This window comes from Falco biarmicus, chromosome 1 (genome assembly GCF_023638135.1).
Source record: "Falco biarmicus isolate bFalBia1 chromosome 1, bFalBia1.pri, whole genome shotgun sequence".
Lineage (NCBI taxonomy): Eukaryota > Metazoa > Chordata > Aves > Falconiformes > Falconidae > Falco > Falco biarmicus.
In genome coordinates this window covers 27,130,848-27,196,792 of record NC_079288.1, presented here as the reverse complement: position 1 = coordinate 27,196,792, position 65,945 = coordinate 27,130,848, and the positions used below count along the sequence as shown (strand labels likewise).

General features: G+C 59.3%; 4 protein-coding genes and 1 long non-coding RNA gene across 8 annotated transcripts; 3 read left to right on the top strand and 2 right to left on the bottom strand.

The window, feature by feature from the left end:
• The first annotated feature begins 7,176 nt into the window (after positions 1-7,176).
• SMTN (smoothelin) lies at positions 7,177-30,792 on the top strand. Its single transcript, XM_056348573.1, is given in 21 exon segments — positions 7,177-7,391; positions 12,817-12,977; positions 13,206-13,299; positions 13,597-13,675; positions 13,767-14,104; positions 15,826-15,928; positions 16,173-16,411; positions 16,558-16,630; positions 17,952-18,050; positions 18,509-18,627; positions 18,629-18,833; positions 20,024-20,118; positions 23,442-23,600; positions 23,693-23,768; positions 24,046-24,210; positions 24,769-24,831; positions 24,998-25,061; positions 25,385-25,555; positions 25,631-25,754; positions 25,827-25,978; positions 29,859-30,792. Coding segments are annotated over 21 exon segments (2,781 nt in total). The 5' UTR covers positions 7,177-7,340; the 3' UTR covers positions 30,010-30,792.
• Positions 30,793-31,485: 693 nt separating this feature from the next.
• Positions 31,486-33,423, bottom strand: SELENOM (selenoprotein M). Its single transcript, XM_056348559.1, has 5 exons — positions 33,218-33,423; positions 33,106-33,141; positions 32,974-33,008; positions 32,283-32,361; positions 31,486-32,191 (listed from the first exon to the last, which is right to left on the bottom strand). Exons 1-5 carry the CDS (start codon positions 33,332-33,334, stop codon positions 31,979-31,981), a joined length of 480 nt encoding a protein of 159 aa, XP_056204534.1. The 5' UTR covers positions 33,335-33,423; the 3' UTR covers positions 31,486-31,978.
• A 3,558-nt stretch (positions 33,424-36,981) lies between these two features.
• INPP5J (inositol polyphosphate-5-phosphatase J) lies at positions 36,982-45,870 on the top strand. Of its 2 annotated transcripts, none has more exons than XM_056326623.1 (12): positions 36,982-37,960; positions 38,935-39,045; positions 40,564-40,672; positions 41,282-41,398; positions 41,469-41,644; positions 42,250-42,361; positions 42,759-42,868; positions 43,214-43,403; positions 43,638-43,775; positions 44,160-44,252; positions 44,495-44,599; positions 44,735-45,870. In XM_056326623.1, exons 1-12 carry the CDS (start codon positions 37,170-37,172, stop codon positions 45,353-45,355), a joined length of 2,673 nt encoding a protein of 890 aa, XP_056182598.1. In that variant the 5' UTR covers positions 36,982-37,169; the 3' UTR covers positions 45,356-45,870. The 2 variants fall into 2 exon arrangements, with proteins under 2 accessions (XP_056182598.1, XP_056182599.1); XM_056326624.1 differs by having other exon boundaries at positions 36,984-37,960; positions 44,709-44,994.
• A 1,155-nt stretch (positions 45,871-47,025) lies between these two features.
• PLA2G3 (phospholipase A2 group III) lies at positions 47,026-52,260 on the bottom strand. Its single transcript, XM_056362573.1, is given in 6 exon segments — positions 47,026-47,821; positions 47,987-48,121; positions 48,195-48,237; positions 48,240-48,305; positions 48,361-48,626; positions 52,169-52,260. Coding segments are annotated over 6 exon segments (1,167 nt in total). The 3' UTR covers positions 47,026-47,256.
• Positions 52,261-57,161: 4,901 nt separating this feature from the next.
• On the top strand, positions 57,162-60,442 carry LOC130143707 (uncharacterized). Of its 3 annotated transcripts, XR_008819838.1 has the most exons (4): positions 57,162-57,700; positions 59,391-59,542; positions 59,634-59,733; positions 59,991-60,442. It is a non-coding gene; the product is annotated as an uncharacterized LOC130143707 (long non-coding RNA). The 3 variants fall into 3 exon arrangements; XR_008819836.1 differs by lacking the exon at positions 59,391-59,542; XR_008819837.1 differs by lacking the exon at positions 57,162-57,700 and having other exon boundaries at positions 58,858-59,542.
• The last annotated feature ends 5,503 nt before the right edge of the window (positions 60,443-65,945 follow it).

Sequence of the window (65,945 nt, the reverse complement as noted above, 5' to 3'; positions counted from 1 at the left end):
AATTCCTTGTGACTGTCCTAGTGGAGAACCAAATGAATGTAAGGAGAAAATATGATCAGAAAAGAGCCTGCTATTGAAATAGTTTGACAAACGAGACAATGGTGAATGAGACAGAAGGGCCTGGGACAGGCTGCAACAGGTGCTGAAGCAACCAGAGCTGTCACCAGAGAGCAGCAGAGCAACAAGGCCTATCCTCTTGGTCCTTAAGGACATGATAGTCCTGGGCTGTGGGTCAGCCATCACAGACCAGCAGGCTGAGGGAAGCCCAGAGATGTGGTGCACAACCAAGCCTTGCACCAAGTGGCAGGACATGACCTACTGGGTACAGCACACCCAACAACCCTCTGTCAGCACATTAGCAAATGCCAGGACTGGTCTCTTACAGGTTTTCCATAACGTTAAAGCTTCCAGAGTTCTTTGAGCAACGTGGCATTGGTGCTTGTGATGCTGTTTCCACGCTGCCAGGGGCCCACAAGAGAGCAGCCACTGAGCGATGAGGCACAAGGGGGCCTGCCTGGGCTGTGCACCTACCCGCAGTCCCTCTGGGGCTGTTTGCAGGAGTAGGCTTGTCTCCAGCTCCCCAATCCTGGAGGAGACGTTGTGCCCCTTGTTGAGGCTGTCTGCAGCCTGCCTGTGAGAGTGAGCTGTGCAGGACCTCCAGATTAGCCGTGGGCTTGCTACTCTGTCTTTCTCGGCACAGGCAGTTTTGCTGCTCTCAGACAAGTGGTCTGTTTGCTGTGGTACAAGGCTGCAGAGAGGACTTGGGGAATCCAGGTGGTTTGGCCACCCCTGCGCAGGACTGTTTGGCCTTGCCTGTGGCACAGCAGAGCTGCTTTTGTGTCTCTCCTGTAGTCCCAGTGACCCTGAGGACCTTCCCCAAACCCATCCCTGCAATAAGAGTCATCCTGTTCTTTGCACACAGCTTGTGAATTAAGCCAGTTTTGGGGGCAGTTTGAAGAACTGATTCAGCATTGTGATGTCCAAAACCCCTAACTGACAGGCAAGGACCTCGGAGATGCAGGTGGCAGCTGTGAGGTCTTCTTGGAAGCCCCTGGAAGGACTGCCATGTTTGGGGGTGTCTGGAGCCTGGGTTTTAGCGATAAGTTACCAGGAGGGGCATCTTTCCTGAACCCCCATCCTTTTTCCAAACTCCTCCTTTCTTGGCCACAGCAGATCTCAGCACTGTGATTTATGGGTTCTAGAGGTGTCCCAAAAAGGGAAAAAATAGCTATGTTCACTCTGTGACAAAGAAACTGGAAAGCCAGGGGTGCGGGTGCTGGTGCTGGGGAGGGATCGGTCACCTCATAGGAATGTCCTGCCTGTGGAAATACTGAAGCAGCCTCCCTCCCTCCCTGCCACACACAGCCAGCACCTCATGCAAGCTCCCAGCGCTGGAGCCTTCCTCTGGTCTGAAAGCACTGAGGTGTTTCCAGCTCCAAGCGGGGCTTGTGAGATGGCCAGGAGCCATGGTCTCCCTGGGTCCTGGTTCCTACAGCTGCTCTAAGTGCAAGGCACAGCAGGGTGAGAGACATGTGGGTCAGTGCCCCCATACTCTGGGAGGACTACAACCCCTTGGAGGAAGGAGGAGAGGCAGACAAGTGACATTTGGGGTTCTGTGCAGGCTGGAGGGGGAAGCTCTGCAGCCTAGCAGCACTGGCTGTGCAAGGCTGCAGCTCCGCAGCAAGCTCAAATGCCAGCACTGCGGGGAGCAAGGCCACAGAGTGCTTCTGCGGACACCCAGCAGTGGCAGCTGTGCAGTCAGGACAGAGAATGTGCTCAGCCTGGGCATGTCGTGTTGCCATGGGCAGATCTCTCTGGAAATGCCAACATACAGCAGGGAAAGGAGGTGCCCACACTTCCTCACAGGCTGGTGGTCCTGCCAGCACTGGAGATGCTGACACCAAGGCCCTGACCATTCTTAGGCACCACAGACCCCAGGCCCACTTCCAGGGAGTAGGCTGCAACCTCAGGGGCCGTGTCCTGAGCAGATGCCAGCTCTGCTCCAGTCTCTGCCTCTGAGCTCCATCTGCTCCCAACAGACATTGTGTCCTTCCTGAGGCTGCATCCTGCACTGCAGGGTGCTGTGCAGTGCCGTCATCCATCCCTGAGCTGCTGGGCCCCTGCAGCACTGGAGACTGACAGCGTTTCCCTCACCTCTCCTTCCTGGGGACATAGGCAAGGTGGATTCATCACCAAGAGGTCCCCAGAGAGGAACAGTCAGCGTCAGAGGCACTGCAGCAAAGGGCAGAACCAGGCTGCCATGCTGGATGTGGTGCTGCAGGACGCCCTGGCAGAGCGGTCCACACAGTTCTGCTGCGCCCTTTTCTGGCTCCTTTGGCAGATCATGGAGTGGGACAGGCTGTGCTTACTTCACAGGATCCCCAGGGGACTCTGCACAGGGCAAGGGCCAAAGGTGAGCAGAGGGAAAAATCCAGGCAATGGATTCACTCATATGGGGTTTAACTCCTGCTAGCCAAGGCTGTGGCAGGGAAGAAGCTCAGTGCCCGGGTGCTGCAGCCCCTGCAGCAGGACATGAGTCGGACCAGGGCAGGCACTGTGATGGCAGAGGGCACACTGGCTGACTTAGCATGTGCGTGTGCAGCACAAGGTCCTCCCTCTGCAGGAGGCTCCTGCCAAGGAGTGCAGGTATGTGGCCTGTGCAGGCTGAGCCCCCTGGGCACTTGCCAGCAGTTGCTTACATTTGCAGTGTGGCACCAGTGCAGAGTGAGGCCCCTGGCACAGCAAGATGTGCAGCACATGCCAACCCTCACCATGCCCTCACTCCACAGCCCCCTGCCACGCACACCCAACCTTAGTCCAGTGCACACACACCTCTGTGGGCAGCATGAGCAGACAGACCAGAGCCTGGAGACGCATGGACCAACCTGCCCATTGTGTGCAGGTAGAGAGACACAACAGATACAGCCCTGGAGATCCACAATTGGCGCAAATTGCTTCTAGTTCATAGAGAAGCAGCGCATGCTTTCTGCATGCTGGTTCCTGTATGTGCCATCCAGGTATGACAGCTGGTGTCCTTGGTGCCTGCAACAGCATTGCTCCTCCACAGGCAGTGTGGCATGCCAGAAGTGAGATTTTCCTTGTCACAGGGCTCCTTTCCATCCCAAGTGATGCAGCACCCCCAGGGCAGGCAGGAGGTTGCCCAGTGCCCATGCCAGCAGAGGATGTGAGGAATCCATCACACCTGATCCTGCCCTGGCTTCCAGCAGGATGTGAATCACAGCTGAGAAATGGGGACACATGCTTAGGCACAAGTGCACTGTCCTAAGCAAACAGCAACAGTTCACCAGTTCTGTGCAGGCGGATGGTCCTAGGGCTGGTCTGGCCGCGGCAGAGCTGCCATGCTGCTGCCATCTCCCAGCTCTGACTGCACTGCTTGTCCCACCACTTCACAGGCACCCTCCCATGTGTGTGTCCGTGCCATCCACCCTGCCCTGCCCAGTCTCCATCCACACTCCAGGGGGGGAGCTGGGGGGCAGCCCTCCACCCATCCCTTGTCCTGCCACATCTCTGTAGGATGCACCCACCAGGTCCTGCGCCCTCTCTGGGGGATGGGGGAACAGCACTACATCCACCCCCAGGTCCTGCTGCCTGTCTTTATGCCAGTCTCAGCCCTAACCCAGCTACGTGGTGCCCAGGGACTTGCTGACTGGAGAGATCTTGGCACATCCTCATAACCAATGCTGTAGTCCCCAGGAGGGAGAGGAGGAGGAGGAGGAGGCACTGAGACCCCTGCTGCTCTCGCAACCCAGGGATTCAGAGGAGCTTTTCCCCTGCGTGGGAGCTGGGTGCCACCAGGGCCCTCCACCATGGAGTGCCCTGGGTAGCGGGTCTGGGAGCCCCAAAAACCAGCCAGCATGACATCACTGTTTATAATAGCAGGGTGCTCCACAGGAGCTGCCCTGGTGTCAGCACACAGAGGAGTGGCAGCGTCAGGCTACACGTGTGCTTGCCATGGGCAAACAGCATGGTGCAGCTATCCTCCTCGTCCTCCCCCCCTCCTCCTCCCTGAGCATGTCCAGCTGCTTTTGTCAGCCAGGCGTGTGTGCCTGGACGAAGCATCCCCCTGGGGTGGCAGGTCTCATCTCCCTGACTTCCTCCAGGAGATGGGGCCAGCAGGTCCAGCTGATCTGTGACCTTGGGAGTGGTCACAAAGTGCTGGGTGTGGGGTGAGCAGGAGCAACACAGGTTTGTGAGTGTCAGGTGTTCCCAGGAGAGGAGGGACAAGGCTGGGAAAACTCCGTGTTGCTGAAGCAAGTGGAAGGAGGGTGGCGAGAGGGGTCCCAGGACCCTCCTCAACATGTGGCCAGGTCTCCAGCAGCCTGTGCAGCCCTGCACTGCCAGGGTGGCACTGGCAGGACAGCAGGGTGGTAATGACTGCCCCTGTACTTCTCTCTGCTGCCATGCCCAGGGGAAAGGCCACAGGCTCAAAAGAAACTGAACTCTCCTTCCCTGGTGCTGCAGCCAGGTCCCCATCCTGGTGTGCATTGTCCTACTCTTGAGTCAGGCAGGTGTCCCCAACCTCTGGGCCAGACCAGTCCCAGACACAAGCTGGTACAATAAAATTCCATCACTGGTATCTACCATTACATATCTGCAAAGGGAACCCAAAGGTCAGGGAGCCCCAGGCCCCTGGTCCCTGGTGCAGGTTTGTCCCGCCTGCTTGGCAATCTGCCCACCTACACTGGCACATGACAGCAACCCTGTGATTTCTGCAAGCGGGTGAGATCACACCCTCACCTGTGCATGCCCACAGCCCTCCCTGCTCTCCCCAGAGCCAGGCCTGAAGCCCAAGTCCCTGTGCTCCCTGAGGGTTTTGTAAATCTCTCCTCGCTCCACTTTCACAGGAATAAGGAGGTCTGCTTTCCCAAGGGTGCGCTTGGCTGGGTGCACACACACCTCACCACCCTGGGGAGCCCCAGCAGGATGCTTCGTGGAGCAGAGCAGGGCTGTGGCCCCCTGCTGCACTGGTGCTTTGAGGTGGGTCTGCGAGGATGTGGCTAGGTCATTACCTGGGGTAAAGGAAACAAGTAGAAGTGAATACTTGCAGGAGCAGTGGCAGGATAAATACCACTGCACATGCTGACAGCTGTGCATCCAAAGCTGCTTTATCAGCATGGCTCAGTATGCCTCTGCAGCTGGGTGCTTTGTGCAGGAAGCCCAACATCAATGCTGCCAGCCCACTGGCAGAGGGGCTGGGGGGCAAACCAGTTGCATACCCACCAGCTCAAGGTTGCCAGTTGGGGCCCCACACACCCCCCAAAGAAAGGAGAGCTTCTGCCAGCTGTGCTGCCTGATTGCCTAGGGCTGGGTGTTTGCCTGGTACCTGCTCCCCAGCCACAACCTCAGCCAAAGGGCTGTGTAATAATGAGCAGAGCTGCAGGCAGTGGAAACCTCTGTGCAGTGCGCAGCAGCCCAGCAGCAGCAGAGGGCTCATCCAGCAAGGGGATGTTGTGTCACTCCTGAGGCTAGCAGAGGGATAGGAAGGACCTGTTGGGCAGCACAGTGCTTGTAAGTGTTGGCTTTAGCACAGTTACTTGGGAAGATGCCTTTGTGCTCCAGCAGAGCCCAATGCTGCTCAGGGCTGGAGAGCAGAGAGCTGCCAGGGAGTCAAGTGGAGCAGGGAGCAGAGGGTTCTGGGATGCCAGCCCAGCTGGAGACCCACACTATCAAACAGGCCTGGAGTAGGACGTCTGAACCAGCCGTACCCTGGCATGGAAACTGCTGGAGCCTCTAGGCACCTCCACCATACCCCATTTTTCTGGCCTGCAGTGGTGGGTCTTCCCTTGTGGCAGAGGAGGCTGCAGTCCTGCTCCGTCCCATGCACCTCTCCAGAGAGCTGGAAACTCCCAGGAGAGCAGTGAACTGGATCTCAGTGACCTGCTCGGGGGAAGCCCATTGGTTTCCGGGCTGCCGGGCAGAGCAGGGAGGCAGCTCCTCGCCCCCTCTCCCAGAAGCTGGAAGCAGGTGGCGGCTTGCCTGCTCTGCAGCACCCACACCACCTCCAGGCGATCGCAGGAGCAAGCCAGGCTTGGTCCTTTCCAGGGAGTGCTCCTGGCCTTTGTCCAGAAACAAGACTAAGCCCCACAAAGCCGAGTGGGGCTGCAGCCTCACAGGTGGGGAGCTCAGGGTCTCTACGGGATCCTTCCTTCGCCCTGACACACAGGCTTGGCCACCCTTATGGCACTGCCATCTGGGACTGGATGGTTGCCCAGAGGAGCATATATATTATACCTGTACAGCCCTAAACCCCTATATCCCCTGTTGCTCCCACCCCTGGCTGGGAGAGGGAGCTCACTGTGAGTGAGTGGCAGCAGAGGTCGGGCTGAGAGAGGCAAGGGCCAAACCGGCATCCTGCAGGATGGTGTAGGGCCAGGAAGGGCTGAGGACACTGCAAGCAGCTCCTGAGTGCAAGCAAGCACTGGGACAGACCATGGAAGGCAACACAACCATGTCCCCAAGCAGCTTTTGCAGGGTGGGGGGCTCTGGCAGTACCCTGGAAATTAATATTGTGGAGGCGTCAGGAAAAGGCTAAAGCAAGCCACTCAGAAGTGCAGGGGTGCCCCTCATGGTGCAGCCTCCCCCAGGGCAGCTCTCCGCCCCCCCCCCCCCCCACACCTCCCGGCACCTCGCGAGCGGGTGCGGCCCCCTCTCCTGCGGGCAGGGGCACAGATAGACTGGGGGGTGGATGGATGGAGCCGGCCTGGGCTGCAGGCTCTGCCAAGCTGGCCCAGGCTGGGGGGGCCGCCCTCCCCCACCCCCGGCCCCTCCGCACCGGCAGGAAGGGCTGCGCGCGCAGGGCCGCCGTGCCGGCAGCGCGACACGCACGTACAGGTGTTGCCGGACGCTGTCGCGACGGGGAGCGACGGGGGAGCGGTCCGCTGCACCGTGACCCCGCGCCGGCCCAGGCCCGGGCTCTCCGCACGGGACCGGCGCGGACAGGGGTGCACCCGCGGCTGCGTGTGGAGAAGCCCGGAGTGCCCGGTGCGGCGACCCGGCCGCACGGGCCCGGGACCCCCCCGAGCCCCCCACCCCGGCCCGGACCCCCTCTCGGCGGCCACGGGGGTGGCGCTACCCCTGCGCGGGGGGCGGAGCGGGGGTGGGGCCGTGCCGTCCCGCCCGGCGCGGAGAGCCAATGGTGGCGGCGGGCGCCGGGCGGGGCGGGGCGCGTTGGCGGGAATCCGCGGGCGGCCGCAGGGCTGTGGGGAGTGCGGGCCGGCCCGGGCCGGACCTAAAGCGAGCGGAGCGGAGCCGAGCCGAGCGCTCTTTGTTGTCTCGGCTCGCCGCCGAGTCCCGGCCGGCAGCGGTGACACGGCCCCGGGATGTCCCAGGAGAACCTTCTCGGCATGGACGAGGGAGCGCTGCGGAAGCTGGTGAGTCCCCGCGGCGGGTCGGCTGCCCGCAGCCTTTGCTGGCTCGTGGCGGCTCCCGGGGGCACGGGCCGGAGTGTGCCCGGCGGTGCCCGGCGCCCCGTCGAGGCCGGGCGAGCGGTGGCTGGCTGGGGCGCGGGCAGGGCTGGCAGCCGGGCTGGCCCCGGAGGCTTAGCCGTATCGTGGGCCAGGCCGCGCCTTCCGTAGGTGCCGGAGCTGCCGCCGCCCCTCAGCCTGGGGGATGACGGGGGCCGCTGGCCAGGACCCGCCGCAGTGCTTGGTGGGGCCGGAGAGCAGCACCGGAGGGGCCCGAGCTGTCTTGGGCCGGAGCTCTGGGCGCAGGGCAGCTCTAGCACGGCCCCGTCCTGCCCAGGGACGCCGCAGGCTCTGGCCCCGCTGCTTGGTGGCCTCGGCGCTGCGCTCGCACCCGCGCTCAGGCTGCATCTGAGTGTGCTGGCCCCGTCCCCTTGGCCGGCGGCTCCCGCCCGGGACGTTCTCTCCGGCCGCCTCCGTTAACAGCTCACCGCGCTACCGGTGCCGGCTGCCTCTGGCCCGGCTCTCCACTGCCGTGCTGCCCGGGGCTGGCCTGTGCCAGCAGCTGCGCCCCGTGCCCTGCCCGCGTGGCTGAGCATCTCCGTGTGTGGCGGCTGCTGCAGCGACGGTCGAGCCGCTTTCCTGCTCCGTTTATTTCTTCGGGAGTCAGAGCCGAGCCCGGCCTCGCGGCTGCCGGGGCTGCGTAGGCTCGGGGGGGGGGACGGGACGAGACGAGCGCCTTTGTGTCCCAAAGGTGGGACCCCGGGTGCTGGACTGTGACCTGCTCAGTCAGGGCTTTTGCACCGGCAAGACCTACAAAACGCTTGCCCTGCTTCGGGCAGCCCTGCTGCCTGCCCCCAGCCCCGGGGGTCGGGGCAGGGGGCTTGCTGGGTGCCGGGGCTGAGCGCGGGGTGGTCTGGCCCGGCTGGGAAGGGCTGCGGCAGGAAGCTGAGTCAGCCGGGAAGGCACGTCTGCGGGAACAGGAAAGAGTCGGGGTGCCGCGGCGCGGGCGGGGGGCGGGAGCGGCGCTGTGCCATGGGCAGGGGGTCTGCACGGGGCTGCCAGAGCCCCTCGATGGGCCACCTTCAGCCCGCTCTGGGTGGCAGTGCGCAGACCTGCTCGTTGGTGGTGGCCCGAGGAGCCCACCGCTCTCTGTGAGGTCCTGTTGGGGTCAATGGAGGGCCCTGGAGTGTGGGGATGGGTGGTCTGGGTTTCTCACTGTCCGGCCAGTGCTTTAGCTCAGTCATGTCCCAGCCGCTGTTCCTGGACTGAGAAGGAGCCCCAGGAGCAGTGATGGGGTGGGTGCCAGGTCTGTAGTGCGGTTGGGTCTCCAGCAGCCTGGAAAGGTGGATCTCACCCGAGCAGCAAGCACCGCTTCTCCCCAGGGCTTTGTCTTTGACCCACTGGGGCTTTGTGTCCCCAGAGCACCGGTCTCATGGCTCGGATCTCCCTGTGCCTCTGTGGCATGGGCTGGGGAAAGCCTGCTCCAAGATGACGTGAGGCAGGGAAGGAATTATTTTTCTTTCTGGTTAGGTTTTGGCTCCACTCAGCTGGAAGAGGATTAGCCCATATAAGGGAAAACTGCCTCTCCCACCGCTTCCTCCCTTTCCCTCTGCTCTCTGCAGCCTTCTGCTCCAGGTTGCTTCTCCTCCTCTCTCCCAGAGCAAGTGAGACCTTGGCAACAGTATGTGAGATCCCTGCGGGTCCTGGAGGAAGGAGGCTGGGGGATGTGAGCAGGTTCCTGCAGCCCCCTTGTCAGAACTGTGGCTGGGCTGAGAGCTACTGGGGAGCCTCTGCCCCCCATCTGCCTCCCACAGGCATCCACGTGGTTTCACCCCCCAGCTGCCTGCTGCTACCCCAGTCCTGGGGAGACCAGTTGGGATGAACTTGTGATGCAGCATGAAGATGACCAAAGGTCTGGAGGAGCCCGGGGGGGAGCTGCAGTGGACAATGTGGGTTGGGTGCTGCTGCCAGGTGGCCCTTAGCTGAGTGTCTGGAAGCAGGGGATTATTTGCTCAGGGCTGTGCCGAGCTCCAGGCTGTGTTCTGCTGGCCCAGGCTGGGGACTGCTTGCCTCTCCCAGCCCCTCCAGTTCTCAGTGTGGTTAATTAGACAGGCAGGATGCAAATCCCCTTGCAGGCAGAGACAGGGCAGGCTTGAGCTAGGAAAGTCACAGCCATGAGCTCCCCTTCTTATACCTGGTGGCCTTTGGGAAAGGCTTCAATGACCCCAAGGAGCATTGCATCTCTGCTATGTCCCTGTCACCCAGCAATCCTTCCTGCTTTCCTCTGCTCAGGAGGAAGCCACACTCTCTGTGGCTCCTTCCAAAAGTGACAGCAAAGTCTGGGGCTGCAGGAGGTGTTTGATGTGCCTGGGTCCTGTTCCCAGAGCAGTTTGCCAGTGGCCGGGCTCCAGCCTTCCCAAGTGCTCTGTGCTCAGCTGCTCTGGGAACCAAATGGATGCAGGGCAGTAATTAGCCCTCCTGGAGGATCTGCCAGCTGTGCTGGGGCTCTGAACACTGCTCTGCTTGAGCATCATCAGGAAAGCAGCTGATGGGTGCCTTGCCAGCACCCTTTTCACAAAGCCATGTTGTGTGTGTGCTGAGGCAGGCGTTTGCTCATAACCACTAATTTGCCGTTGGCTGGGCAGGGCTGGTGGGGCTCTGGCATGTGCTGATCCCTGGGCCTGCCCATGCCAGCAGGGTTGGGCCTCTCAGATCCTCCCCACCCCTGGATCCAGCTGTGGTTTCCGGCACACTTCCCCTTGCTGCTGGCCATGGAGCCTCCAAAGCCACTCATTTGCCTCATCCTGGCTCCCTGCTGACGTGGGCTTGGGACAAGGCTCTTTCTCCTGCTCTGCTGCCATTTCTCCTGTGGGGAGAAGACTTCCAGGACCTGGGTGCAGGTCAGGTCCCAGCTGGAGCCTCCTGTGCAGGGCAGACCTTGGAGCTAATAGACAGGTGTCATGTAGCACGGGGGTGCCAGGGTTCCCCCTGCTCTGGGATGTGTGGGGTGGGTACCCCATCATGCCTGCCGCCCCCCCCCCCCCCCTTCCTTGCACTTCTGGCTTCTGCAGCTGCTGCCCCCCTCCTCATTGCTCTGACCCAGCTGCTGGAGACAAGCCATGCAACACCAGCAGCTTATTTAGGGAAGGACCAGGGCTTTGGCCTCCTAGCATGTGACAGAGTAGTGTTTTTCTGTCCTCAAGGCCTTTGCATGGCTGTGGGGAGAGCCATGCTTGCCATGGGGCCTCCACCTCCAGCCCCTTGTTTTGGGCTGGACCGGGTTCTGTTGCTCCCCCAGCCCATTGCTGCCACCCCCATTGCTGCCACTGTTGTGCACTGTGGAGCTGGGCTTCCCGGTCAGCCAGGGTGTCCACTGTCTCTGCTGGATCAGGAAGGGCCCCATCTTACGCCTTTCTCCTGGAAGCCAGCATCCCTGCCTGTGGCAGCATCCCCAGGGTGCAGACGGCTGCCCTGGGCAGGCAGGCCCAGTGCAAACGGGAAATGGGAGGCCCATGTGGACAAAGGGGCTGGTTTCCTTCCTGACATCCCCCTGCCCTGGCAATGCAGTGGCTCCTGCTCTTCCCAGCTGCTTCCTTGCCCTTGCACTGGCAGAGATGCCAGCTCTGGATAAGAGCTCGGGGGCCTGCAGCCCCAGCTCTGACCAGGAGGCAGACACATGCTGCTGTGGGATGTGAAAAGTGGCGCAGCATGCTGGGAGGGATGGCACTGCCAGCCAGTGGGGGGGGGGGGGCTGCCAGAGTGGGAGGGAGCATGCCCTTGCAGTTGCGTGCATTTTCAGTGCTGGGTTGGCATGGAGGAGCTGCCCCAGGGGTCGGTGGTCCCAGCTGCCAAGCATCCTGCTAGGGCAGGGGTCCTCAAACTTTTTAAACAGGGGGCCGGCGTGCGGATGAAGTGGCAGGAGGTCATCTGCGGCTGCTTCGTTTCCCCCCACCAACCCCTGGCGGGGGGGGTCTGTAAATACTGGGGGCCGGATTGAGGACCCTGGGGGGCTGTATCCGGCCCGTGGGCTGTAGTTTGAGGACCCCTGTGCTAGGGTTTCCTGCCAAGCATCCATCTGGGGAAGGATAATGCCCCTGGCTGGCACGGGCTGGGTTCACTGGGATGGAAATATCCTCCCCTGGTCCCCAAACCCCAAGCAGCCAAGGTGAAAGGCAATGTCTTTGTGGGGGCTCTGTGAAGGGGGGTTCTGTGGGTGGGTGGTGGATTGGGGCCCTCAGCACTCTTCAGCCTGGGTACAGCTGAGGGACCAGCCCTGGATTCTCACTGCAGCGGAACCTGAAGAGCCCGGATGGGTGGCCTGGTGGTGGCCTGTGGGACTGGGAGGGAGGGGTCTGATGTTCTTGTGCCATGGCGTAGCTGCAGCTGCTCCCAGCATGCTGGGGCTTGTTGCTGACAGCAGCTGCTGGGGGTCACAGGGTTTATTTTTAATGAGCTCCATGGGAAATTGCCTCCTGGGCTCAGTCCTGATGTCCCACAGCAGGATGATGGGAGGACAGTGGGGCTGTGCCTGCCCTGGCTGGCCTTTCCCTGCAGATTTGGCTGCCTTCTGCCCCTCTTCAGCTTGGGAGGGGCCTGTGCATGGCCCCCTCAAAGCATTTGGGCCTGTGGCAGGACAGGGGCTGGGGACCTGATCTGGAAGAGGGGAAGCAGCTCAGGGTGCCTGTGCCAGGTCCTGGCACATGGCCTTGTGTGGGCTGAGAAGCACCCATGAGATGTTCATGGGTGGGCTGTAGGGGGGGTCGTGGCCACGCTTCCTACATACAGAGGGTTGGACTTTGATTTAGGACAGATCCTGCTCATGGATTGGCTCTGAGAGCTGCCTGCCATCCCCTAGTACTGGGTGAGGGTAGGTAGGGCTGCAGGGGGGGTGAGGGGCACCTCTCCTCAGTGGGGTGCTGGGACCCTCCAAATCAACACCTCCTGGGTGCTGTGGGGGTGGGAGGGGAACAGACTCTGCTGTCCCACTCTGCTGTCTCACCCACCTTGCGTGGAGCGGCTCATCCCTGTGCTGATGGCATTGGGAGGCAGGGCTGCAGCGAACCAACCCATGGAGGCTGCATGGACCACCAATGGGCATTTATGCCATGTGCCCCGTCTCCTTGCCCCTCGCATGCCTAGAGGTCTGGATGCCACCATGACAGCCCCTCTTTGCCATGGCTGGTCTCAGCATCCTGCCCCCCGGGGGGAGCTGTGCCCGCTCCCTGCAGGGCCAGGCAGTGCCGGGCAGTGTATGCGTGGGCCCTGACAGACAGACGGCCCCATTGTATGGTGTGTGGGCAGCCACAGCAGCCCAGCGGAGGGCGGTACCAGGACTGAACTGGGGGGCCACAGCCACTGGTGCCAGTGCTGAGCCCTGCCCTGTCACACCCAGCTGGAGGCAACGCTGGACCTGACTGAGCGGCGCCGCATCCGCTCAGCCATCAGGGAGCTGCAGCGGCAGGAGCTGGAGCGGGACGAGGAGGCGCTGGCATCCAAACGCTTCCGCCCAGAGCGTGGCAGCCACCGACAGGACGACAAAGAGAACTGGCCGCGGTGAGTTTATGAACTGGGGCCGGGGTCTCACTTTGCTCCAGGGGCCAAGCGTTGTCCCCACTGTGGCTTGAACAGAGTTGGGTGGGTGTGAGGGTGGGAGCAGCCCGGCGCCAAGCTGTTTGGTGCGTGGGAGGTGCCCATTGCCTGTATTTGCTGGCTGCCTACGAGAGGACTTTGCTTCTGAGTACCCATGGCAGCTCCCTTCTGGCTGTTCTCGCCCCTGCGCAGGTCCCAGTGCCTGGAGGAGAAGCAGCAGGCAGCCCTGGCTGCCTTGTCCCAGCAGCTTGAAGCCATCACTGATGTGGAGGAACTGACAAAACTGGTGAGCGACTGTGTGCCGGGGCTGACTGTGTGCCGGGGCTGACTGTGTGCCGGGGCTGACTGTGTGCCGGGGCTGACTGTGTGCCGGGGCTGACTGTGTGCCGGGGCTGACTGTGTGCCGGGGCTGACTGTGTGCCGGGGCTGACTGTGTGCCGGGGCTGACTGTGTGCCGGGGCTGACTGTGTGCCGGGGCTGACTGTGTGCCGGGGCTGACTGTGTGCCGGGGCTGACTGTGTGCCGGGGCTGACTGTGTGCCGGGGCTGACTCTGCTTCTCTCCTGGGTCTTTCCTTCTTGCAGCTGCGGGCAGCAGGTGAGTATGAGGAGCGCAAGCTGATTCGAGCTGCCATCCGCAAGCTGCGGGCTGAGGAGATTGAAGGTGAGGCACCATCCTTGGGTCCCAGAGCAGCTGCCCTGGTGAGCCTGTGACATGGGCAGCTTCCTAAACACTGCCTTTGCTTCCAATCCAGCTGCAACCCTGGCTGGGAACACACAGAGCAGCCGAAGGGACAGCAGAGAGCCTCCTGCAGTGCCTGGGGATGCAAAAAGCAGCCGGAGGGATGATGCTGAAACACCAGCCCTAGCTGACAGTGGGAAGAACAGCCAGAGGGGTGATACTGAGCTGCCAGCCCTGGATGTGAGTGGGGAGAGCCATGACAAGGGCAGTGCTGAGCCCCTGGCTACATCTAGGAGTGGGGACACCAGCCAGCAGGATGATGCAGAGCAGCCGGTGCTGGCTGGGCCAGAAGACAGTGGCCACAGGGGTGCTGCAGAGCAGCCCCCTGCCCAGGAGGCCAAAGGCTCAGTGGTGAGTGTGCAGGGTGCTGCTGGGGGGATAGAACTACTGAAAACCTCCCTGGGCTCTTGTGCCAGCCTGCCTGTGGCACAAACTCCCAGGCATGTCAGGCACACCACCTGAGGGAACTGGGGAGGTGGAGCTGGGGGCCTGGGGGATGCAGCTGGGCTGTGCCAGTGTGGCTGCAGTGGTGGTAAGCTGGGGGCTCAAGTCTGGGTGTCCAGGCTTCTCCCTGAGGATGCAGCCTGGGTGTGAGTGCTGTGGGGGAGTGGTCTGTGAGACCCCTCAGTGTGCTTGGTGCACCCCTTCCTGCTGTGGCTCTGGCAATGGTGCTGTTTGGAGATGTCAGCCACTCATCCTGCATGCAAGCAGCTGCCTGCATCAATCCCCTTGCACAGGCAGAAACCATGATCCCTCCCATCCCCCTCCCCATGCTGGTTCCTGCTGGCTCTTGAGGTGCTGGGGCTCACTCTGGAGCAAGGCTGGTGCCCACCAGCCATGGTGGGGGCTCTCTGGGTGGGGGAAATCTGAGCTGGTGTGCAGGGCTGAAAGGAATGGCACATGCCTGGGTTTCCTATGCAGCAGTGGTGACCCCACAGGGGACTGTGGCTCTTGTGGTGGTAGGCAATCGCTGCAGGGACACCATGTGAGGTTGCCCTTTGCAGGAGAGGGTGGGGAAGGGAGAAGAATTGGTTATAACCACAGCCAAGCAGGAAGGTGTAGGTCCCCACATCTGCCTCCATTCACCCCAGCTTCCACTTCTGCCTACCCTGGGGCCATGGCAAGTGTCTGCAGGGAGGACCATGGCCCTGTGCCACCTTTCAGCACTGTCTGCCTTCCCCATCCGGATGTGCTGGCATGTTGCCCCCAGTCCTGGCCGTGCTGGGACATCTCCCGAGCAGCTGGCGGGGCTGTTGCACTCTGGCTGATTGATCCAAACCCAAGGCCATTTCCCTTAAACGGCAGCTGCAGTGGTGCCTGGGTTTGGGTCTTGGTTTCCCTGTGCTTTTTCAGGGTATGGGTTGCTCTCAACCTCTCACTCTGACTCCAGGGCCGTCGGTGCCTGGAGCCCACAGTGTTCCTAGAGGCACTGGCACAGCCAGGACTGTGGCACCCTGTGGTCTGGCTGGTGACAACAGAACACCATGCCTGGTCCTGCTCAAGCATATGTTGGGGACATGCCTGTCACCTGCATGTGGTCCTGTGCACAGAGGATCACGTCATTTGCTGAGCAGAGCTGCTGGTGCTGCGGGGCAGGGACAGGGTGATGCAAAACTGGGTGATCCTTGCCTCAGGGGCACTAGACAGGGTCTGTTTTCCCCTCCTGGCAGCCATGCTGGACAAGGCTGGTGTACTTGTGGCCGGGGCCACAGAGGGACCCCAGAGCCAGCTCCTTGCTCCATGCCCTGGTGCTTATCAGCCCCATGCAGAGGAGTACCAGGAGCTGCAGGGTTGCACAGGGTTTGGGCCCCTACTTCAGTGGATATAGCATCTCCCTGCCTGGTGGAGGCAGCAGGGTGTGGGGACACTTGTCTCACTACCAGCCTCCTGCAGCGAACCCTGGGCAGGGAGCGGTTTGTCCATCCCTGACAACATGCCAGTAGGGACCTGGGTGGCATGGGAAGAGGCCACGGCCTGCAGCATATCCCTGGCTGGGTGGCAGGGGTGGGACAGGGTGACCTGGTTAGAGACCAGAGTGGGGCTGGCCCCGCTCACACCCTGCTTTTCCCCAGGCCCACAGGCAAGATGACATGGTGGAGCGGGAGAATGTCCCAGCTGGGATGCAGGAGCTATGCAGACAGCAGGCGGGAGACCCCCAGAAACCCAGCACCCAGGGTGAGTCCCTGTGAATGCCAGTGCCAAAGCTGTCTTGGGTGCGTGCCTGGGGCTGGAGCAGTGCCAGGGCCAGCTGTGGGCAGGAGGATGGAGAGGGCAGTACCACATCTCCCAAAGGTGTGGGCAGGGGAGCTGAGCACCTGGCGGGGCCATGGGAGCCAGGATGCTCTGCAGGTAGCCACAGGGATGTCCTGCAGGTAGCCACAGGCTTCTCCCCATGCAGAGCCTCTTCTCTCTCCTGCAGCTGTGGTCTTGGGGACCCTTGTGGTCCTGGAGCTGCAGCCGGCCCAGGAGCCTGGTCTGGAGCCTGAAGATGGTGGCAAGGAGCCGGCGCAGGGCCAGCTGTGCTCCCTGGATGCAGCCCAGCCCAAGGGGCAGCACCAGGCAGCTTGGAAGGAAGGGAGCCCCGGCAGCCCTGCGACAGCCCAGGAGCCTGGTGGAGGGCAAAGCCACCAGGTGGAGCAGCCCAGTGCTGGCAGCCAGGTACGGAGCTGGCAGCATGGTCCAGGGCTGCCACTGCCCTCTTCACTAGGGGCTGGCAGCCCTGCAGGTGAAGGCAGCCGGGTGGTGGGAGGGAAGGCTGGGGGGGAGGGTGTGCTCTCCTCAGCTGACTGCTTTGCCCCTTTCAGTCCCTGCAGCTCGGTGTTGGGGTGCATGGTCAGGTGCCAGAGCCAACCAGAAGGTGTGGGGAGGCATCAGTGGGTAAGTGTAGCCCCACAGGGAGGGAGTGCTGGGGCTGTGCCTGTGTCATGTCCACCTCCACTGCCCCCCTGCCCTGTGGCACATGCATCCCGGCAGTGCAGGAAAAGGAGTCAGCCCTGGGGATGTGATTTAAGTCTATGCAACTGGGACAGGAATGTGAGGGCAGGACATGGCCAGGCCAAGGGCCATCCACAGCCAGTGGCCATTTGCCACCCAGCTGTGCAGTGACAGTGCCTGCCCCAGCTGGGTGCCGGAAGAGCAGGGTGCCAGGGAAGAGCAGGGTGCCAGGCGGGCTGTTTACCAATCCTTCAGCTCCAGGCTGGGCAGCAGCAGGGCCATGAAAGGGAATCCGTGCAGGCAGCAAACCCTGGCCTTTTGCATTCTTTGTCCCAATAAGGCTAGGAGTCATGCGTCTGCTGACCCTGACCCCCCTGGAGCTATGCTCACTGGCCAGGCCAGGGCCAAGCACCTTACTCCTCCCTGGAGCCTTGAGGGATCACAGTGGCCAGCAGCTGCCCTCTTCCTACTGCTGGGAAAACCATCCCCATGGCTGTGCTGGGAGAACAGGAGGGTGGGGGGGGGAGGGCCAGAAGGCAGCTCTTTGTCCCCAGGGTCAGGGTTCCCACTTGCAGCCACCCTTGCAGGTGGAGATCCCCTTCTTCCAAGAAGCCCTGAGGGGCTGCTGGCATCTGGGAAGGCAGAAACCTTGGGGAGATGCTGGTGGGTGGTGGGCTGCAGCACCAGGGCAGAGGGAAGCATACAGTATCTGACTCTCCTTGTCTCACCTAGGGGCTGAAATCTGGGTACTGGGGAGAGGCTGAGGCCCCCCCTGCCCCTTGCAAACTTGGGTATCAGCAACTCTGGCCCCAGGCCAGAGCACTGCCTGCTCAGTGCCTGCCTGCACCCTGGGTGCCCCCAGGCAGGGGCTGAGCCACTGGGCCCCCTCACCTTCCCCTCCAGAGGCAATGCAGGGCTGGCCCTGCTATGCCAGGGCCTGGTGGGTGCAAGAGCGATCCCAATCTTCCAGCACAGACCCCAGGTACCACTCACTGACATGCTGGGGTGTGGGTACCCCAACATCTGCCTTGCTCTCCTCTGCAGTGTAGTTTGGCACTGCAGGGCAGAACCAGCTGCCTGCGGTGCGCGGTAGCCTCTGAGCAGTGGTGGATGTTGGCATTATGCTCTGGGGAGTGTGGGATGACAGGGAGAGGGGCCCCAGAGACTTGGAGGGGGGATGTGGTAGAGGGCAGGGATGGCAACAGCACCTTGTGCCTTGCTCACCCTCTGCTCCCCTTGCATATCTGGCCTGTCCCTTCCCAAGTAGCAGTGACCACCCGGGATGTAGCAGGGACCCCGGTCTGCCTGAACACTCACCAGCTGGAGCAAGCGCCCTCCTGTCTGCGTTTGGCTGGCCGCACAGGTAAGGTCCCAGTGGGAGCTGCCTCTGCTCTCTCTGCTTCCCAGTGGTGGGAGAGCCTGGGGAGGCACGGAGCTCTGCAGTGGCAGGACACTGCTGGCTGCTGCTGGCTGAGCAGTGCTGGCTGCCCACCTGCTTTCTTGCCCCCGTCCCCCCTCCCCTCCCCAGCATCCACCCTTCCCCACCCGTGTCCACAAGCAGCCAAGGCCCCAGTGGAAGCAGGGGGGCCGGAGCTTGGAGGGAAGGGCAGCATGGGGGGCGGGGGGGGGGCGGGCAGCATGCATTGCGTTAGCACCGAGGCACATGAGGCATGTGCGTGGTGGCAGGGCACTGGAGGGGGGTTGTGCCCCCACGCACGGTCTGGGCACCCAGGGGCGCAGCATGCCTGGTGGGGTCGCCGCACCACCGGTGACCCCACCATGCTTGTCCCGTGTCCGTGTCCCCCCCCCCCCCCCCCCCAGAGACCAGCCCCGCCGCGTCCCTGCCGCGGGCCGCCTCGGTGCGGGAACGCGCCCAGCGCTTCACCCCGGCGGGGGCGGGCGGCGCGGGGGGGCGGGCCGGGCCCGGCCAATGGCAGCGGGGGGCCCCGCACGGCACCGCCGGGGACCGCTCAAAACGCGCGGGGCAGCGGCGGCGGAGGCGCAGAGCGGCGTCCGGCCACGGTCTCTGCCAGTCCTCGCCCCGGCCTCGACGGCATGAAGACCTGCTTCACCATCGAGATCAAGGATGGGCGCGTGCGGCCCCTCGCACCCTGCGTCGTGGCCACCCCCGGCAGCCAGCGGGCAGGTGGGCACCATGCAGGGGCGACCAGCGGCAGGGGCACCCCCGGCAGCCAGCGGGCAGGTGGGCACTGTGCAGGGGCGACCAGCGGCTGGGGCACCGGGTGGGTGGGTGGGGTGGGGGAGACGGGGTGGTGCAGGCAGGTGGTGTCCCTCGGGAGACAGCCGGGGTGGGTGGCAGGGGCAGAGAGCCCCCGTTCTGAGGACGGGGTGGGGAAGATGAGCTGCGCAGCGGTGCGCCGTAGGGATGGCGGGCCTGAGTGGCATCATTCAGGGAGGTAGGACTGGGAAAGGTGGGCAGGTGGGCCCACATTTGGGAGGCAGGCACCATAGGGACAGTGGGCAACAGCAGGCAGGTGGACACTGGCAGAGCCATAAGCAATGTGGGACAGTGCTCCCAGCAGGATGATGTGGGCAGTGGAGCAAATGGGTGCCAGTGGGCAGTTGGGCACTGGCAGAGCGGCAGGCACCAGTGAGCAGGTGGAGACCAGCAGGGAGATGAGCAGCAATGAGCAGGTTGGGTAGTGATAGGCCAGGCAGGCATTGATGGGACATGTGAGCAGAAGCGCTGGCATTTGGGTGCTGGAGGCTGAGCATCTGCACTGCCAGAAGAGCAGGGACCATGGGCAGAAGTGTGCCTGGCAGCCCTCACCCTTTGGCAGGGACACTCAACCTGCTCGGGGCATCTCAGTACTGGCCCTGCAGCCTGTCACTCTCCCTGCTCTCCTGCCACATTCATGCTCTGGGTCCTTTCCCAGCCCCCTGCCCAACCCCTGCAGGCCTGCCCCATCCACTGTCCCCACTGACCTGCTGGTCCAGGGAATTCCATGCTGTCCTGCACTGTCCCACCCCTGCTGCTGCGCAGTGTCTGATCTGGCCCTGCCTGCCTGTGGATGTGGCTGGCTCAGGATGCTGGGCCCATCCCTTGCACCAAGGGGGTCTTGGCTCCAGCTGGAGCACTGGAAAGTACCCTTTCATGGGGGGAGGAGGATGAGCCAGGGTGGGAAAGTGGCCTGGTTTCCTTGTCCCTTGGTTGTACTCTGAGCCCTTCCCCTGTGCCAGAGTTCAATGCCCACTGCTGAGGCAGGGTGCGTGCTGCAGCCAGGCAGCCTGTCCAGAGCCGCTCCCCAGGTGTGGAGCTGAACCTGCCAGGCTGGGGCTGCAGCAAACCCTGTGTGCCTCTTGCTCCTCTTGTAGAGGTGACCCTGGGGCTGCGCAGCACCCCTATCCGCATCACCACTGTCCCCAGCAGCGTCAGCAGCCTCTGCAGCATCAGCAGCAATGTCACCAAGGTGAGTGCCCAGAAGGGCTGGGTGCCATGGGCTCATACTTGGGGGCTTCTGGGCTTGGGGTGGGGAGCAGTGACTAGGTTGGGTGGGTTGGCACTGGTGGTACAGTCCAGAGGCTGTGCCTGTTTTCCTTTTTACAAAGAGACCCTGAGGTTCATGTGTAGACCCACAGTCCTAGCCACATGAGTCCCCAGTGCCCTGGACTGTGCCATGTATGCAGACTCTCAGGGTGCCAGGGGGAGAGGTGGGCTGGGAGCCATTTGTGGGTCTCCCTCTGTTTTAAACACCCTTTAGTGTGGGAGCAGCTTGGGGAAAAATCAATTGCCACCCATCCCTCTATTTTCCCTCCTGGCAATGGACCTTGGTCATGGCGCTGGGGTCCCTGCCCCAGGGGAGGTTCCCTGAGAGTCTCTGATCTACCCTGGAGCTGTGGGCTGGGGTCCTGCCTCCTCCTGCACTGCAGTCAGCAGCAGCCCCAGCCCGCCTGGCCCAGGTGGGATTCTTGGGTGTGACTGGAAAAAAAACACCAACCAAAAAACCCAACAAAAACAACAACAAAGAAAACCCCCAAACTGAAACCCTCTGCTCTGTTTTGGGGGGGGAGAGGGATGCACACGCAGCCCTCCCCCCACCCTGGGTGGCGGAGCTGGGTGTACACGGGAGGCAGCCCCGTTCAAGTGCTTTTATCTGCTCCTGGCCATCTAGGGTAATGCGAGGCGCTCATGCATGCAGCCTTGGCAGGAGCAGGGATGTCAAGTGCAGCGCTGCCTTGCTTGTGGCCCTGCATGCGCTTGGCTCTCCCAGCTGCCTCTACCTACGTGACATTGCCAGTGGCATGGCACCACTGGTAGCCCTGGCTCCGCTGTCTTGCTCCGTCCTCGGCTCAGCCCTTACTGGCATGAAGCAGGTAGCACCCACAGCCTGGCAAGGCTGCTTTCAAGTGCTGCCTGCACTAATTGGCAGGCCCTGCTGCCTGCGGGCAGCTCGCTGCCTGCAGAGGGGTGACTTCCCCGCATTAATGTGCTTGGGCAGGCTTGGCCTGAGCAGCCCGTCAGCTCTCATTAAGGTATTAGCGGTGCTGCCTGGTGGGGTGGGGGCATTGGGACCCATCAGCTGCCCAGCGGGAGACACAGCCTCCAGGTGTGATCCCAGTGGGCAGGGAGGACGAGGAGGCGGCAGCAGCAGCGGTAGTGGTGCTGGCAGCCCTGCCAGGTAGGGCTTGGTCAGAGGGACCAGCGGGGTGTGGGATCTGGGGACAGTGACTGCTGCGGCATGTCCTCTCACTGGTGGGGTGCTGCCTGTGCCCATTGTGCAGGGATCTGCACCCCTGGGGTACTCATCAGGCAGCACAGGGGGAATGGGATGGAGGCCCCCAAAAATCGTGGCTGGGGCCCTGGCGCCAGCTTGGGGCTGGAGATGTTGGTGTGTTGTGGGTGATGCAAGCCAGGAGCAGGAGGGTGCTCGGACGAAAGCGCACATGGCGTGAGTGGTCCCCAGCCCTGGAGCACATCCGACACAATGATGGCCTTGGGCTGATCCCACATGGGGGCTCTAACCCATGTGCTGTGCCCCCCGGCCATGCTAAGCTGGCACTCGGGGGCACTGGCAGCCGTCTGGGGCTGGGGGGGCCGCTTGTCAGGGCTCCCCCTCACTGAGCCACCTGGCTCCAGGGCTGGAAATGCTGCCAAGTGTCTGTGCCTGCCTCGGTACCCCTGCACAGGACCCCCAGCCACTGTGACAAGAATAGCCCAGCAGGCGTGGAGCCCTGCTGTGCCGGCCTCCAGATGGGGGTGGTGCACCCAGAGCCCCTATAAAGGGTGGAGGACAGCTGAGGGGCTTGCCACAACGCCTGCTGGACCGGCACTGCTGCCATGCCAGGGGTTAGCCTGGAGAGGCTGGCGCAGGCCAGAGCGGCTGAGCTGGTGGAGCTGCGGCAGGAGCTGGGGGCTTTCTGGGTGGTGGTGGAGGGGCAGCTGGAGCAGGTGCTGCGGCGGGTGCAGCCTCTGGTGCTGGCGCTGCGGGCGCTGGAGGAGGAGCACCTGGAGCTGCGGGCAGAGCTGGCACGCCTGAGCCACCGCCTCGACCTGCTGGTGCTGTGGCTGCGGCTGCAGGAGCCCCCCGGGGAGGACCTCAGCACCCTCTTCCTGGAAGCACTGGACCCTTGCACATCCTTTGAGGGCATTGAGGAGCCTGGTGACCCCGTGGCTCATCCGCCTGCTTTTTCCAGCATGCGCCAGCAATCGGCCCCACACCTCTCCCAGAGCGACAGTGGCGTGAGTGCAGGCAGCTCTGCCCCACGGCAGCGCCTGGCAGGGGGGTGAGAGGCTGGCACCGGCCCGTAGGGGTCCTGAGGGTGCCTGGAGCCAAGGTGAAGCTGCTGGCACAAGGTGGAACTGTGGCTGCGGTGCATGGTGATGCAGTGTCACTGGGATCTGCTGCCATTTGGGCTTGCTGCAAATGGCACCCACCTGTTCTGTGCTGCTGGCACGCTGGCCCGGCAGGCGGGCTTCCCGCAGCTGTCCCACCCCTGCCCGCACACAGCAATGGTGAGGTGCAGGTGGTGGCACATGGCCAGTGTCACCGGCCAGCAGCTTTGTGGTGGACCAGATGCAGAGCCAGGGCAGCAGGACAGAGGATGGGGCCAGGTGCGTGGCAGGGTTGCTCCAGTCCCATGCTGGCACCTCCTCTCTGCTGCCTCCGTGCCCTATTCCGGGCCTGGCCCACTGCCTGCTGTGCATTGCTGGGGGGTCGTGCTGAAAAGGACTTGGTGTCCTGGCTTTGCTCTGTTAGGGGCCAAGCTGGCCTAGATCCTGAGCAGGGACGCGGGGGAGGCTCTTGATCTCCTGCGCAAGATCTTTTCTCTGCTAAGTCCCTTAATTCCCTGGAAATCCCTTGTGCCGCTGACAGCACACACTGGCCTTGCCAGCACCTTTCCTGCTGCTGGGCACCAGGTGCTGCCCAGCCTGCAGCACCAGAGCAGACCCTGCCTGCTGGAGGGCCCCGGCGGCTGTGGTGATGGGGTGTGGGGAGTATCTGGGGATGTTTAAGCAACCAGACTGGGAGCAGGTCAGACACTGTCATGCCCTCCTGGGGCAGGCAGTGCTGCAGGGGGGCACATTGCATTTCCCTGCCTATCCTGGTCGCTGCAGTTGCCCATGGTACCCCACTGGCTGTGAGCTGTTTTGTCGCATGTGGCATGTCTTCTCCAGGGTCACTGCTGCAAGCGGCACTGGGCAAGTGTCAGGGTGATGGGGACCCTGGACCCTGAGCTGCGTGCAGGGTGGCCAAGCTGGTGCAGGTTCAGTTGCACAGTCCTATCCTTGTAGATGGAGCCAGAGGTGGTGGAGCAGCCCCAGGCACCAAGGCTGGAGCCAGAGCTGCCCAATGGCATGGAGAAGGTCCAAGTGAGGGAGCTGGAGAGAAGGCGTAAGCTGAACATCGAGGAGCTGAACAGGATCGAGGATGAGGATGTTCTGGATAAGATGGTACCTCCTCTGCCACTGGGCTCCTGGGGGAAGGCGGTGGGACCCTGAGCTGGTGGCAGAGGGGTGATGCTGACCACCTCCTCCTCCTGCAGCTGGATCAGACAACAGACTTTGAGGAGCGGCGACTGATCCGAAATGCCATGCGGGAGCTGCGCCAGCGCAAGCGAGGTACTTAGTATGGTGAACCCAGCAGAAGTTGGGTCTCTGGCAATGGCATTGTAGGTAAAGCTGGCAGGGTGCTCGAGCAGGGCTATTCAGCTGTGGTGAAGCAGGAGGGTGTGTTGAGTCTTCTGCTGCATCCCTGGTTGTGCCAGGCTGAAGGCATCATCCTTCCTATGAACTGGTTGTGGACTGGCAGCAGCTGGCAGGACCCCTGGTGTGGCAGGGACTGTGCCCACCCCCCTTGCTTCTCACTGCTGATACCATCTCCTACCTGCCTTTGCAGACCAGCGGGAGAAGGAGCGGGACCAGCAGCTGCAGGAGATGAGGAACCAGGCTACAGCAGGGAGGACTGGCCATGCCACAGAGACCACCACCACGCAGAGCACACAGTCAGCCGATGGCTCGGCGCGCAGCACCGTCACCAAGACAGAGCGTCTCGTCCAGTCTAGTATGGGCTGGGCTGGGGGGCACAGGGTTTGCTTGCCCAGCATGGCTGGTGTGCTGGCCCTTCGGGAGGCCATGCAGAGTCTTTCCTGGTGCTCTACCATCTCAGCTTCTCTCTGCTACTTTTGCTGCTTGTCCTGGGTCTGGCTTGACTGTGCTAGAAGTAGGACCGTGGTTGAGGGCTGTGTTTTGCTGTATCTCTTCTGGCTTGTCCAGAGCCTGCCTGGGGAACTTTTAAGGGATCTGCTCTGGTTCTTCCCACCTGATCCTCCATCCTCTTGGGGTAGCAGGAGCCTTGTCTGCACCTTGGTCCCCTACACCTTTGCTCTCCCAGTCTCTGGGTGGCTCAAGCCAAGAGTCACTGTAGGGAGCTGAAGGATGCTCCAGCTCCCTGCTCCTTGCTCTGCCTGGCGGGGCCTGTGCCAACTGTACCCCTCTGTCTACCCTGGTGGGACTTCTCCCTGTTGCACTACGTTGATGTGAGGGTGCTTGGCAGCAGTGGGTGTCAATGAGTACTGATGCCCCCCTGCCCCAGCTGATCCCATAGCCTTGCCCCCTGCAGATGATGGCACCAAGACCTCCCGTACCACAACCATGGAGTCAAGTTACGTGAAGAGATCAGATGGTAAGAGCTTTTGCTGCCCTTTCCCTGTGGCATCCTCGGGGTGTAACCTCAGGGGCACTACTGCTGCTGAGCTGTCGCTGCCTGTGGCATGGGAAGAGCCCCCACACCTGCCTGGTGCTGCCTCCGTTGGCTCCCTCCCAAGGCCTCTCTCTTTCTCTCTCTATAGGTGGCAACAGCACGTTTGTTCAAACCAAATCATCCTACAGCTCCTCTTCCAAGAAGACTGGCAGGTGAGTGGTGGTGCCTCCCCAGAACCAGCCCCAAATGGTCCCTGTCAGCCATCTGCTTGCACAAACCCTCTCTGCCCAGCTTGCAGTGTCCCTGTGTGGGAATGTCTGCAAAGCTCCTGGTCACTGGAGCACATTCGCTGTCTCCAGTGGTCCCCACGGGCCTGGAGACTTGTCTGCCAGCCGGGGACACTAAGCCCACCCCCCTTCTCTCCCAGGGACATGGAGGTCTCCAAAGTGCTAGGACTGGCAATGGGCCAAGGCCACCATATGCCCTTCCCTGGGCTGCCTGCAGCCCCTCTTAACTTCATCTGTTGCTCTCCCAGTATCTTCGACCGTGAAGACGAGAGTGCCTCCAGGCAGAGCAGCCTGGCTGCACTGGAGCGGCGTCAGGCTGAGAAGAAGAAGGAGCTGATGAAAGCTCAGAGCCTGCCAAAGACATCGGCCTCACAGGCACGCAAGGCCATGATGGAGAAGCTGCAGAAGGAGGGTGGGAGGTGAGGCTGGGCTGGGGACAGGCCAGCCAGGGCAGTGAGCGCCACGTAGATAACACCCCACATCTTCTGCTGCAGCTCACCAAACCCTGTGGCAGCACGTACCGCTGTGCAGCGGTCCTCCAGCTTTGGCGTGCCCAATGCCAACAGCATCAAGCAGATGTTGCTGGACTGGTGCAGAGCCAAGACCCGGGGCTATGAGGTGAGTGCCACCTTCAGTCCCCCTCCCCGGGGCCGGTCGATCTGCCCCTCACTAACTCTCCTGCTCCTGCAGCATGTGGACATCCAGAACTTCTCGTCCAGCTGGAGTGACGGCATGGCCTTCTGCGCCTTGGTCCACAACTTCTTCCCTGAAGCGTTTGACTACAGCCAGCTGACACCCCAGAACCGCCGCCACAACTTTGAGGTGGCCTTCTCCTCCGCAGAGTATGTAGCTCTTGTGCAGTCACACAGGCTTGGGGCAGCTCTCCTGCTCATTGCCCAGGGTGAGGGAGGGGCACGGGCAGGGTGATGGTGCTGGAGGTGGGTGCCCATCAGTATTGCTCCCTTTGTGTTGTGCACCAAGGTTTGGACACCATGGGAAAGCAGTGGCTATGTGGACAGGGCCACGAGGCCAGTGCAGCCCAGTTGGGTGGCAAGGGTGGGCATGGGGGTCTGTGCTTCCTGGGTGTGGGGCAGAGCAACCACCCAAAGGCAGGGCAGCAGTCTCCCAAGCCCACCCAGCCACAGGCAGTACATCCCCTCCTGGGGTGCTGGGTGTGGGACCACAGCCCCTGGGGAGTGGGGTTTGTTTGTACTAGGTGCCTCCCTTTGCAGTTGTAGGGGCTCAAATGCCGTTGCAGCTTCTTCAGTCTCTTCCCTTCCCCTTTTGCTTCTGGTTTTCCTGGGTGCTGAGAGATGGGAGCGCATCCAGCTGGAGGGCTGGCAGCCAGCCCCTCTCTCCTTCCTTCTGTCTCTCTCCCCCCCACTCCTCCTCCCCTCCTGCACCCTGCCCAGGGGCAGGGCTGGGCAGGTGGGGATCCCAACCTAGCCGGTGCCCAGGGTGGTGGTGTGAGCTGGGAGCTCCTGCAAGCTCCCTGGGTGCTGTGGTGCTGTTCAGTGGAGCAAGAAGGGGCCATGTGCCTGGCTCTTGGTGCTCCCGATAATGGACTTTTTGCCTTAATTGGGGAACCTGGCATGGACTTGAGAGCGCCGTTGATCCCTCCGGCCTGGAAGCCAGGTGCCCTCTTGTCCCTCCTCCTCCTCCAGCTCTTGTGAGCGTCTTCTCCCGAGCTTCCTGCACCAGGACTGTGCTGTGGGGTTCCAAGTGGAGCTGGGCAGGAGGACTGGGCTTGCCACCCCATCCTCCCAGCAGGTCTATATAGGGGCTATATAGAGCGCCACTCTGCTCTGGAACCCGCTCCCTGAGCACCTGGCGCACCAGACACTTCACTCCTCCTCTGCCTTTGTCTGTCCTTCTCTCTGGACCTCACGCCTCTCCACGCTGCTCACCCCGCCCTCCCCCTCCCTTGCTTGTGCCCCCCCAATCTCACTGAATGGCCTTGGCGTGGCGGTGCCTGGAGCCCTCCTGCCCCTGCATTGCGCACCCCAGAGCATGCAAGAGCAGAGCAGCATCTGCCCGGGGGAGGGACGGGAACTGCATTGATCTGTGTCTCTTGTTTTCTCTCTTCCTCCCCTCCCCGACTGGGCTGCGGTCACTGGCTTGCCCCTCTCTCTCCCTGCCCCCAGGAAGCACGCGGACTGTCCACAGTTGCTGGACGTGGAGGACATGGTCCGGATGCGCGAGCCAGATTGGAAGTGTGTGTACACATACATTCAGGAATTCTATCGCTGCCTGGTCCAGAAGGGGCTGGTAAAAACCAAAAAGTCGTAGCCCATTTTCACCCCCCTGGGAGCGATGGTGAGAACCTTCCCCTCCAAATATCTCCCCGTGCCTCAGAGCTGCTGCTTGGTCAGGGAGCAGCTGCTGCAGCTGGGGCAAGAGGCTGGGGGATGCCGGTGGGTGAGGGGTGAGTCCTGGCGGTGTCAACCAGTGAGGCCAAGGTGTTGTCAGGAGAGGGGTAGAGGTTCCAGAATAGCGCCCATGGGGATTTGGGGAAGGGGGGGGCTGTGTCACCCTGCGGGGCTGTTGGCTCTGTAGCCACAGGGAGAGCGCTAGCAGGAGCAGTGCTGCTGTGGCTTCTTCCTCCCCGTTGGCTGAGCCTGACCCAGGGGATTAGCTGTGGGGGATGCCGCTCTGGGTGCTCTGCAGCAGCCTGAGCTGTGCTGCCTGGGTGTGAGTGAGCCCCTCCCCAGGATGCCCTGGCATCATTGCTTGCACTTGCTGCCTCCTTGCCCCCACCCTGGGGTGTGTGCGGGCTGCCAGCCCTGGCTGCGGGAGGGGAGCGGCAGCTGCTGCTGCAGGGCCAGGCATGGGTGATGGTGACCTGCCCACACGGTGCTGCCTGCTCATATATGGGCAGGAGCAGGGAGCCTGGAAAGTGTGACTCAAGGCTTGGGTCCTGCCTCGTCTTGCAGTGTTTGTGTCTGTCTTCAGGGGCATCCTAGCTGGCGCTGGAGCCATTGCTCCCCTGGGCTCCACGCAGCACCAGCACACCGGGGCCCAAATGCTGGCTTTATAAGGACAGAGCCGCTCTCCTTGCGCTGCTGTTGCTTTGCCATCACTCCCTGAGTCAGGGCTGGCAGGGGGCCTCTAGAGCTCAGGCGGGGGCTTTCCTAAGGCCCTGAACACAGCCTCCCGCCTTCTCAGGGCAGCCAAATCACAAGGTGGGGCCAGGGCCAACCAGGCTGTGGGCTCAGAGCCCATCAACTTCAGTGCAACAGGGGCCCTGTGGGAAAGCTGGGACAGTGGGGCACAGGAGCAGGGTCCCAGCAGAGCCCTAGGCTGGGGTGCTCTCCTTGGACCTGGTGCTCCCCAGGGGGCTGGCACCTGCTGTGGAGGGTTCCTCCTCAGCTGTGCAGTTGGGTGGGCTGTGCTGGAGGGCCAAGGTGTGCAGCGGGGTTACTGCAGCCTGGGGAGACAGGGAAGAGGGCTTGTGGGGATGTGGTGGTGGTGGGTGGCAGCCTGGGTTTCTGATCCTGTTTGCGCTCAGAGCTGCCCAGTCCACCCTGTCACTGAGGCGGAGCCCCTGCCAGAGGGTGGCAGCTGCACCAGCCATGGTATCAGTGGGGGCTGCCAGTTTGAGCCAAGCAGCCCCCAGGTGCTGGCACAGCCCCTGCCCCAAGCACTTAGAGCTGCATCAGCCATTTTTGGCAACAGCGGCCTGGGATGCTCTGGTGCTGTCTGTCCCCTGATAGGTGCTGACACCTGCCACACAGCCTGGCAGGGGTGCAGGCACCCGGGTTGGAGGGGTGGCAGCAGTGGCAGGGTAGCTTGTGGACCCCCACTACCACTAGCCCCCAGCAGAAAGGTGGTGGGGCCAGTTTGGTGGATGGAGGTGGCCAGTTCCCTTCCATGCCCGCTTGGGCTGTAGCAGTGACTACCCAAGCTGTGCTGGCAGCTCCCTCAAGTTGGGGGAGAGATGGCATGTGTAGCCCAGGACACTGAGTTGGTGGTGCAGGCAGAGTGAGGGCAGGGCTGCCATTCTGCTGAAGGGGTGACTGCAGAGCCCAGAGGCTGCCGGGATCGGGGGGCAGCCATGGCTGCTCTGTCAGGGCCCCCCACGGTTGGCACCTGCTGGCCATGGCCCTGGCTAGACCCTAGCACTGGAAGCTGGTAGGCACAGGCCACCACTGAGCTGGTCGAACCTGGGCAGTGCCCAGCCTGCCAGTGGTGCTATCCTGTGCTTGGGGCAGGCACCCCCCCCAGGCTCTGGTCCAGGATGAGAATGGGAACTGGGCTGGTAGGCTGACGGGATGCAGGAGAGCAGGGCTGGGGCTTGCAGCAGGAGTGATGGGCAGCATGTGACTGTGACCCCCCTTGTCCTTCCCTGGACCAGCTAGTGGGGTTTGTGTTGGGGCCACAGCACGGATGTATGCCAGCAGGCAGGCAGGTTTCTCCCTGCAATGCACTGGCATCAGCTGGAGGAGGAGGATGGTGGGCACAGCCTGAGCAGTAGTGGGTGACTGCCAGCACCAAGAGCTGGGGCAGAGAGCACCAAGGGTGGCAAGAAATGCAGGCAGCCCCTGTTGCAGGCAGCATGTGCTCTTCCCTGGACTGTGGGTGCCAAGGGCTGGGCAGGAGCTGACCAGGACTGAGGGCAGAAGTGCTCAGTACCAGCAGGCCCTGGGCAGCGTGAGTCCCCTATCCCAGTCCCTGCAGCAGGGCAGCCCGCCCAGGGCCGTGCTGAGGGCTGCGTCTCTGCAGGACGCTGGTGGACTGCGTGCCCCTGGTGGAGGTGGAAGACATGATGATCATGGGGAAGAAGCCGGACTCCAAGTGCGTCTTCACCTATGTGCAGTCCCTCTACAACCACCTGCGTCGCCATGAGTTGCGCATGCGGCAGAAAGAGTGCTAGAGCCTGCCCTGCCTGCCATCCTGCTGCCCCCTGCCCTCAGGGTTGCCAGCAGGTGGGGAGCTGCCTGCCCTGGGAGGGTCCTGGGGGGCCACAGTACCAGCGCTGGGGGGGGGTGGAGGGGTGGGCTCTGCCACTGGGGCAACCCCATGCCTCTGCCTTGCTGAAGCTCCCTCTGCCCTCGCTGGCTGTGGCCTGACCCTGTGGGCAGGACAAGGCAGGGCAAGGCTGGCACTGCCAGGGATGCTCCTCAGCTTGGCTTGCCTCCTGTGCTCCAGTGTGTTAAGTTATTTGTTCTCCAGGAGTTGTTTGTCCCACGGGCAGCACCCCTAGGTCTCTGGGGAGGCTCAGGCATGGCTGTGTCCTTGGGCCCAGGGCTGGCATGGGTCAAGGGCTGAGCCTCAGCCAGTGTCATAGCGCATCCTACAGGTAGCGCACCTGTGAGTGGTTCTCCTTGGCCCCCTGTAAGGAAGTCCCTCTCCCCACAGCTGGCCCTGCTTGGTGCCACCTCCCTGGGGACAGCTTCATGGCCATGTGCTGACACCCTGCTTCCCACTGCACTCATGCACCCTGGGGGGCTGCAGTACCCATGTGCTGGAGAGCAGGTGGGGAGGTAAGAGATCCCAGGGGAGCAAGGAGCCCAAAGAGTGAGCTGGGACAGCAGCCCCTGCTCACCTCCCCAGCTTGGCACCGCGTGCTCAGCGCTGCTCCCTGCTCTGTCACCCTCTTTACACCTGCGTTGACACATGTACCAACACCAGCCAGACAATAAAGGTTTATTCTGTAGGTTAATGTCTCTGCCTCAGGTTCTTCTCCCCAGCCACGTTGCTACTTTGTGCCACCAGTGCAGTGTGCACCACAGTGCCTGGGGGAGTGCTGGCAGCCCTGCCCACTCCTGGACCCCTCTGCCTGCAGGCCTACTGCTCACCCAGCCTGGGAGGATGCAAGGCACATGCTGTTTCTCCTGCTCAGGAAGGATGCCCAGAGCCAAGGAGCACTGTCAGCATCCCACCCTGACCAAGGGCTGTTGGTTTGCAATCCTCAGTCCTGGCACAAGAAGACCCCATGCTGCCACCAAGGCTGCACAGAGCCAGGTCTGCAGACAGTGCAGCTGCACCCTGCTCCCTTCCCCAGCCGAGGACTGGATGGCCTCACTGGGCCAGTGCAGCCACTGGCCTTGGACTCGCTGCTGCAGGACCCCCTTGGGGGCTTGCACCAGTTCCCATGCCCTGCAAGAGTGGCTCATCCCAGGCTAACCCACCAGGTGGTGGCCCAGCCATCACACCAGGGAGGGGGGTGGCACAGCAATAGCACGGATGGTCTGTGGGATGGTTTATTGGCTCACCAGTGGCGGCTGTCACCCTGCCATCTGCTCTTGCCTCTGCAAGCAGCATTGGAGCACCTAGCTCCTCCCAGTACAGAGCAGTGTGGAATGGACCCCACCAAGGACTCCCTGGAAAGACAACACAGTGCAGCCAGTTGTACTCAAGGGCTTTAATGGAGGCTCAATACGAGATGACCCTGCTGGGATGTAAAGGCCCCCTGGGGGCAGCTCTCCCACCTCCAGGACTCAGCACATCTACCCTCAGCACCTGTGGCTTTCTGCTGAGGGTTTCATCCTGTCCACACAGGTAGGATACCGCTGCCCAGCGCCAGGAATCAGCTAAACCTTGGGGCATGGTGAGGGTGCACAGAGAACACTGCTTCCCCCGACCAGCCAGGGATGCTGGGCTGCAGGGGAGGGAGGACAAAAACAGGCACACGGGACCCCTAGGATGTCTGCAATGCCCAGGAAACCCCTGCTCAAGGCTGGAGCTGCTCAGGGCATCCTTGGGGCAGAGGCTACATAGCACCAAGCAACTGCAGGGGCACCTTCACCAGTCCATAGCACTGTGCCCTGATGCTGTAATGCCCTTGTCTCCATGTGCTGAAGACTGGCTGCGGGACCCTCTCCTGGGCACAGCACCCCTTGCTAGAGGTCTGGGTGTTCTCCCATGTCACGTTCGGGTGAAGTCTTGCTGTCAACAGCAGAAGGTTGGGGGGGTGGCAGTGTGGGCAGAGGCCTGGCAGGGGCAAACTGGAACTCCTCAGGCACAGGGGCATCAGGTGTCTCCTTGCGGTAGAAGCCCAGCTCCTGCACCAGCTGGTTGATCTCCTCCCGGGTCATGTCGCTCAGGGGGATTCTCTGCACACAGACAGGGATTGCAGCCTGGTGCCTGTGGGCCACAAGCCACCCAGACCCTGCTGTGGCAGTGTGTGCCATGTTGCCCATTCACCTCCAGTTCTTTGTATCGGTGACTGAGGAGCACAAGCTCGGGGTCAGCACCAGGCAAGTGCTTCATCTCCAGGTTATGGCTGGGTGGTGCATTAAGGAGCAGACAGTACCGGGCAGGCCTATGCAGTCCCCCATCTCATTCTGTCCTCTGTCACATCCCATTCCCTCCCATCCCATCTCATCCTCCATCACATCCCAACCACCCTGTCCTCCATGCCTCACCCAATCCCCTTTCATCCCTCATCCTGTTTCACCCTGCCCTTCACTGCATCCCGTCCCGTCCTCCGCCCCATCCCGTCCTATTGCATCCTCTGTCCCCATCCTCGCCTGCCCCACCCTGTCCCCCATCCCATCCCACACTGTCCCCCAGCCCGTCCCGTCCTATCTCGTGTCCCATCCCGTCCTGCCCTGTCCCCAGCCCGTCCCACCCTGTCCCCCAGCCCGTCCCACCTCGTGTCCCGTCCCATCCTGCCACCCTGTCCTCCAACCCGTCCCGCCGTCCCCCAGCCCGTCCCGTCCTATCCCGTGTCCCGTCCTGCCCTGTCCCCCAGCCCGTCCCGCCCTATCTCGTGTCCCGACCCGTCCTGCCCTGTCCCCCAGCCCGTCCCGCCCTGCCCCAAACCCTGTCCCGTCCTATCCCGCCCACCCCGGGATGCGCACCGAGGGGGCTGCCGCGGGCTGCTGGCGGGTACTAGAGGGGGATGTCCTGGGTGACGAAGGCCTTCACCTGCGGGCACAGCGGGCGGCGCGGCCCGTCCCGGCTCAGCGGCGGGGCGGCCCCCGCCGCCGCCGCCCCCGTCCCGGCCCCGGCCCCCAGCACCTACCTCTCGCAGGCGGTTCAGCCGTCACCCGCCGCAGGTCTGCGGGAGGAGACACCCCGTCAGTCCGGCGCCGTCGCGCCGCGCGCGCAGCCCCCGCCGCCCGCCCCGTGCTCACCTCCACCTTGCCCCGCGCCAGGTCCCGCAGCTCGGCCCCGCGGAGCCGGGGGGGTCCCGGGCCGCCCCCCGCCGCCAGCGCCGCCGCCAGCAGCGCGAGCGCCAGAGCCCGCAGCATCGCGCCGCCACGTCACGGGCCTCGCGCGCGGGGACCCCCGCCCCCGCGGGCGCGCGCACGGCGGGCGGCCGCAGTCGAGCGCGAGCACGCTGCGCACCCACGAGATGTGCGCACCCGCGCAGGCGCAGCGCGACGGCACGCCCAGGCACACGCGCCGCGTACACGCGCGCCCCCTGCGGCACGCGTGCACCGCGTCTCACGCGCCATGGGCATGCACCGGCCGCACAGGTACCGTGAGCGCATCACAAACTCCCCGTGCGCACACACGCCCTGCGCGCACCATGGCACGCACACTGACACTGCACACACGTGCCACGAGTGCACATAGCGCACACACATGCTGCACACACGCGTGCCGTGAGTGCCGCAAACCCACCCGCACCACAGACATGCGCATGCACACTGCAAACACACACTCATGGGCACACGTGCGCACTGCACTGCAAACATGCGCATCGCAGACTGTGAATGCACACACAGGCTGCAGCCCCCTCCGCGAACTGCAAACACGCCCCCCCACCCCTGCAGAGAATGCAAACATGAGCATAGGCAGACACTGCAAACACGGTGACATTCAGGACAGTGCATGCATGTACAGCTGTCTGTTGTGCATGCACACAATGGCACGCAGCTGCACACACACATAGCTGTGCACACTCATGCACTCTTCTGCATGTACAACTGCATGCACAGAGCTCTATGTACACACAGCTATAGACAGTGCAACTGCATGTACACAGCTATCCCCACACAACTGCTCACAGCATGCCTGCGCCCAGGTACATCAGCATACACAGCAGCACACAGAAACACACATACACCAGCACATGCAGTCACATGCAACAGTGTGCGCGCACACACAAAGCTCTACACATCTGCCCAGCATGCACACGCACATGCTGCGCACCCTGACAGCATGCACATGCAACTGAATGCGCACACGGCTATGTGTGCACAAAATTGTGTGCACCCCTGCACACACACCCCCCATACATGCAAAATACCTGCACACTTGCACATGCCACTGGTTAGAGAACCACAGGATGTCAACCTGGCTGAGGCTGGGGTAGCTCTGGGGCCCAGCTGGTCCATGCTGTGGCTGGTTGCCCAGGTCCGTGTCCAGTCAGGTGCTGAGTATCCCCAAGGTATGAGACTCCACAACCTCCCTGGGCAACCTGTGCCAGGGCTTTGTCACCTTCACAGGGAAAAAGTGTTTCCTGATGTGCAGAGGGAACCTCCTGTGTTCGAGTCTGTACCTATGGCCTCTGGTTCTGCCACTGGGCACCAATGACAAGAGCCAGGGTCTGTCCTCTCTGCACCCTCCCTGCAGGTGTTTATGTAGATTTATGAGGTCCCCACCCTGAGCTTCCTCTGCTCCAGGCTGGAAGTCCCAGTTCTCCTACTTTCCTCATGGGAAAGATGCTCCAGTCCATCACCTTTGTGGCCTTTTATTGGACTCCCTCCAGTATGCCCATGCCTCTTGGACTTGCTCTTGGGAGCCCAGCACTGGACACAGGACTCCAGGGGTAGCCTCACTGGTGCCTCCTTGACCTACCTTGACCTGCTGACAACACTGCTGTCACAGCCAAGGACATCATTCACCTTCTGTGACCCATGAACACACTGAATGGTGTCCACCAGGATCCCCAGGGCCTTTTCTGCAGAGCTGCTTTCCAGCCAGGCAGCCCCCAGCACATCCTGGTGCCAGGGTTTGTTCCTCCCCAGGGGAAGGACTTTGCACTTTGCCTGGTTGAACTTCATAAGGTTCCTGCCAGTCCATTTCTCCAGCCTGTCTGGGTCCCTCTGGATGGATGCACAACCTCCTGGTATATCAACTGCTCCTCCCAGTTGGGTGTCATCTGCAAACTTGCTGAGGGTGCACTCTGTCCCATCATCCACGTCAGTAATGGCGATGTTAAACAGGACTGGACCCAGTACTGACCCCTGGTGTACACCACTAGTTACTGGCCTCCGACCAGACCTTACGACACTACACCACCACCCTCTGGATCCAGCCATTCAGGCAGTTTTCAGATCACCTCAACATTTGCTCATCCAGCCCATACATCAGCAACTTCTCTAGGTGGATCTGATGGGAAGCGGTGTCAAAGGCCTTCCTGAAGTCCAGGTAGACGACGGCCACTGCTCTCCATCTGCCAGGCCACTCGCTTCATCACAGAAGGTGGCCAGGTTGGCCAAGCAGGACTTCCCCTCAGTGAAACTGTGCTGACTCCTCACGATCAGTTTCATGTTGTCCGTGTGCCTGACAATGGTTCCCAGGGCTAGCTGCTCCATCCCCTCCCCAGGCAGGGAGTGAGGGTGACCCGCCTCTAGTTCCCCAGCTGCTCCCTTGAGCCCTTCCTGAAGAGAGGAGTGACATTTGCTCTCCTCCAGTCCTCTCCCAGTTGCCACGATTAATGACACGTTATTGAGAATAATACAAGAACACGCCTCCTGGTCTGAAGCTACCCGCCTCTGGGGCAAGATAACCTGGCTCAAGAGGGTGGAGACTGGCGGAAGTCCATGGACCAGAGGAAGAGCAAGGTGTGTTGCTTGGCATAAAAAGATGCCTTCTTAGAAACTGAACTTTGGAGATCTTCCCCACCAAGGATCACAACGATTGGAAGGACCGGCGGGATGCTGCCTGGACCTGGGACCATAGGGATGCCTTGGACCTGTGGTGGTAGCTATAATCCTCTTTTCTTTTTACTTTACCTTTTATTCACTTTCTGTCTTTCTACCTATCGCACGCCGCTTTACAGGCAAACAATAAAATTGTGCTGTTTAATTGAAGCATAACCCCTTGGCGTGGTCGCCTTGATTTTTGCGCTTTGAGATCATAGTTAATGAACCATCACGAGTCCACTGAGTGGACAGTGACACCATCCCATCAGGGCCCAGGGACCTGGTGCTTTTCTGCCAAGATCCACTTGCCATCGTGCTCCGTCCTTCCCTGGGCTTGGCAGCTCCTCAGGGCCAGTCCTGCTGGCAGAGGCTGAGGTGTAGGAGGGGTCTGGGACCCTCGTCCTTGCCATGCCCTGTGTCATCAGGTCCCCCCTCTCCTTCAGGCACACACAGGTGTGTATGCACCCAAAGCACACCCCTGCACACTGTCACACCTGCCTGCACAAACAGCTGCACCTGAGCAGCCAGCACCGCTGCACACAGGTGCAGCACTGTGCACAGGTACACCTGCAGCTGCACAGGCAGCACCTGATGCAGCTGCCCCGAGTGTGCATGTGCACTGACAACTACAAACACACCCACAACAGTGCACACATGCACGATGACACAACAGTCACACTGGAGTGGACACAGTCGCGCACACAAAAACAAACATATGCACACACACAGGAGAGCAGGTGTGCACGCAGAAGTGAAGATGCACACATGAAAGGCCAGGTGTGCACGTGGCAAGGGTAGGTATGCACATGCACGGCTAGACGTGCACGCATAAGGGCAGATACGCACTTGCAAGGGCCGTCGTGCACGCGCAGGGGCGCCCCTCCCCCCCCCCCCCCCCCCCCCCTCCCCAGCGCCCGGTGTCGCCGCACGCTCCATCCGAGCGCCGGCGCGGGGAGGTGGGGGGGGGTGGGGCGAGGAGGAGGCGGGGCACAGGCCGTCACGTGCGCAGGGCGGGGCGGCGGCAGGTGCGCGCGTGCGAGGCGGCGCCATCGCACTCGCCGCTCCTGCGCCTTTAAGGTGCGGCGCAGGTGGCGGGGGCGTGGGGGGCGTGGCCGGACAGGGCGGGGCGGGGCGGGGCCGGGCCGGGGCGCAAGGTGAGTGCGGGCGGGGCCGGGCTGGCGCCGCGGCTGCGCCTTTGGGCCTCCTGCCTATGGAGCCGGCCCGGCGCGGCAGCGCAGACCAGGGCTCAGCCGCTGCCTCGGGGCCCCGGCCCGGCCCCCCGCGGAGCCCCGCGCCCGCTACCTCCCCCCCTGTGCGGCCGGTGCCCTTCGGCCCCCGGGGGTCGGTCCGGCCCTCGCCCGACGGCGGGGCTCCGGCGGCGCCGCTTTTCCTTGGCGGCGGCAGCAGCGTCCCTGCAGCCCGCAGGAGCTCCCGGCCGGACGCCGGCTGCGACCCCTTCCCCTTCGGCTGCCCGCGGTCCGGGGGCGCTCAGCGCGGTGGGCCCGAGGACCGGGTCCCGGGCCGGGCGGCCCAGCCCCTGCCGCTGGAGGTGGGCCGGGCCCAGCCTGAGGCGCACGGTGGGCCCCTCGCCTTCCCGCTGCCAGCCCTGCTGCCCCCCAGCCCGGGAGCCCCCTCGGCCCGCCCTGGCGCGCCGTCCCCGGCAGCCTCCGGCCCGGCGCCCAGCCGGCCCGCCTTCCCCGAGCTCCGCGCCCCGGAGCACCCCGGCCCCGGGAAGCCGCCGCCCGCCGAGCGGAGGGAGATGCTCCCCAAGGCCGAGTCCAGCGACCACATCTCGGCCTGGGCGGGCTCCTCGCCCCGGGCTGCCGGCCTGCCCAAAGCCGTCTCCAGCGAGTTCATCGCCGGCGGCTGGGCAGCCCTGCCCAAGCCCGAGCCGGACGAGCTGTCCCACCTCGGGCGGTCGCTCGGCCTGCCGGGCCCCAGCCAGCCCTGCGGCGCGCCCCTCGGCTGCTCGGCGGGAGCCCCGGAGGACGGCTCGTTCCGGTGAGCGGTTGTCGCTGCGCGGGGGAGTGGGGGGAGCAATGCCGGGCTGAGGCTGGCCTTGCTGTGAAGCCTCTTGTGGGCTGGGGTTGCTCCATCCATCCTTCCTTTCTGCTGCGGATGGTGCTCAGCTGGAGGAGGTCAGGGGTGAGGGGCTGGGAACAAACGGGGCTCGAGGTGGAGGGGAGGGCGAGCGGTGCCTGCTGCCTGTGCAGGCAGTGCTGGGGGCAGTGGGCGCTGTGCGAAGTGGTGTGGCGGAGGTGCGGGCTGTGAAGCAGGTGCCATCTGCCTCCGCTGTCATCAAGCTCTGGAAATGATGTGGCACTGCTGGCCCTCACTGTTGAAACGTGCCCTCTGTGACCAAGACTTGTCCTAGTGCTGCTGAAAGAGCCCGCGGGCTGCTGGTGCATGCTGCGTAACAGCATTAATGTGTTGTGACTGATGATGATTTTGCACTGGTGAAGGACAGTGCCGCTGGGGCTTGCAGAGCTGCTGTCACATGCAGTGCTGTCTGTGGCCTTTGAGGCTGGCTGTGCTTTAGGGCAGAGTCTGGGGGCTGAGGTCTGGGTTGTTTTCCCCAGGAGCCCAAGGGATGCACGATTCCTGGGGAAGGGAGGGGAAGTGGTTTTCCGGGGACACCTTGTCTCGCAGGCTGCGTGCTGTGCCAGCCTGCCTGTGTCAGTTGGTGGTGATGAAAATGAGGGCTCTTTGTGCTGGTTTCTAGAACTTCACTGGGGCTTGGGTTGCAGCGGGGCTTGCCATGTGCTGGAGTGCAGACCCTGGGAGAATTCCGAGGCAAGGGCCTGTCTCCCTCAAATGGAAGTTAAGGACCTGGTGTACGTGCCCTGTCTAAGCTTTAGCTGTGGCCGCTTCTGTTGCAGGCAGAAAGCTTCCTTTGTGCAGCTGGAGGCTGAATGGGAGGGACAGGGAACCCTCTGAGCCCCAGTGTTAGCTTGTTCTTCTTTTGTCCTCCCAAGCATCACAGTGGTCACCTGGAATGTGGGCACAGCCATGCCCCCGAATGATGTAACATCTTTGCTGCACCTCAACACGGGCGAGACAAATGATGCAGACATGATCGCCATTGGGTAAGAGGGTGAGGTGCAGGGCCCCCTCCCCTGCCCCACCACATCCTTTTTTGGGGGATGCCCATAGCCCTGGGGGGTGGGGAATAGAAGAGCTGCAGCCCCAGCCTCCCTGAGACATGGTGGGCAGGGAGCGATGTGTGCATTGCAAACAGTAAAACATCACAAAAGGCGATGAAGAGTTGGCTCCTAGTTAGATGGGAGTGCTAAGAAGTACTGAAACCCTTGAATCCTGAATAGCCTTGAACCCCGGAAGAGCCTGTAGCTGGCTATGCCATGCAGAGCCAGGCTTGGCAAGTGCTGCTTTTGCCATGAGCCCTGGTAGTCCTGGGGTCAGGTCTGTAGAAGCATTTAACTTGCCTGCCAGAGTCTCCTGAGAGTGTTTTCCTCATCTTGGCTTTTGCCCATGGTATGCAGGCCTCAAGGGCACTGATCTGCTGTTCTTTCACAGCTGTATTGGCTCTGTGCCCCTGGCAATACTTACTTGCTGGCAAGGCAGAGCCACATTGGTGCGGTAAGGCTTTATTGGTGTTGCTGGCAAGGCAAGCTCTGCCAGAGTCTAAAGGCAGACTGGTCCCTCGAGGCTTGCTGTGGTGTGTGTGTATTCCTGCTAAGGACCAGGGGCGTGCTGCCTTTGTATGGGGAGTGAGAAGCAGCCTCTGCTTGTGGGTGTGAGGTAAGAGAGCTGGATCTGCCTCCAGGAGGCTCCCAGGGACTTTGCCAGTGCTCCTTGCTGCTGGGAGAAAGTGGTGTAAGGCTGAAGCTAAAGCTGGAGCTACAATGCTCTGTTGGGATCAGTGTACTGGTCCCCTTGGCCTTGTGGGCAAGCAGGATGGGGCTGTGGAGTCAGACCTGAGCCTGGATGTATGGGGTAGGGGGTACAGCCGACAGCAAGGGACTTGCTGGGGCAGGGTGTCCTGCTGCTCCCCACCTCCAGGGCATCTCTGCCTGGCTGTGTGCTTCCTCTGACCTGTGTTTTTGTGCCCTTCACACTTGGTATTTTTGGGCAAGAAATTTCCTGATTCTGCCATTCTCTGTGGATGTTCTCCTTCCCTCTCTTCACTAATTGCTGAGCTGGGAGGAGCACTATTAACCTTCTGTTTGCTGCTGCTCTGAGCTTGATGGCTAGGATGCATCTGGACACCCTGTGCTGAAGTACCAGTGAGACTTGCTTCTCTGTAGAGACCAGTGCAGCCGAAATGTCCTGTAAGCCCCTCTTGCACCTGCAGATAGGCTTTAGACTGCTGCCCAGCCCCTGTGCAGCTCAACTGCTCCTGCTTTAAAAAGGGCCAAGGCCTCATGGGTTCAGGGCTACTTGTGCCTTCTGCTAGCACATGGCCCAGCATCACTGAAGCAAAGGTATGGCTGGTTTGTGTTCTAAACCCAGGGTCCTCCCTTGAACCTTTCTGCCCTGGCCCCGCTCCCCAGCACTGTGCTTTGGCACCTCTCCCAGGGAGCTCTTGCTGGCTGGGACACAGACGCTTCCTGGTGTGGCTGAGGGACCTGTTCTTTTCCTCCCAGGCTGCAAGAAGTGAACTCAAAGATAAACAAGCGCCTGAAGGATGCCCTCTTCACAGATCAGTGGAGTGAGCTCTTCATGGATGTGCTGAGCCCCTTCCACTTCATCCTGGTAAGGAGGTCCCAAAAGGACTGGGCAGCTGGTGTTCCCCCTGCCTGCCAGGCAGGGGGACCCCGCAGGATGAGAGAGCTGGACTGCAAGGACAGAGGGAGGAGGTGTGGTGGGAGAGCCAGCTGCAGGGACAGACTGCCGGAGGGGCAGCCTGCAGCCATCCAGTGTGTAGGAGCTGACCTGAGGGCTAGTGGTATGTCTCATCAGCATGCAGTCTAGCTTATGCCACACTGCTCCCTTTCCTGACCTTAGGCTTTCCCTGTGGTGCTTTGGGGATGTTTCTTGTTGCTTGCTGCATTGCACCAGGGTGAGGAGGTGAATGTGGGTTGTAACAAGACTGTGCTCTTGGCAGTAGTTTGTGGGTTCCAGGGCAGGTTCTGCTCCCTAGGGCACTTGTCCCAGACTATAGGTGAGCCTTAGCACTGCTGGGCTTACCTCAGCTCTCTGTATTTGAGAGGGTGTGCATAGATCTCTGAACTAAATGTGCTGTTAGTCATCTGCAAGGTGGGTGTTGTGCAGAGGATGGTGGTGGTGCCCCTGTGGCCTGCAGGTTGGGGGAGCTCTCCCTACACCTACAGGTTCTTGCTTCAGCCTCTGCTCCTATTCCAGGTCAGCACGGTGCGGATGCAAGGTGTGATACTACTGGTATTTGCCAAGTACTACCACCTCCCCTTCCTCCAGGACATCCAGACAGACTGCACAAGGACAGGGCTGGGAGGCTACTGGGTGAGTGTGGCCCCGGGGGAGGTGGCAAGGGGTTGGCTTCCCAAGGAGTCATGGGATCCTCTTGGTGCAGGGCAACAAGGGTGGGGTGAGCATTCGTCTCTCCATCTTCGGCCACATGGTCTGCTTCCTGAACTGCCACCTGCCAGCACATCTGGAGAAGGCGGAGCAGCGCAAGGAGGACTTTGCCACCATACTGCATATGCAGCAGTTTGAGGGGCATGCGGCCAGCGGCATCCTGGACCATGAGTGCGTACCTCACCACTTTCTTCCCCAATCTGGGCCAGGGCTCTAGTGCCAGCCTCAGTCCTTGACCCCCTCCAGATGGGTCTGGGTTCTGTCCCCCAAATCCCAGCACAGCTTGGAGATGGGGTCTTGCCTGCAGAACAGCAAAATTGTCCTGTGACGCAGTGGGGTACCCAGCATGGTGGAAGAGGTGTTAAGAGGGTTCCTTGGTCTCCCCTGGGTCATACCCAGGCCTGGTGCAACTCCTGCCGTACTGGTGCTGTTGGGGTTTGGGACTGGTGAGGTGGAGGGCCTGGGTCTGCCCCAGTGTCTTGGCTGTGCAGTTCTATCTCCAGTAGGTACCTCACAGTGGAAACTTCCACCCTCAGTTTCTGCCCAGGGAAGTCAGGCCCATTGGGTTAATGGTGCTTGGTCCTACCTGAGGAATTCAGGCACGGCTGGCAGCTGGCAGGGCTGTTGGCTGAATGCTGACCTGCACTGGTGCTCCTGAGAGCACTCAGCTGTAGGCTGAGGCCATCCACAGGCTGGGGATGGTTTTCCCCCTCCTGTGCTGCCTGGCTCCAGTAGCCTTAGCTCTTCTACCCTGTCACCCTCCCTTTCATCCCCAGCCTCGTGTTCTGGTTTGGAGACCTCAACTTCCGCATTGAGAGCCTGGACATCCGCTTTGTGAAGTATGCCATTGACAGCAACATCCTGAGCCAGCTCTGGGAGAAGGACCAGGTGAGAGGGCTGGGCCAAGCCAAACCTTGGTCAAGCCCTGAATGGTGTTTGGCTCTTGCCAAAACTGCCCATGCAGCTGTGGGACAGGGCATGTCCCCTTGCTGCCCATGGGGCAAAAAGGGCCCTGGCTTTGTGGGGAAGGGGCAGTGCAGTCCCAGGATGGTCTTCATGAGAGCTGGGCACACACTTCCTTTATTACTGTGCTAGAAGGAGCTGGGGTTATTTGGTCCATGCACTTAACTGCTGGCATGGCATGGACAAACCCTGTGAGCAGTGTGGGGCTGGCAGCAGTGGGGCAGGGATGACTGTGTGCTGGGGATGGAGGGGCCTCAGAGGCTTGCAGAGGCCTCTAGCCTTGGAGGCTGGTCTGTTCCCCAACCTGCTGTCTTTCCCGCAGTTGAACATTGCCAAGAGCACCTGGCCTGTCCTCAGTGGCTTTCAGGAGGGACCCCTGAACTTTCCACCCACCTTCAAGTTTGATGTAGGCACCAACAAGTATGACAGCAGGTAGGAAAGCAGAGTTCAAGCATGTGGGTGGCATGGCTGAGGGATGTGGGAGTGGTGGGGCTCAGAGCCAGGGTGGGTGCTGGTGCCAGCAGGGCAGGGGCTTATGCCAGTGCAGGTGGATGGGAGGAGCAGTGTTGGGATGGGGCTGGGCTGGACTGGGGACAGCAGGCTGAGATGCAACTGTTGTGCTGGTGCTAGTGCAGGTCTGTCCCTGCAGCCACACTGAGCTGTGTGCCAAGATGAGCCGCATCCCCTGCCCGCGCGTGCCGTAGTGCAGGGGGAGGCTGCTTGGGGTGGAGCCCACTGCCCCCTGCCAGGCAAGAGATGCCCCTCTGTGCCCTGCAGTGCCAAGAAACGAAAACCTGCCTGGACTGACCGCATCCTCTGGAAGATCAAATCTCCTGGTGTTGGGCTTGGTGCAGGCGGGCGCCGGCCCAGCCGGGGTGTCCTGTCAGTGAGCCAGCTCTGCTACTGCAGCCACATGGAGTACACAGTCAGTGACCACAAGCCAGTAGCTGCCATCTTTGCAGTGCAGGTGAGTGCTGTCCAGGGCCAATGGGCACACAAGACAGGAGCTACAAGGGTGAGATGTCCAGCTAGTGTGTGCAGGGCTTATTTTATTTTTGTTTGGCAAGCTTGGCTGTCTTGCCACTGTGGCTGGGGGCTGCTGTTGGTGTCCGCCTGAGGGCCTAACCTTATACCGGTGCCCTGGACAGCAGGGGCAGCTCTCTTTTGGCATGCCCTTGCTCACCATGTATGTCTCTGACAGTTTGCTTCCAAGGCAGACAAGCCCCCAGTTGAGATTTATGTGGCTGATGAATGGAGCAGGCCTGAGCAAGCAGTTGTCAGGTACAAGATGGCTGCTGGCTTCCACCGGAGCTCCTGGGACTGGATAGGACTCTATCGGGTAGGGGCTTGGGGGCTTCTGGGGCTGGAGGGAGTGGGGGGTGTCACACAACACTGTAGGGCCCTTTCTGAGCTACCCTTCACCAGCAGACAGGAGTGCGTGGCATGGACCTCTGCTCTGCACTCTCTCTTCCCCTGGGAAGCCCTGGCAGTTAGCAGGGCTTGGCCCTGTTTCAGGAGGCTCAGATCCAGCAGTTCCCTTTTCCCCCTACTCTCTGGGTCCCAAGCCTGGCACTGCTGGGTTGGGTGTGAGGCAGCTCTTGGTTTCCCTGTGCAAGGAGAGGGGGTTGGGTGAGAGGATAGCTAAGGCTGGGTGTGGGTGATGGGGGAACATCAGCCCTGCTCAGCACTACTCAACTGTGCTCTCCCATGTACATGCACACAGGTGGGCTTTCGGCATCCTAAAGACTATGTGTCATATGTCTGGGCCAGGAGTGATGATGGAGAGCGTTGTCTAGAGAAGCAGCTGTGTGCACAGGTGAGCTGGGGCCAGCCCTGCTGTCTCACTGGGCATGCATGCCCCAGTGTGGGGGGGACAATGGCCCTTTTGCTGCCCCTGATGGGTCAGGAGGCTTCTTCCTTACTGCGTTGGGCTGAGCCTTGGGCAGGCCTGATGTGCTGGTGTCAGAGATTTCAGCTCTTGGCTGGGCCTGGGGTGCTCTGCTGGGAGGTGGTACCCTAGTGCCCAGCCCTGGTACCCATCAGCAGTCTGTGCTGCAGGTGATCTTCTCGGAGGAAGCGCTGCCCAAGGGGAAGGGCGAGTACATCCTTGGATACTACAGCAACGCCTCCAGCAGCATTGCTGGTGTAACTGAGCCTTTCCAGGTCAGCCCAGCCAAGAGGCAAGGGTGAGGGAGGCAGGAGGGATGGGTATAGGGATGCTTGGCTAGAGGAGGCCAGCTGCTGTAGTGCCCCTCACCCCTGTGAGGATCAGCCACTAGTGCTGATACAGGGGTGCAGATCTCCCTGCCCAGGTCAGAGGAGGGCAGCAGCCCCACGGACAGCTCAGGCAGCAGCTCAGAAGAGGAAGATGACAGCACGCTTGTCCTACTGGCCCCCAAATCCCGTAGCCCTAGCCCGGGCAAGATGAAACGGCACCGGAGCCGAAGCCCTAGCTTGGCCAAGTTCCAGGGCCTCATCCTGCGGCCATCAAGCCGGGACAGGGGTACAAGCCGCAGCCCCTCACCCCAGAGCCGCCACGGCCTCCCTGGGGACGTCCCTACCATCCACCTGCCCCAGGAGGAGCGGGGCTGCCGTGGAGCCAAAGCCAAGGAGCTAGGGCGGGCAGCTGACAGCCAGGAGAGCAGCTCCTTCTACCAGACTGTGCGGGAGCAGGGTGGCCCCTGGCGTTTCTCTGCTGATAACCCCCTGGCCAGGGCTGATCCCAGGAACCTAGGCCTGCTGCCTGCACTTCGCCTGGAGATGATCGACCAGGCCATGGGTCGGCGAAGGGAGAGTGTGGACCAGGGCTACCCCTGCCAGAGGATGAGCCCCACCAGCCCTCCAGGCTGCAGCACCTCCCCAAAGGAGGGGAGCAGCCCCCAGGAGCTGGACAGCTGTAGCTCTACCATGGGCCGTTGAGGCTGTGGCCCCCTTCCCACCTCCCTGTAGTGTGCTTGTTGTGTGCTTTCCTTTGCCCCTCTTCTGCTGAGACACCCCTCTGCCTTATTTATTGCAATCTCTCCTCACCCCTGTTGTGTGCCTGGCAGCTAGGGGCCTCCCCTCTCCCAGCCTGAGCTGCTGCCCTGGACCTGGTAGGGCTGAGAGGTGCGCAGGGGAGGGCAAGGCTGGCCAAGCACAGGGCAGGGGCCCCCTTGTGAAACTGAAAGTGCAAGACCCTTCAGGCCTATGGGAGGAGTGCTGGCCTTGCACCCGAGGGGGGACAGGAGGCCAGGCCAGAGCTCTGGCAGCAATGGTGATGGGCATAGTCAGGACCACCCCATGGTACCCCTGAGACTGAAGCTTGCTCATTCCCTGCTGCTACCACTGTGCCTCAGCCTTGGATGTAGTGCAAGCAACAGAATAAACCATCCTGCCCACCTCAGCTGCACTGTGCTTACTACAGGGGGTGGGGGTCCAGCATGAACTGGGGCCAGCAGGCCCAGCACCACACACACCATGCTCAGACCACCCTTTATTTATCTTCTGCTACACCTAGGGACTGACTCCCAGGGCAGGGTCCTGGGCCTGTCCCTGGCTGCTGTCCCCCACCTCACTCCAGGGCTGACACCAGGCCTCCCTAGGGAAGGGGGTCAGGATCACTCCTCAGTGTGTCCCGTTCCCGCCCCCCCCCCCCGCTGAAGGGTCACAAATTCAGAAGTGACTTGTGGGGACTGGGGGATCCAATGCTCAGAGCATCCCCTCCTACAACAGGGAAGGAAGAGGGTGAGGTTTTGCCTTTCCCAGGGTCTCCTATTCCTTTCTCCTTGCTTTGATGCTTACAGCAGCCACAGCTCCTCAAGAAGCTTCAGTCCCTTTAGTTCCTCTGCCTCCACCCACTCCAGCTATGGCCTTCCAGCTCCACACACTCATGCCAGCAGCCATGCTCAGTGCCATCCTTTGTCTCAAGGACCAGACATCATGCAGCTCCACAGCAAGTCTTCCTCCCCACATAAGGCAGAGCTTTTTGGGTGTCATTGAGGCACTGCATGGTGCCAAGTGGCCAGCTTCTGTTCCAAGGCCAGCTGCAGGCATCGCTTATAGAGTGTGCCACCACTGTCCTGTGTCTTCCAGCCTAGACGCTCAGCCTTGGAGGTCACATGTAGAGGACCCCAGCACCTCAAGGTCTTTTTGAGATGCTGTGCAGGTACTAGCACAGCCTGGGTTGCTGTGATACAGCTGCCAGAGAAGCAAAGCTGTCAGCATCAGCATTAACACCACAGCACTAGCATCCACTGCCTTCCATGCCAGCCCTGCTCATGGCACAGCAGGGCAGGGGGTAGTGCTTGCAATGCCAGCTTCATGTGAAGCTTGCAGGTCAGCACCCAGCCCTGCCAGGGCATACCCTCCTGCCCATGTAGGGTAGGAAGTCCCACACAGGCCACATACCTTTGACACTCCACACTTACTTGTGCTGTGACCCCTCCTCACCCAGGCTGCAGGCAGTGGGTGGCTCCAGAACAAAGCAGTCCATGGCAATGTGGTCAGCCAAGACCGGCACCTCCACATCACTTAGGTTACTTGCCCTGCACAGGAACCATGCCAGCCTGCAGGCACAGGAGGGGGAGCGGTCCCACCTCATCTGACCCCAACCTATCTGCATACAGTGCCCTGTGATGGTGGGAAAAGCCCTGCCTTTTCCTTCTGGACATGTGAGTGCAGTTGCAGTGGAAGAGTGTCTGGGTGTCCATGTTATGCAGCTGGTACTTCACCTGGCAGGGCGTGATCTGGTACTCACACTTACCCAGGTGCTTGTGGCACCTGCAGATGCTGCCTGGGTTTGAGGACAGCAGGGCAGTGAGGGGCATCCCCAGCACACAACCTCAGCAGGCTGAGGCCTCAGGACACCTTGGCTGTGGTGCACACTCTGCCCCCAGCACAGAGTCACCCTGCTGCCCATGTGCCCCCACAGCAGACACCAGGGTGGTGCCATGCTGCTCTGTGGCCGGGTGGGATTGGATGGTACCATCTTGAGGGCAGGCCGTGCAGGCAGGGTGTGCTGAGCCCCCAGCCCCTTGCTGTGCTCCTCCTGGTGCTCGCCTTCCTCCAGCAAGGTCCTGTTCCAACATGGTCATTGCTGTTGCGGAGCTGCGCGCCAGCCCCCACTTAGCTGCTAGGTACCTGGTTGTGGGCTCAGCTTTGTCCATGGCGGGGGCCGAGATACCTGGGCCCCACGACTGCTGGCCTGTAGCAGGTCTCCGTGCCTGGCAGAGCTTGGAGTTTTGCCCCAGTCGCTGTCGCAGCAGCTTTAGCCCTGCTCTAGAAGACTTCCTTCCCTTGCCTGGGGGCTGCACAGCAGGGCTGTGCATCTCCTCCGTGGGCAGGCTGTAGTGGTACCGACTCTGCTGCACCATCCTGGCCCAGGGTACTGTACCATAATGCTCACACCTGGGGACACCACAAGCCATGAGGCCCTGCAGTGGTCAAGCTGCACTCCCCTGCAGCCAGGCAGGGCATGCTCAGGGCTGCACAGCAGTAGACAGTACCAAGCCACAGGGCTGCAACAGCAAGCTGAGGCGGGGGGTGGGGGGAAGCACCCCCTGGGACACTCACCCTCCCCACCAGTGCCACTGGAAACACGCCTCGCTCTCCTCCAGCACGAAGCACGACACCTCCACCAGGTTGAAGAAGGTGACGCCGATAATGTTGGAAACGGTGTCGCTGAGGGCCAGCAGGCACTGCCGGAACCTGCGGGGCGGCCGGAGGCGGTGAGCAGCGCAGCAGCCCCCCATGACTGCCTCCCGCCCGGCCGCCGGCGCACCTGGCATCGCAGCGCGAGACGATGTGCAGATGATAGTTGCGGGCAGCGCCGCGATCTGTGCCGAGCACCGGTCGTGCTCCCGGCAGCACCGGTCGGGGCCGCGGAAGAGACCTGCGGGCAGCACGGCCCGCCCGCCGGGATACAGCGCGACCGCCCGCGACCGTACACAGCTCGCTGGCGCTCCCCGCCGAGTCTCCGGCCCCGCACCACAGGGTGCGGGTGCGGGTGCCGGTGCCGCCCAGGAAGGTCACGTAGCGCCCCGCCCCGCCCCGCCCCGCCCCGCCTAAGTCCGCACCCGGCGCTGATTGGGCCGCGTCGGCCCCGCCCCGCGAGGCAACAGCCGGGACCTCCCAGCCGGGCACCCGCCTCCCATGCGCCCCTTGCCCCGGCTGCTCCGCCTGAGCACTCCGCACCCCGGTATCTGTTTGCCCCCTGCCGCGGGCACACCGTCCCGCGCACCCTCTGTCCACGCACTGGTCTGTTTGGAATTAAATCTGGTGAAGGATGTAAAGGACAACAAGAAGGACTTCTTCAAGTACATTGTCAGGAAAAGGATGAGTAGGGAAAATGTGGGCCCACTGCTGAATGAGGTGGGTGCCCTGCTGATCAAGGATACAGAGAAGGTGGAGTTGCTGAATGCTTTCATTGCTTCAGTGTTCACTGCCAAGGCTGGCCTTCAGGTTTCCCAGAGCCTGGAGGCAAGAGCGAAAGTCTGCAGAAAGGCAGACTTTCTCTTGGCCAGGGAGGAACAGGTTAGAGATCACTTAAGTAAACCTGACACCCACAAATCCATTGGGCCCTGATGGGATGCACCCCTGAGCGCTGAGGGACCTGGCAGGTGTTATGGCCAAACCAGTCTCCATCATCTTTGAAAGGTCATGGAGAATAGGAGAGGTGCCTGAGCACAGGAGGAAAGCCAGTGTCACTCCAGTCTTAAAAAAGGGCAAGGGGGAAGACCCAGGTAACTACAAGCCAGGCAGCCACACTTCCATCCCTGGAAAAGTGATGGAACAGCTCATGCTGGAGGTCATCTCGCAGAATGTGGAGGAAAAGAAAGACATCAGGAACAGTCAACATGGATTCACCAAGGGGAAATCACACCTGACCAACCTGATAGCCTTTTGTGATGCAATGACTGGCTGGGTAGATGAGGGGAGAGCAGTGGATGTCGTCTACTTTGACCTGAGCAAGGCTTTTGACACTGTGTCCCATAACATCCTCACAGGTAAGCTCAGGAAGGGTGGGTTGCATGAGAGGACAGTGAGGTGGGTTGAGACCTGGCAGAATGGCAGAGCTCAGAGGGCTGCTATCAGCAGTGCAGAGCCTGCCTGGAGGCCTGTATCTCACGGTGTTCCCCAGGGTCAGTAGTGGGTCCAGTCCTGTTCAACTTATTCATCACCGACCTGGCTGAAGGCACAGAGTGCCCCCAGCAAGTCTGCAGATGATACAGAACTGGGAGGAGCGGCTGGTGCACCAGAGGCTGCGCTGCTGTTCAGCCAGACCTGTGCAGGCTGGAGAGTTTGGCTGAGAGAAACCTCACAAAGTTCAGCAAAGGCCAGTGTAGGGTCCTGCACCCAGGGAGGAATAGCCCCCTGAACCAGCACAGGCTGGGGCTGGCCTGCTGGGGGGAAGCTCTGAGGAGAAGGACCTGGGAATGCTGGTGGGTAGCCAGTTGCCCATGGGCCAGCAGTGTGCCCTCGGGGCCAAGGCGGCCAATGGGATCCTGGGGGGCATGTGGAGGAGTGTGGCCAGCAGGTTGAGGGAGGTGATCCTCCACCTCTACTCTGCCCTGGTGAGGCCACATCTGGAGTGCTGTGTCCAGTGCTGGGCTCCCCAGTTCAAGAGAGACAGAGAGCTACTGGAGAGGGCCCAGCGAAGGCTATGAAGATGATGGAGGGACTGGAGCATCTCCCTTGTGAGGAAAGCCTGAGAGAACTGGGGCTGTTCAGCCTGGAGAAGACTGAGAGGGGATCTTGTCAATATATAAAAGTATCCTAAGGGCGAGTGTTGAGAATGGGGCCTGGCTCTTTTCAGTGGTGACCTGTGACAGGACAAGGGACAATGGGCACAAATTGAAAAACAAGAAGTTCCTTCCAAGTATGAAGAATTTATTTCCTTTGAGAGTGACAGCGCACTGGGACAGGCTGCCCAGAGAGGCTGTGGAGTCTCCTTCCCTGGAGACATTCAAAATCAGCCTGGACATGACTCCGTGCGACCTGCTCCAGGTGAACCTACTTTAGCAGGGGGTTGGACTAGAGCAGGGGTCCTCAAACTTTTTAAACAGGGGGCTGGCGCACGGATGAAGTGGCAGGAGGTCATCTGTGGCTGCTTGGTTTCCCCCCACAACCCCCGGCGGGGGGGGGGGGTTCTGTAAATACTGGGGGGCTGGATTGAGGACCCTGGGGGCCATATCCAGCCCGCGGGCCGTATTTTGAGGACCCTTGGACTAGAGGATCTCTAGAGGTCCCTTCCAACCCTGACCATTCCATGATTCTGTGATTCCTCTGGTGCAGCTCATGCTTCCAGAACCACCCTGGGCTTTATTTACTTTCTCAGGATGATGCTCTGCCCTGCTGGGGTTCTGCATGTCAGAGGGTCAGGGGGGACAGTTTGTGGAGCCCCACACCCCCAGGAGTGCTGCAGGGCAGCCAGGAGCTGGCAGACAGGGTTCAGCAGTGGAGCCTTATTTTACCTCATCAGGATTTCCCTAACAGCGTGGACAGAGGCCAACACCAGAGACAGTGCAAAGTCCACTCTGCAGCTGTGATATGGCTGGTATGTGCCACCCATGACATCACCTGAGGTGTCACAAAGATCTCCCAGCTGCTGTGTCACCTTGTGGGGCCACCTCTAGGCTTGTGTGGCCCCTTCCCATGGAAGGACATTTCCACCCTGGAGGCTTTGTTCACCAAGTGGGATGGGGGCTGGCATGCCAGCACTGGGAAAGGGCTTTGCTAGGGGATACCCCAGCCCCAGGAGAGAACCAGCCTTGAGCCACTCCACTGGGAACCACACTGGCGTCCTGCTGCAGGCTCTGCCACACTGCACTGTGCTATCCATTGCACTCCCAGTGTGTCCTAGAGCTGCCCCATGCCCGGGCTGTGCCCTTGCACCCCCAGCACACTTGGGGCTGCCCCATGCTATAGGGCTGTGCTTGCAGCCCCATGGGGGCCCCGCGGGGAGAGCCCCACACTAGCAGCACAGTGCAGCCTTGGCTGCCAAGTGTGTGAGTGCATCACAGACTCAGAATCCAGTTTAGGTTTGTCTGGAAGTTAACAGGGGACAAGGAGGGACACCCAGTGCTTTGGCCTTCACCCTCCAAGCAGCTGGTGGTGGGGGCATGGCTGGCCCCATGCCACACAGCACCTCACTGTCTAACCAGGTGACTTCTGCCCTGCTGCTGGCTGCTGAGGTGAGGCTGGGGTCCAGCCAGCCAGGGTGTGGGGCTGAGCCCTGCACTGCCTGCCCTGATGGCAGCACCATGCAGCCCCACGCATGGCTCTGCTGATGTGGCTCAAGGTTGCAGGCAAGGCCAGCGTAGGGCTGCGATGCCAAGGGCTTGCTCTGCCTGTGCTGCTGCAGTGCTTGGGGCACCACTGAGCCTGCAGTGGGGGAGCACTGGGCTCTGGAAGAAATGCCAGCAGCCACAGTCCCGTGTGGTGAGAGTGGCCAGCAGGTCCCCGGCTGGTTGGCAGGAGTACAGGGATGGGCTGGTGAAGTGATTCTACCCCCCTGCTCTGCACACCACTTTCCACATGGGGCAAGACATTTCCATTGGGAAAGACATCTATACTGGACCGAGGCCAGTGGAGGCTACTGAGCTGGTCGTGGATGGAGCTGGGCTTCCTTGGGCTGGAGGAGGGGAGAAGTGGGACCTTATCTGCCCTAAACTTTGGGTCACAGCAGGGCTTGTTCCTTCTCCCTTTGCGCAGGGCTTGTTCCTTCTCCCTTTGCACTGCCAGGCCAGCACGGGCATCAGGGTGATGCCTCCTACGGGGATGTCCTGCAAGCAGGGGTTGGATGTCCAGACGGTGTGGGTGACCACCAGACCTGTGGCCTCATCCATGTCCCACAGCTGACACATTTCTGGCTGCCCCCACATCCAGCCTTGCCCTTCGCCCCAGCCAGACAGCAGCACTGGCTCCTCACAGGCATGCAAGCATGCAAGCGTGTATACTGTGCATGCTGCCAGCTCTGTCCTGCTTGTGTCCCTGCAGGAGAGGCACCAGTGGAAGGGGGACACAGGTCTCCCTCTCCGGAGAAGGGGCTGTTACTCTGCATGGAGCAGAGCCAGAGGAACCTGAACTTTTCACAGTGCAAGCAGGGAAGGGAGCTGGTTCTGCAGAGCCCTGGACAACCCCAGCCAGGTCCCGCATGTAAACACCGAGTGGCTCAAGGACTGCCATGGGACATTACCCTTCATGTGCAGCATCCATGATGGTATTGCATTAGGAATTGGTGCAGTACTGGATATGAGTCTTTCTGCCTTCTACTACTCTAAGATGGAACTTACAACTTTGTGGAGGTAAAAAGAAGAAAGGATGAACACATGTCAATCCTGTTCAATAGGGTATCCAGGACATCCATGGTTCTGGACACAGAAGGCAGAAGAGGGAAACAACTTCTTTATGCAAAAAAAAATTCTTGCAAAGGCTGGAAGACAAAACAAGACTTGGAGTGAGTGAAGGGATGATGTGGTTACTTCACACCTGAGCTGAGGTTATAAATTCGGCTAGGCTTGCAGACCCATGGGAGACTCTTGAGGTCTGATGTGGACTCTGCCATGCACCCACAAGTCCCTCCATCCCCTGACAAGATACGGTGGGTTGGTACTCCCCAGCTGGCAGCTGACATGGCCTCTGCCTGGGTGCCACCACATCTGTCACCTGCCTCTACATAGGAGAGCCTGGGTCAAGCCATGCCTCCATGTCACATCTTTGTCCTACCTGGGTCCCCTTTTTTGGAACAGAGACCCCATGCCAAGTCCACCCTGTCACACTCCTGTGGGCACCCTCAGCACACAGCAGCCAGGATTGCCCCCAGCACCTCTTCCCCAGCCTGCTGGATCAGAAAGACTGGGCTGGCAGGAGCAGAGCTCAGTCTTTCCATCAGCCAGCAGCACTGGCTTATGGAGTCAGGCTGTTTGGCATCTGTCTGCTCCCTGGCTGCCACCTGGGACAAGAGGCCAAGGTGGTGGGCTTGCCTTTCAGGTGCCCTGCAGCCCTGGTTCTATGGGAGAGCAGTGATTCAGGCTAGAGTTGCACTGGTGTCCATGGGTGCTCAGCCCACCCTGGGTGAGGAAAGGTAGGGCACACTCTGCCTGCACAGCCAGGCCCACATGCCCAGCTCCACACCCTGGGGAGGCTGCGCTGAGGTTGGGATGTGGCATGTACCTGGAGCTCCTTAAGGAAAGGGCCATCCCTCTAGAATATATTTTCTAATATAAGTTTATGGGGGAAGGGGTTAAAGAGAGGGAAATATCTTCCCTCTTGCAATTGCTCTCAGTGCAGAAGCTGGGCTGGCTCTATCAGCTATTTTCAGTGAAGGTCTTGGCTGCGGAGATGATGGGGAGTCAGATCAGGCTCCACGTTCATCTGCGGGTCCTGCAGCTCACAGGAGTCCTCTCCTGCCCCAGGTCTCCAGCTGAGAGTGCAACCTCCTTGAGGTCTTTCTCAAGGGTTAAGGAACACCCTGAAGGTCCTGGGCAGCCTGGTCTAAGCGACCTTGCTTGAGCTGGGGACTAGACAATCTCCACCCTCAGCAAGGAGGTGTGCTGGGCTTCTGGAGTGGCTTCCAGCAATAACCAACTATGCTCTCTGTTAAACAGCCATGGCTAGAACAAAATACAGAAAGACCCAAGGCATAAGAAAAACAAAGATGGAAACTACCCCAAAACATCCCCAACACACACAAGTTCTTTGTAAGAGGTCAGATACTGATGCTAGGAGGAAATTCCCACCATTTTCTGTTTTCCCTGAACCCCTAGGCAATTCTCAGTGCCATTGTGTATCTGGGAGGCAGCTGGTTTTACTGCCCTGGTGAACGCCTGCCTTTAAATTATGGGAACTACCTAGAAGGAAGCAGGTCTGCAAGCAGGATCTAGTACCTGGCTGATACATATCACTGCACTTCCAGGTGAAGGTCGGGTAAGTGATGAGTCAGCAGGACCTGGGTTGACCGACAACATAAGGAACAGCAGCTCAGAAGCAGGGACCCACTTGTCAGCATGTGTTGAGGCTTGGCTGAAATCATGTGGGCTGGCAAGCTGGATAGTAGAAAAGGTCACAGAGTTGGGGCATTTCTGGAAAGTTTCCCTTTTTTTGCTGTCCAAAGTAAACCATGTGATGGTATTTTCATCTTTTTGGAAATGACATGAAGGACCAAAGCAGCCTGACAAGAAAAAAAATTCCTGCATGCTTCAGGTTTGCTTAACATTGTGCATGTTGGCTCTGACTGCGAGCCTCCACAACTGATGAGGAGGTTTGGGTACCTACAGCTTTGTGTTGTATTGTGCTAGGTGAATCATTAATTTGCAGACTAAGGCTAACAAGTCACAGCATGTGTGTCTGCATTACTCCCAGCATGGACAGAACTGGGGCCAACCCCAACTGCCCTGGTGCAGCCAGATCCACCTGGAGCAGAGCAGCCCTGTCTGGTCCTTCTGCTGGCAAGGCTGCAGCCTGTCTGCCCTGGACCACAGCCATCCATGTCACATCAACATCATCATATGGCTCAGCAAAGGGGTAGCAAGTGCAGAGCAAGCCTAAAGACTTGAGATTTCCTCCTTGAACCCTGCATAGCTCCTGATAAAAGTAGTTTCCCTAGTTTTGGTAAAGGAAGGAGCCAAATGCAATTGGCCTTGGGCCCCAGGGGATTTCTCCTTCCCACTAGAGCTGAGTCAGGTGCAACCAGACCCTGGGCTTCTCCTGGCTTAGTCCAACAAAATGATTGTTGTGGTTCCCATTTGTAGGTCCAGCCTAGAAACAAGGCAGATAGACACAGGCACACAATCTCTACAGCACTTTCTACAGAGGGTGAGTGTCAGGAACAGCCACAACATGGAGCCTCCAGAGAAGAAGCTGCAGATGTTTACCAGCAGCAGGATGAGGCCAGCTGTGTCCAAGGGTGTTAAAGAGTGACAGTAGTGACAGAGCAGGGCAGTAACACAGAGCAGCTATTTAAGGAGCGAGCCCTAGGGCCTGGAGACAAGGCCAACACAAGGGATTGCATGAAGGGGACTGGGACTCCAGAGCTTCATTGCCCTGGCCAAAGATGGTGTCCTGTGCTTGTGCTGCTGTCAGGGATGGTGACTCTGCAGTAGCACCAAAATGTTGTGAGCAGCAGAGGGAGCCCGTGGACGGGGAGTGACATGGCCTAGAAAACTGGAGTTACAGGGCAGCAAATGCAGCTGATCTTTCAGAAATGTGCTGTTGGAGTAATCCCAGAAGAAAGGGCAAGTGCTGCTCAGAAAGTGGCTTGTTTGTATTTTGGATACTCACAGCACCAGCAATGTTGCTTTAATTCATCCTGGTGTTCATGTCAGTCAACTTGAAGGGCCAGGGCAGTTTCACAAGCTCTTAAACCTTGGGACTGCCTTTACCACTGTGGCCAGACCACACACAGTCACCCTGTAATCTCCCACCCTCTGGGGCCGATGGTCATGTCTTCTGTGCTCTGTGCCAAAGGTTCTCCAGGCAGGCAGGATCAAGGTCAGATTTCCATAGGTCTCTCTTGGATTCACACCATTGTCAAAGCAGAGCTAGCTATTTTTACTGGGAAGCACAAAAGAAAACCCGGGAGGAGCCCCATGAGCATTGCAGCACACCTCCATCCTGCACAGATGTAAGTCAGGGTTATGTACTGGTGTGGTCTTCCTAATTTCTATTGCACAAACCTTATTATTCAAATGTGGAGCAGTTGTGACAAGGCATAGTTCTTATTTCACTCATGTTTCCATCAGTGACAGTGCTCTATCTGAGAGGCCAGGTCCTTAGCTGCGGGTGGTCACTGGGGCACACAGCAGCTCTGGCAGAGGAGCCCAGTGCGGTACTCGTACTGCGTGCACAGCCGGGCGGCAAGGGGCAGCTCCTGCCTGATGCAGCATCATGCCCACAGCTTTCCCAGGCAGGCCAGGTTCTGCACAGGGCAGAGGACCCCCAGGTGACCTAATGCACAGATGTCCTTGAGGTTCCCCCGCCAGCCTGGCGCAGGGAAGAGAGGCGGAGGGATGGAGGGCACAGCTGGTCTCCTGGTCCTGCAACTGCAGGGAACCGCTGGCCAGAAGCAGCCGTGAGGAGCCCTGGCAAGAAGCTGTGCTCAGTGCTGCAGAGGAAGGTGAACGCCCCGCGTGGACCTGTGCCCATCTGCCTGGGGGGAACACTCCTTCCAGCCCCCAGAACCGGCGGGAGCGCGCTCGGGGTCGGCAGCCGGGGACCGTTAGCAGCCTGCCCGGTGCCGGTGCAAGGGTGGGCCGAGGCACCAGTCCCGTGCCGGGCAGCCACTCCCGGGCAGGGCAGACCGATACCGCTGTCCTTCCTGCGCCCAGGGGGATGGCTTTGTCCCGCCACCGCTGCCCTGCCCCGCCGCCCGGTCACACCGCAGCCCGGTCACACCGCAGAGGCCTGGCACTGCGCCGAGCCCGGCCCGGCCGAGCCGTAGACAACAGATCCCAGCCGAGCCGAGCAGAAGCGACTCCAACCGAAGCCATTTCAGCCAAGCCGAACAGAAACGGTCTGAGCCGAGGGGAGCCGAGCGAGCCAAAGCGAACTGAGGCGATCTCATCCGAGCCGATCCAAGCCGATCGGATACGAACCGAAGCGAAACGAGCAGAACCGAACAGAATCGGTAGGACCCGATCCGAAAGGGGACGATCCGATCCCGGCCGAGGCGAGCCGGGCCGAGACCTACTGAACGGAGCCGAGCTATGCCGAACAGAGCCGATCTCAGCCGAGTCGAACGGAGCCGAGCCAAGTCGATCCCAGCCGCGTCGAACGGAGCTGAGCAGAGCCGATCTCAGTCGAACAGTATCGAGCCACACCGAATAGAATCGATCTCGACCGATCCGAACCGAAAGGAGCCGATCCGATCCCAGCCGAAACGAGTGGATTGCCGCCGAGCCGAAGAGAGTCGCTCACAAACGATCTCAGCCGAGCGGAGCCGAACGAGCCGAGCCTAGCCGAACGGTTCCGAGCCGAATCGATCCGACCCGACCACAGAGGAGCCGAGCCCAGTCGAGCCGAGCCGAACAGAGCAGAGCCGATCTCAGCCGAGCCGAACCGAGCAGAGCCCTACCGAGCCGAACAGAGCCGATCTCAGCCGAGCGGACCGACCGGGCAGAACCGAACATAGTCCTCCGGAGGTCGCCCTCTATAGGCCGGCAGGTCTCCGACGGTCGCACTCTTAGTGACAACGCCAGCGGCAGGTAGCCGGTGCTGCAGCTCGGGCGCCGCCCGGCTCCCCGCTGCCGCCCCGCAGCACCGGCACTGCGGTACCGTCGCTGCCGCCCAGTGAGGAGCCGCCGCAGCCGCCCCCCGAGCACGGTGCCGACTGGCGCTCGGCGTGCAGAACTGCTGGGCCCGCGGCGTGCGCGGTGCAGGAGCAGCATGGCGGCGCGCCGGGTGCGGGCGGCCCCGGAGGGTCCGGGGGTTGAGGGGAGGGAGGCGGGGAAGCAGGAGGCCGCCTCCCGGGCGCCGGCGCCTCGCCAGCTCGCCAGACCCTTCGAGTCTGCCGCGGCCCCGCTCGCCCCGTGCCGCTGCCCCCGCTGCAGCATCGCCCCCGCTGCAGCATCGCCCCCGCTGCAGCATCGCCCCCGCAGCCGCATCGCCCCCGCAGCCGGGCCCCAGCCCCAGGTGCCCCCGGCGCTGCCGTGGCGGCGGCAGCCGGACCCCCGCTGCCAGCCGGACCCCCGCTGCCGCTCGGAAGGGCCTGCGGCAGGAGCGGCTCCGGGCAGGGCCGAGCGGCGCCGGTCACGGTCACTTGTGCTTCTGTCCCTCTGCTGGGGCCGCGCCGCCTCGGGCTGGCGGGGGTTGTCCCTGCCCGGCCTCGCCCCACGCGGCGCGGGTGCGGGAGGGGACCGGGGGGCACGGCCCGGTGTGGGCAGGAGCTGGGCCGGCCGGGGGGAGGCGAAGGAGAAGGAACCCGAGGGCGGGCGGCCAGCAGCTGCCTCCTGCTGCGGGCACAGAGGGCCTAGCCCTGCGGGGGGGGGGGGACCAGCCCCGCAGCCCGCAGCAGCCGGGTGCCAGCGTGCACAGCGGGGTCCGTGTGTCACCCGCGGGGTCCGTGTGTCACCCGCGGGGTGGGGCGGCCCCCGGTGCGCGAGGGAGCGACGCGCCGTGTCCGGGAGGCCGCGTCTTGCGAGGAAGAGCTGTGAGACACCCGGGGGTTACCGGGGTGGGGGAGCCGAGCGGCCGGCGTTCTGCGGGAGGGAGGGAGGGAGGAGAGAGGGGGAAAGACGCGTCTGAACATTTTCACAGCGGTACCAAAAGCGAGAGCTGTGGTGAGTCCTGGTCCGTGGGACCCTGTCTCCCCTCTTGTGTGTCCCAGGCCCCCCCTGCCCCTCCTCTGCCCCGCCTTCCCTTCCCTGTGCTGCTGTGATTTTGTGGGGGGGGGGCGGGGGATCCGGACTGGACCGAAGCTGCTCTTACCGCTCCCCCCCCTGTAACAAAAAGCTCACGAGTCGGCACAAGGATGGGGAGGTCACTTCGCTATTACCTCCGTGGGCAAAACAGATTTAACCTGGGGAAATCAGTGCGATTGATTAGCAGTCAAGTCAGAGCAGGAGAATGAGCAGGAAAAGCAAATCTTCAAAACACCTTCCCTCCAGCCCCCACTTCTACTGGGCTTAACTTTACTCCCGATTTCCCTGTCTCTTCCCCGCAGGGGATGGGGAACGACAGCTGCTGTCAGTTGATCACACGTCATTTCTTCTTCTTTCTCCTCCTCTTCCTCCTCCTCCCCAAACCTTGCCATGCAAACCCATCATGTTTTGATTCCCTAGCTCTCCATCCTATTCTTCTGTCCTGCTCCCTCTTCCCTTCTGCCTTTATCTCTCATTCTGCTGTTCCCTTCTCTTTTACTCTCTCTGCTTTTGTCCTACTCCCTCTACTTCTCTTTTCTTCATCTTCCGTCTCTGTCTTGCAGCCCAGGGCTGGTTTTCCCTTTACATCTCTGTTCTCATCTGTATCTGTCTCTTTTTAGGTTTTCTTCTTTTTTTCTACCCGCTGCCTCCCCCCAGTGTCTCTGGTCTGTTCCCTGGCATTCTTTTCCTCCCTGCACCTGTACATGCTGCTCGGGGTCCTGGGAGATGTCTGAAGGCGGGGGACATGTCAGGAAAGTCTGTGTCCAAAGAGGTACTTACTACTGTGAACTCCTGACTTCCCGCAGGCACGGGAATCTCCCAAGCCAACAACACAACTGACCTTTTCTTGGTGGTTTTTAAAGGTGATGCCATGAAAGGATGGGATAAGAAAACCTGATGCCCTGAGCACATCATTTCCAGAGAAACATGTTGCCTATACACCTTCATTTGGGAGGTGGACGGGTGAGTACATTAAGTGTTGACTTGTTTCAGCACAGCTGTGCTTTTATTAAGAGGTTGTAGAGACATCTCCACTCCCACTGGAGAGCAATCCAGTCACTGATGAGGGATGTCTCAGGGCTGGCCCTGCTGTGCAGTCAGGCTGTGGCCAGCCAGGGTCAGCCTGCCACATCGCGTGTCCCCCATCCTGCTATTTAACACCAAACTCATCTTGGCTTTTTCAGTCCTGCTGATAACTCCATACTGTTTGCACTCTCTAGATGAAGAAATCCCAAAAAGTGGAGAGCAGAAGCATGCCCCTGGGATTCACGCTAACTTTGAAAATCTCGTGTGAACAAGTAAAGGTGCTGCAGCAAATATGCAAGCTTTGTTTGATTTCATAGGCAGAGGTGAATTACAGTTTTTAAAAGCCCTGACTAGCACATACTGTTGCACGCAGCAACTGTCACTGCCTTCCTCATGCTGCTGTGACAGCTCAAGGCATGTCAGCAGTTTTGCAGTAAGCACTGATGTAATGTTACAGCCAAGAAATTACATATATGAAAGATAAGAATATCAGTTCCACAGCAACTGTGTGTTTGCATGATGGAGCCCTGCTTTCGTGGAGATGGCTGAATGCCTGCCTGCTGATGGGAAGTAGCGAATGGATTCCTTGTTTTGTTTTGCTTGTGTGTGCGGCTTCTGCTTTACCTATTAAACTGTCTTTATCTCAGCCCACCAGTTTTCTCACTTTTACTCTTCCAGCTCTCTCTCCCATCCCACTGGGAGGGTAGTGAGCAAACAATTGTGTGGGGCTTAGTTGCTGGCTGGGGTTAAACCACGATGCGCTGGCTGGCACTAGTTCATGAAATGTCTTTGATGCTAAATCACCCCAGCACCTTGGGCTGGATGAGAAACAACCATGCCCTTCCTTAAGAAGCTGGCATTTGTAACAGAGGCATGAAATGATTATTTGTGTGGTGCCTAGAGTCTGAATGAGGTGGCAGGTATCCCATCCCTGCTTCCTTCACCTTTCTAGGCTTTTAACATGGTAACAAGCAACGATGAGTTAGCAGTGTGGACTTCAAATGACTGTCGGTTCATCTCAGAGTTACACACAGAAACAACACATTATTTTAAGCAGTCCTATTTCTGTTACAATCAAAGGCATTCCTGTTAACTCTCTCTATACAACACCTGTAAATCAGTTCATTGTAAATGAGCTTCTGGCACTGATCTTTGCGTTCACTTTGGTCTGGGTCAGTAGCTTAGCAAACCACCTTTTATCTAAAGCTACCTGTAGTCTTTAGCAGTCATAAATATATCTGTTCCTTCTTAAAGTCTCTGCAGACCACCCACACATGGCCTGGAAAAGACCAGGTGGTGAGTTGAATGTAGATTAAATTGTATTTTAAGTGTTACTTCTCTGATTGCAATTTCTGATCCTTCTGATGAAGTGGTCTGTCTGTTTTGTTTGTGTTATCAATGGGAATGCTTTCAAAATTGCTCTGGTGCCAAGGAGAGCAGAAGGAAAACATTGCTTTATGGTAAGCATTTTGAAAGAATGTTTACACCCAGAGCATCAAATTGATTTCCCCAAAGAACAGGCTGAGCTGATCAAAACCAAAAATGATCATTGATTTTGCACATATTTGAATACAAATAATTTGATTTCAAAAAGTCTGTTACGTGCAGCAGCTCATGGTTATTTCCATATTTCCTCAAGCACATCATAATTATTTTCTTAGGCTCCATTTTCTTGGTTTCGTTAACCTTTTCGCTGGGATGCAGGCAGGTGCAGAAGCAGTTCAGTGACTGGGCAGAATCAGGGCACAGCTTGAGACCTGATGTTCCCAATTTTAGTTCATTGAGGTGCCAGCCAGTGGAGGCAGAGCAGCAGCACATCATTCTTGTGTTCTCAGTTTTGTTACGTTTTTCTGCAAAGCTATTGATTCTCAGTTGAACTCCTTTGGAAATCCTAATGGGAAAGTAGTTGAAAGCTTCAAAAAGTCTCTAGAAATTCTGCCAGATCTTCATGTATTCTCAGAAACTGTTTAACATTTGTGAGAATTGACTTTCACTAGCACCTATGTACTTAGGTCATCAAATACATATTTTTCAGATGTGCCTCATCACAGTGAATTTCGTTACAGTTACATAATACCCTACAAGGCCAGGGAATTATGATCCTTCTGCTAAACACAGGGAATTGAGAAGCTTAGACTTCATAACAATTCCTCAGGCCTTTCAGGATATATGTGGCTGAAATAGGAGTCAGCGTCTAGGTCACCTCTTCTTCCTTTGCTTACACACTTGATAATTGCTGCCCTGTTCCTTAAACTTGTTCTGAACCTCTATCTGTAAGAGAGATGGTATCATAAACAGCAAAGTAGACTGGAAAATCCCAGCATATGGCATTGATTACAAAACTGTGAATTCATCCTCCCTAAAATAAAAATCTATACCATTTAATGTAATGCATTAGGCATTACAGGCAAAAAAGCCCTTCGGTATAATCCCAGTCCTCTGAAAGGCCTAAAAATTAGTATGAAAAACCTTCCAAATCTAGTAGAGCTGAATATAGTGAATGCAAAAGATGAGGTGCCAATTGCTTTTGCTCTGTAGAGTTGGTATTTAACTAGCAGGTCAAACAGGACAGTGTTTAATACTCTTAAGGCGAACCTTTGTAGAAATGGTAAGTAATGAAAAAAGCATTCCATTTTATTATAGGTAGCTTTACCAACCTTTTCCATTAAGCCTTACACTAATTAAAAGGAGATTTTGTATCTTTTGGAGTCAAATGGAAACCACTTGAAAGACAGCTTTTGGGATTTTGCAGGGACTGTTTAACTTCTGGCTGAAAGAGATGGCAGCCTGTCAGAGCAGCTGTGTTGGGTGGTATCAGACCCGTACCCGTCTGTGTCGGAAAGAGTGACACATGCCTCTCTTGTGAAGCTTCTCTGGTCGTGCTGCAATAGTGAAACAAGTTGTCAAATGGTAGATGATCATTCAGGACTCAGTTCAGATCCTTGTTACTGGCCTGGGAGCACTGTGGGGTGTGCTTGACCCCCAAGATAAAAAGAGAGTACTGGGTGACCCTGCGAGTTGTTCTAGAAATTACAGTGATGGGTGGCAGAGGTGCTACAGTCAGGCTGACTAGCAGCAGGCAGAAAATGCACAGATTTTAAGGGATCCCTGAAACATAACAGGGCTGGGGTTTGAAAAATGCATGTGCAGATAGAATTTGTCACAAAGTGAGAGTTTTCAAAGTGATGCTGGCACTTTGCAATTTACATATTATGTCTCACCCTTTATCCAAACAATGATTTCAAGGGAGTTTTTAAGTACTGTCAGTATCTTCTCTCCGTAGGCAAATGTGTATCTAATTACAAGAAGTTAAAGTAGAAAAACTGACATTTTCAAAGCAAGGATCAAATTGTGGTGTGAATGGCTCAAGTATGACACCTAAAGTCATATCCAGCCTGATCACTGAAAATGCTGAACACACAATTCCCAGGCAGCTCACCTATATAGAATTTTAATGGAATAAAGTCACTTAACTAGGTCTATAAATATGGATTTAGGTCAATAATGGCACATAAATTTGAAAATGTTGTGCTTGGGCTTGTCCCATAGTCTTGCGACAAATGTGTGATGCTGCTACAGCCAGGACACAGTCTTGTCAAAAATTCATCTGCTCCCAAGCAAATGGAGTCCGTAGGTTACTGGTATTTTTTGTCATAAAGCCTCTTGCAGGAGAAGCTTCTCTCTGGCCAGAGAGAACAAAAATAAAGTTATCATACTTATCACTGTATCAGTGTCATTATCTCAGCACAATCATAAAGTATTACAGAGAGAGCTATTCCAGATTTTCATTAGTCAGGAACAGAGATGAAGTTCTTGCCCCCAGTAACAGATGAAGCTCTGTGCATGTCCTAACTTAAACCATGTCAGTAGCTCCAGTGAAGCAGCTAAAGATCAGGAGACTTACTGACATGACCTGCCAAGTTGGTATTGGGGAGTCATGTGAGTTAGGTGAGGTGGTATGAGAGCAGTAGTGCTAAGACAATGCAGTTACTTGGCAGACAGCAGTGTTCAGGATGCTGAACACGACATTTTTGTAGATGATTATGTAGAACAAATAAACTTCATGTGAAGTCTGTTCACACAGTTACAGAAAAGCAGACTTTTAGGTCTGAGCATGAGAGTTTAATGTGAACAGAATCTCTAAACAGAGTTGACAGTGTTGACAAAGGTAATATTAGATTTGAATTAGAAGCTTTGTAAGGTTAATTAAAAATCAAAGACACAGTTACAATAGAAGTCATTATCCAAGAGTATTAAATCAGTTGCAAGTCCAAGCCCATAAAAGAATTAATCAGGAATAATTTAATGTTGGATATCGAGGGCTTGTATTTTCCACTAATGCCCAAATCCATTCCATTAACCAGTACAATTCTTCAACTCCATAAAATGAGTTTCTGAAAGTAAGACAATAGAAGAACAATTCTGTGGGAAGAAGTTTTAATTCTGCTTTTAAAGTACAGTTACAGTAACTAGAATATGGTTTCTATCTAGAGAATCACACTGGCTAAGGCCAAAGGTTTTTCTGATCCATTTCCCCGTGTCCAACAGTGGCTGATGGCAGATGCTGTGGAGTGATCTAAGAGCAAAGTGAGCTGCTTTCAAGGGTGTGTATCACAGCATCTAGTTCTTTCTTCCATTAATTTATTTAATTGCTTTTTAAATAGTCATGGAGATCAGTCCATGAAAACTTTCCTCTTTTCCATGGCAATTAACTTCCTCAATCAGCTACATTATGTGGAAAAACATCGTCTTCTGTTTGTTTTGATGCCTGCCATGTGATGACTTTCCCCTTTTGTGGTGCGAGACTATGAATCTCCAGTCTTGGCTCCCTTTCACCAGACTACTGATCATCCATCGCATGGATCTCTCTTATAGCCTCTCTCAGTCATCTTTTCTTGCATCACCTTTATGGCCCTTTTGGGGCCCTTCTCAGCTGTCCTACATGTGAACAACAAATAGTTGAAGGAGGCTAGAGAGAGGGAAAGCAAAAAGATTCATTTGGCTTTTAAGAAGAAGGAGTTGAAGTGCTGGGGACATTGGGGGAAATTCCTAATGTAGAAAGCAGAAAGGCATGAAAGCAGCATTGAATGATGGGGAGATTGTGGTTACCATCTAACCACTCGTAAGTTACCAACTCTGCTCAAACCAGATCTCACTGAAGTCAGTGCAAGCCATCACACTAACTGTGATTCTTGAAAACAGGCTTTTGTTGAGCAAAACTATCGTTTTATCAAGGTACGTCAGGAGATTTGTGCAGCTTTTGACTGCAGGGCCCCTAGCTTGTAGTAAATTTTGAGCAAACAGGAAAGCCAAAGCAAATAAAAGCAAAAGTAAGATTATTTCAGTCCCCTATGTCTGGTGGCACCTTGAAGAAGAACCAAGCTTTTATTCTGTCATATAAAGGTTTTCTTCTTTTTTAACCCAAAAAATAAGCTTGTCACAAACCAGTACCTAACCTACTGCAGCCGTTTATCGACTTGGGTCCCACAGGAGTGATTGTCTAGAGGCAGTCTGTATAGCTGGTAACAAGCTGATAAATGGCCACACCAGGCTCAGTGTTGGCATCTGGAGGCAGTTATTAATCAGATCAAGCGCTTTATAAACTATTGATAAAAGGTTCAGTACCTTTCCCTTCCTTCCTAACTGTAAACTTACGTCTGAACAAGTTATCTGGAAAAAACTCATCCCTCAAGCATATTTTTCTTAATTTTCAAAATTTAGAAAAAAAGGCTAGGACCTTGAGATAATTTTTTTTTCCTCATTTTGTTAAGGTTATGGACTATCATATGTCAGTAAGATACATGGTCTGTTAGTCGTCAGGTTTACACTCATTAAAATCGGTGAGAATTTTGCTGTTGAAGTCATCAGATGCAGTATGAGTCCCAGGCCTTTCTAGATGTTTGACCTTGGAAACAGTCTCCTTCAGTAATCTAACACTACAAATAACAGAATTTATTATCAGCATGACTGTTATAGAGTGACTAGTTCTTAATATAGTGCTTTTTTCATATGATTATTTTCTTGTATTTAAAATGAGAAGAAGCTGAAAGAAGGAAAGGAGGCTGTTACTCTTAAACCAACATCAGAAGAATTATTGGCTTCAGATCTCTGCATACATCAGATTAGGAAAATACTCCAAATGTCCTGGG

Bases quoted from the DNA above. Each gene is read 5' to 3' on its own strand.
- INPP5J (XM_056326623.1), top strand. From the start codon at position 37,170: ATGGAGCCGGCCCGGCGCGGCAGCGCAGACCAGGGCTCAGCCGCTGCC. The intron at 42,869-43,213 runs GTAGGAAAGCAG...TGTGCCCTGCAG, and splicing joins ACCAACAAGTATGACAGCAG to TGCCAAGAAACGAAAACCTG. The intron at 44,600-44,734 runs GTCAGCCCAGCC...ACAGGGGTGCAG, and splicing joins GTGTAACTGAGCCTTTCCAG to ATCTCCCTGCCCAGGTCAGA.